This window comes from Nicotiana tomentosiformis, chromosome 1 (assembly GCF_000390325.3).
Source record: "Nicotiana tomentosiformis chromosome 1, ASM39032v3, whole genome shotgun sequence".
Classification (NCBI taxonomy): Eukaryota; Viridiplantae; Streptophyta; class Magnoliopsida; order Solanales; family Solanaceae; genus Nicotiana; species Nicotiana tomentosiformis.
The window spans coordinates 9,454,095-9,526,183 of record NC_090812.1 but is presented as its reverse complement, the minus strand read 5'-3'; the positions used below and the strand labels follow the sequence as shown (position 1 = coordinate 9,526,183).

The window sequence follows — 72,089 nt, the reverse complement described above, 5'->3', positions numbered from 1 at the left end:
AAAAGTTAAATACTTGGTTTATATTTAGATTTAAGCATGGAAATTTGTAGAAATATGGGGTTTTGAAGAAAAACCTAGAAATTGGTATTTTTGGATTTTGACCACGAGATTGGACATGAAATTTGGAATAAATTATATATTTGAGTTCTGGGTGTTATGGGTAAAGTTTATTTTCGAATATTTTCGGAATCCGGGCACGTGGGCTCGATGGTTGATTTATCGACTTTTCGAACGGAGTTGGGAATCTGTTTAAATTGATTTGTTGGGAGTATTAGAGTATATTTTTATCGGTTTGCACATTGTTTGATTAGTTTTGTAGCGACGAGCATCGGTTTGAAATGATAGAGTGGCGTTGGAGCCGGTTATAGAACTTCGGAGTGGGTAAGTCTCATGTCTAACTCTGCGAGGGGGAAATTACCAGTAGGTATTGTATATTGATGTGTGCTACTTGTTGTGGGGGCTACGTACGCGCGAGGTGACGATAGTCCGTACGTAGATACATTCATGTTATTGTCCGGGTAGGCTTAGGTTCACATCATGCTATAGCTGTACTATTTGAGCAGTCTCTCGCCTATTAAATTCCTCTGTTTTACATTACTACTTGAGACTAGACTTGCTATTGTAAAGTTTTCGCGAGTTTCATGACTTGCCACAGAATAATGGTGTTCCTCTTACGGATTTCTCACGCGTTATGCATTTTCATCGAACCATTTTCCTTAAAACAATTATAACTCACATGTTTATTCGTGAGTGGGGGTCAAGGACCAATTTAAGCTTCTTATTCTAATGGGATCGGACCGTTCGCCTCGGCAGGATTTATGTACCACACTCTCATGGGAGCGGGCCGTTCGCCTCGGCAGTTTATTAGATGCATCTATGGTTCGTACCATTCGACCCTCGGCTGTGCACAGTTTAAATATTTATGTTGGATCGGGACGTACGCCTCGACATTTCTATAAAACATATCCTCATGGAATCGTGCGTAATATTTGGCAAGAAGCCAGAGTATCTGTGAGTTTTTCCCTGATTCGAATTATAACAACCTATTTGGTGAGGTCCATTATACATACATATATATATATATATATATATATATATATATATATATATATATATATATATATATATATATATATATATATATATATGCTCCGGTTGAGGAGGAATTTTTTAATTAAGAGCTTGAGTTTATTATAAGGAGGATAATTGTACCACAGATTTATACATGTTTATTTTATTTATTTACTTTGCCTCAGAGTTGTTCCCCTCCTTACTGTACCTTATATTATTGGACCACTAGTGAGTGTTGATGTCAACCCCTCGTTACTACCCCTCCGGGGTTAGGCTAGATACTTACTGGGTACACATGGATTTACGTACTCATACTATACTTGCTACACATTTTTGTGCAGGTACTTTTATGTCCGGTGGTCCTTTGGGCACGGAGGCACGGATGATGCGAGGACTTGCAGCGAGCTGCATTTCAGGTTACGACCCGCAGCCAGCAGAGTCTCCTCCAGGGTTATTTGTATTTTTCCTGTCTAATTTGTATTTCAAACAGATGCGGTATTTTATTTTACTTCCTAGTTGATGCTCATGCACTTGTGACACCGAGTTTTGGGGGTACTTATGAGTTGTTCAGTATTGTAGTTGGGAAAGTATTATCATTTTCTCTATAAATTTTATTTTTGATTATTAAATTGAAGGAAAATTTTTATTTCAAAAATACTAAAATGAATAATTAAGTTAAATTTTGTCAACGTATGCTTAAATTATTAAGTTGGCTTGCCTAGTCATAGTGTTGGGTGCCATCACGACCTATAGGTGAAATTGGGTCCTGACAGATTTGCATATTAATACGAATTCAAATAAAGGGAGAATAAGGGAAAGGGTGTGCATGCAGCAATAAAAAGGAAAACAGGAGCGGGATATTCATGTAGCAGCAAAATATTAAAAGAACAAGGAAACATGTTTATCAGAGAAGACTAATTCATACAAACCAAGTTTGCCATGGTAAGAGCCTAAATATCCCTAGCAGAGTCGCCATGCTGTCGTGCCCCATTTTCTCGCGAAATCGGGCCTCGACATGCGACAACTCTTTTAAAGGAGGTATTAAAAGAGAAGAGTCGCCACCTAACAGTTTTTAAGGTGCGTTAGTTTACCTATTTGCATATGACTCGGGTTTGACCAGTTTGCATCACCAAAGATCGGGTAAGGGCTCGAAATTATCTCGAAGAGAAGGTGTTAGGCACTTTTCGAGATCCACAACTATGGGTCCCAGCCAAACTTGAATTATATGAATTAGTCAGATAAACAAAGACAGAGAAAACAAGAAGTTTGGGAAGTTTGATTATCAAAGACTTTAAGTAAATACAAACACTTGATTCAAGGATAAAATAGGGGGTCCTAAGTTTTTTAGCCTAAAGGATCACCCCGTACAATATAAATAATACTTTGTAATTCCCTCAAGATGGGGTGTGACTCGTATTATTCAGCGGGCACAGACTATCATCTCCTACTATCCGATTACTATCTTTAAGTTATTACCTAAAGCAAACTAGTTGATTCTAAATCGTGCCTTATGCGTGCACTACCCGTCCCATGCCTATGGTCCAAGAGGCATTTGGACCTCTATTTTTGGGTAGTTCTATACTTGACTTAGGCTACTCAAAAATATTAAAACTAGGCGACAATTCAAAACAAATAGGACTGCAATTAGATCCAATTAAAGGCTCAGATTAGCCTCCGCAATTAGGCAAACAAATGCACGCAAACAGATTTTACATATTAGGCAATTTTCAGAATTGAAGGGATTGCAGTTGTTAAACTCTATATGCATCATTTCTAGATGATCTAATTCAGATGCGCAAGCCATTTTTAGACCTAATGATTTCAAAATTACCAATTGGTAAATGCCAGATGCTGCTAAGTGGCTTATTACAAATTATCAGTGGACACATCTATAGGCATGATTTCTAGATGATTTATACAATAAGGAACAGTGAAACTCATTAGAAGTGCTCAAAATTATTACGCTTCCTAATAATTGCGTGGGTGAACAATAAAACAACGTTTGAAAAGCGAGTAGTGATGTCCTATAGGCATGATTTCTAAAGCTTGGCGATTGGAACTGATTCTCATACAATTAGCTCTTGTAGGCATGCTTTCTAGATGGACGATGAGAGTGCAATAGCGAATTAATTAGTTAAAATCCTATGGGCATGATATCTACTGAGCAGATTAAGGATAAGTCATTAGCAATTATTTCCTATAGGCATGTTGTATAGCAACACATAGCAGTAGACACAAGAATAGATAGAATACTCATGCATTGACAACATACTAATTATGTGAGTGTGTGATCCCCTAATGACATGATTTATAATAGTGCCCAAAGAGATTCACATATAACAAGTCGGATAGCAAATAGATCACACAAATCCTATAAACATGCTTTCTACCCTTTTTCATGCAAATATTAAGAGATACCCATTTCCCAATTTCACTATCACCCCAATTGTTATTACAGAATTATTACAGGCTCAATAATGAATCAATTACAAAGTAGTACAAGCAATAACAGTAGGCCCAAGACAGGCCCAAAAGATACCCAGCGCTGACAAGCCTTCAACTAAGCTCTTTCTCCACACATATCTCAACATAGCCCAAAAACCATAGGAGAACTCGAACCAAACCCAACAGCCATGGTTTGATCATAGGATCCAGGAAACAATCACTTACACAAATCAATTTGCAAATTCAACCTGCAGAAAGAAGGACAGAACTGAGTAGTAAGGAAAATGGCCAAAGAACCTCAGGCCCTAGTGTGTCAGAGTTCACAAGGGTCTTAAAATGAACCTCGAGCAGTGCTCACACTAGGGAGGTTAATAGAGAAAGCTTTAGTGGCCTTGGCTTTCAGCCGGCCAAGAATTATAGGTTCAGAATAGGGTAAACAACCAATGAAAATAAAAATAGTAGTCAAATAGTAGAGTTTGAATAAATGCATTTGCATTTTAGGAACAGGCATTGCAAGAGTGATCACACAATGAACATATCAACATAGAGGGTAAACAAACTCAAGAGACAGGTTAATATCATAAGTCCACACTTAGCACATTGAGGCAAGGAACATTTGTAAGAAAGCAAGGGGGATTATGGCTTCCGGGATTACGAAATTAATAAGCAAGGCATTATGCCAAATAGGACAAACAACAAAACATTAACTTAACAGGTTCAAGCCTAAGGGTCAAATTATGCTAAGCACCAGGGGTTGAACAGTGCAACTCACACCAATAAGGCGAACAGAATCAAATGTTATAGGGAACACAAGTTAAGAAGCTATTCTAAAAGGTTCCAACTAGTTGCTAGGGAGTACAGAATTAGGCAGGGATACTAAGTGAATAAAATAATCATAGGAGTAAATCATAGCTAGAATGAAGGTCTTAGCATGGATTGGGGCATATCACAGATACAAATCAATCACTATAGAAATCCAAGACAAGGCAAAAAATAAATTGATGTCATATAACCAATGTAAACACTCAAAGTATCAACACATTAAGCTAAACGGACTTCAAACAATCTAAATTGCTCAAGTTAAACAAAAATACATTTTAGGGGGAGGGGGGTATATAGCAGTCCAAATCGAGCAAACATATAAGGAAACAGAATAATTTAAGCAACAAACAACGAAAAGAAACATGCAAATCGGTTTGAAATCAATGTAAGAGAGAAAATCTATAAACCCTAGTTTTTTTTAGGGAAAGTGCAAATCAGCAGAATCCAAAAAAAATCGAACTCACACAGTATGGTATTGAACGTATATAGACGAAATAGTGCTTAAAATCAAAGATTCGAACCACTTTGGTTTGATTTCGAAAGATATTGCTTGCCATATTTAGGCAAGAACCTAGGTAATACCACAACGGACAACCAGTACCAAAAGGATTCGAATATGGCAAGAGAATGGTAGTCGAATCCCATTATTAGTGGGATTAGGAGAGGGGATTAAGGGGGAGGCGGCTAGGGTTCTCTAGAAGAGAGAATAAGAGAGTTGAGCGTTTAGGGGCGGCGGATTAAGGGGAACTGGGTAGGGTTCTGGGTTAGGTTAATTTAAGAGGGGGAGTGGACGATGGCCGTTGATCTTGAGAGATCAACGGCTGAGATCAAAAAATTGGACGGATGGGTCGTTTAGAAGCGAGTCGCGATCTGGTATTAGACATGGGTCATTTGGCTTTGGGATAGGGTAATTGGGCTAGGTGTTTGAGTGTTTGGGCCATTCATTTGGTCCGAAATTGGTTTAAAAATTGGGTTGTTGTTTAAATACCCAAAATTTATCAAAGATAATTTATAAAAATAATTAATAAGTAACAAAAAATATTATTTATGCACTAAAATGATTGAAAATAATGACTTAACATTATAAAAATATAAAAATCTATTTTGGCACAAATAATGTAATTATATATGAATATAGGCTATTATTGCAAAAATGTGCAATTAGCCTAAAAATGCAAATGAAATTATAGAAAAAATGAAGTAAAATATTATAAAACATACATGTTGGTGTAAATAATAAGTTTGGATGATTAAGTCATCACAAAATAATATAAAGGATAATTATTAGATATTTATATAATAAAAATATAGAAAGAAATTGATTTAGAGCTTTAAAAATTATGAAAATTATAGAAAATGCTTATATAAGTTTGTACAGTAAATGATGATGCAAATATGCCATTTTGAAAGTATATATGCATTTTTAGAAAATATGAGGGGAAAATTGAGTATCAATAATCCCAATTCTAGCATTCGAATGACTAACACATCTTTCATGCACGATCATCATACGAGGAATACTTCCATAATTCTTCTGCGCTACATAGCAACAATTTGAATATCAGTATGTGAGTACTGCAATACTGATGAACATCCGTAAGTCAAAACACAATGCCCCTTCTTAAATGCGGACCCCTCTCCGAAATTACCGAGCAATTATAACATTCGTCTAAATAACTGAAACTGACCATTCTGCCCAAACTCTATGACCTTCCCTTCAAGACTGAACTGCCATCTTGTACATGTAAATCTTAACCCCACTCAACACACCACATCTATCATGTCATCATGTGAAAAGCACGAGAATCTCATTATCAACTCTGAGTCACCAACAAATTACATACCCGGTTAGTTAGAAACATTTCTCTTGCTTCCTTCTAGGAGGAAATCACAATACACAACATGTCCCCCACACCGGTAAAAAATATCTGGTTCGAACCATGATAGAAACCATCAAGAACACTTTGAAATCCATTTGCACATAAGCAAGCTATTAGAACTGAATTGCTCTAACTCGACCAAGCCACGCAGGTCACCAAACCCAAGAATATTGCCACCAAAACATCTGTAGAGCCTCACCACATCATAGGTAACCAAAGAACCGACCATACCATTACCATACCGGTCCAGCCTACTACCAGTCGTTCTATTTTCTCCTAGTTTCTTCTGAATTATCCTCAAGTTGACACTTCTCCTTGTCAGAACTCCACAATCCTTACCCAAAGCTCACTACAAGACATCCTAACATAAAACCACATTGCCCTAGGGCCCATAAGCCGTTGTATTCTTCTTAAGCACCCCCATAAGTACCACAACCAAAACTCCCACTCTGAAAATACCTTATGTGAATTTAAAATTGTTCTTTTACATTTCTTATACTAGAATGTAGAATGCATAGTCATACAGAATTACCGCAAGTCCGTCACCATTAAATGTAAATCTTAGATTCTATCCATACACAAATCCGAAAAAATTCTTGATTGCTATATATAAATCTCGAACCCATTAGAACTTTCTTGAGAGTCACCCACTTTGCTCGAATCCAAATTGCACCACCCGAACGGGCCGAATGACACATGCCTCATTAGTACAACAAAACTCAAAGAAGTAACTATGCTTTAACACCACCAATCAATTTCATACTCCGTGCGTACTACATCATTCAAATAACAACTTAATCATTCCATGATTTTCATATTTTCATAAAGTGTAATGTAACCCATATTCAGGAATTTTCTTAATCGAGTCATCCCCGATCTCAACCTCAGCAGTCATAACTGATCCACAAGTATGTCTAAGACAAAAACTAAAATTTAACATATAACAATGAAATTGAATTATCAATAGCAGGCTCCCCAACTTGGCTCAAAGCCATAGATTAAAACACTCGATAACTTACAATACCCATACTCTATTACTGTCATAATACCGCAGTCAGTTCAACGAAAATTCTTCTCAAGCTCATGCAACACCAACTATAAAACACCTCAATCATCCGCTAAGCTCGCATTCATTCTCTTGACAGTCAAGTCAACTTTCTCAACCAGATTCAAATTCAAATCTCAACACATACACCCCACTTGTAGAAAAGAAACTCTCCGCTCAACATTATAAGGAACACACCAACGTAGATTACTCCGCAGGAGATAACTCACCTGCTTAATCTCAAATTGGCATCTTGCTATACCCTTTCGCAACCATAATTTCTACGCAATCACTTAATTTTTCTGAGTCCAAACTCATTAACAAGACATGAGAATTTAATTTGTCCCACAATTTCACAACGTGAAAGATCCCTCAACACACTCATAACTCGAGACTATACATCAAATCAAGACGGAAATCAAGCACCCAATGGCCCTTTTTTTACATCTCGAGAAACTCTTCTCGTCACGTTCAAATCATCTGAACACATTCCACAGTCGCATCATAATCATCATTTAGTCATTCCGCCGCTCGCCGAGCCACAAGTTCCACTCATAGGGGCACTACCAGACGCATAAGTCCAAATGTATAAGTTCACACAACTGAAGCTACCGAGACTAAGTTGCGGTCGAAACCTAGCCTCAAGTCCTCCAGACTGGCCCATTACCAAAATACAAAATACACATCTCGAACCTCGTTCATGGAATCATAAGCTGGCGATGCACAACTGATACCGAGCGCTCACATACGCACACGAATGCGTGAAAGGATTTTAAAGAGTTATGTTTCAAGCTGAATCAATTCCGCACAATGAGGAAAGAGAGATGGGAAATTATCCTAAATGCCATATAGCCTCTCGAAGATAAGTATGGGCGTCATCATACCGATCCGCAAGACTCTACTAGACACTTGCTCATGACTTGTAGAACCTATGAACCTAGAGCTCTGATACCAACTTGTCACGACCCAAAATCCACCTAGTCGTGATGGCACCTAACCCAACTCGTCAGGTAAGCCAATTAACCACTATCCAACTTAATGAGATTTATTAAGATAAGAAATGATAATACAACACTTTTATACAAAACTTTTTCAAGAACTGGTAGTACAAATCATGAGTTCTAATATTAGAATTTACAAAGCTGGTATGAAATAAATACATCATCTATTCGAAATGTACATAAGCAGATTTTTTTTTATAAATCTAAGGCTACCATGAACAAGAAGCAGCTACGACCGGAACACAGGTACGTCTTCAAATCCAGCTCTTGTCGATCACAACAACATCAACAACCAATATCTGCATGCAAGGTGCAGAAGTGTAGTATGAGTACAACCGACCCCATGTACTCAATAAGTAACAAACCTAACTTTAGGTTGAAAGTAGTGACAAGCTGGAAAAAAGGTCGGGTCCAACATCAATAGCCAACAACAGTCCATAACAACATAAAGCAAGTAATAAAAGAAGTAACTCAGAGATAAAATGCTCAGCTTAATCATGATTTCTGAAAATAGTTTTGCCTCTCAAGTGTATCAGTGAAAACTCAAGTCTTTTACCGAAGTTGCCAAAAATATGAGTAAGTTTGAAAACAGTAATTTTTCCAAAAATCTTTTCAACAATAAATAAGATGTTTCATTTTCTTTCTAGATAGCCAGTGGAAAATGCATCACTATGCCCATATGCCAATATGTGTGAGAAGTCATGAATGACATTATACCGTACAACATGAGGAAAATACATCTATATGCCTGTATGTCAAATGTGCATGTCAATGCGATGCAACTCAGTGATAAAACCATATGCATACTCTCAGAGTATCATTTCACTCAGTCCTCCCAGTCACTCAATCCTCCCAATCGCTCGGCACTCGCACTCAGTAGGTACCTGCACTTAGTGGGAGTGTGTACAGACTTCGGAGGGACTCCATCAGCCCAAGCGCTATAACAAGCCAATCATGGCATAAATCAGTCAACCATGCTGCGGCGTGTAGATCCCATAAATTATATATATATATATAGTCAATATGGCATGCTGCGGTGTGCAACCCGATCCCATAATCATCCTCACAATTAGGTCCTCGGCCTCACTCAATCATCAATCTCTCCAGTCTTTCGGGCTCTCAGTGTCATGAAAAGAATCAACACAAAAATAATGATGCGATGTATCAATAAAGGCAAAATACATAGATTGCCACTTGAGCTTGTCCCCAAATCCCCATTACACACTTGTAGACCACGTGAATAATTTTATACACTCAACCTTTTAAAAATGTGTCTATGACACACCACTTTTGTGTTTGACCACTTCTTTTAAACAGGTATATATCACGCGCCAATTAAATCGTGACACGTATCATTAAGTTAAAAAAGAAAAGAAAAAGAAACCCATCTTCTTCCTCGATGAAAACCAACCACCATAGTTGCTACAACCTTCATCTCAGTTTCAAGGCCGAGAACATGAATTCAAATCAACAACCAAAGTTTTCAACATCAACCTCAGATTTCTTCGAGTTTAAGGCCCAACTCAAAAATTCAAAGCACTCTTTTTCGGCCTTCTTAAACAAATTTCGATCCAACTACTTAGTTCATCTCTAAATGAGTGTCAATTGAAATGGAGCTTCTAATAAACAACTAATTCAATCCCCAAACACCAATTTCAACAAACAACAACAATTTCAAATAATCAATTTCTGGGTCTTGCACAATTTGTAGAAATAATTCGGATGAGAATATGTGAAAACAAAAAATCTTAAGACGATTTTACGTTGGAAAAAACAAAACCCAAAAAAAAAAGAAGCAAAGGCCAAAGATAGGCGCAGAAGAATGGTAACGTGTCTAGGATTGAAGCGGGCTGGGGTTTTAGCGAGGATGGAGGGCAATATCTGAGAAAACAATTCTCTGTAATGGATTTGGGATGAGATTCAGGCTTATGAGTTAGATGAGGAGCTGTTAAAATTGTTAGATGTGTTCTTTGGGAGCATCAATGGAGGAACTGGATGAAATTTGATTCATAAAAATGAAGAAGATGACTAAAAATGAAAAAAATAAAAAAGTGAAAAAACCTGGACATTTGGCATCCAAATGAGGTTTTAGATGCAAAAAATGTATAGTTCACGTGCCTCATTTATATGTAAAATAAGTGCGTGCCACATAGTTAAAATGCCGTGTCATAGACACACTTTTTAAAGGTTGGGTGTGTAAAGTTATTCTCGTATTTAACATGTGTGTAACAGGAATTTGGGGTACAAGCTAAGGTGGTATTTTATGTATTTTGCCTATCAATAAAAGGTAACAGAGACTGAGATATGATATGCATATGAATGCGTATGACTGAGTATGTAAATGCAATGTAAGCAGATAACTCAACAGCAGAAATGACCTCAGTGGGTCTCAACATAATAGGCATGTCGTCTAGACATGGTTTCTAATATGGATCGCAGCTCAATAGCTCTAATACGTAGAGATTTCATGGTTACAAATAAGATCAGGTAATTACACAATACCACAGAAGTAATAGATTTACAATTCACACGGTGCACGCCCACACGCCTGCCACCTAGCATGTGCGTCACCTCCAAACAATTCACATAACACGTATAATCAGGTTCCATACCCTCAACTCCAAGATTTGAGATGTTACTTACCTCGAACCATATAATTTCTTACTCCGCTATGCCTTTGCCTCGCGAATCGGCCTTCGAATGTCTCAAATCTAGCCATAATTAATTCGATTCAGTCAATACAAATTATAGGAATTAATCCCATATGAAAATACTAATTTTTCAACAAAATCTAAAATTTAACTATAAAAACGCTCATGGGGACCACGTCTCGGAATCCGACGAAACTCACAAAATCCGACAACTCATTCAATTACGAGTCCAACCATACTAGTTTCACTCAAATCCGACTTCAAATCGATATTCAAATCCCAAAAATTTATTTTATGAAATTTCTACAATTTTCCCCAAATTTCCATCTCAAACTACTAATTTGAATGATGAAAACAATGATATATTCATATATATTAACCAAATCTGAGTTAGAATCACTTATCCCAATGAATATCTTGAAAAAACCATAAACAATCGTCATAAGCCGAGCTCCCAATGTCCAAATATGAAATAATACCTTAACCCTCGGTTATATAGTACCGCGTCTGATCTCCCAATGTGTGGTCTGCACATTTTCAAGTGTTGTCTGCACATTTCCACGTTTTGCGGCCGCAATCCAAATTGTGCGGCCGCATTTCATAGTGACTGCTCTATTGGGCTTTAGTAAAATACCCATAACTTTCTGTACATATATCCAATTGACTAATGCTATGACTTTCTGGAAATTAGATTCAAAGACCTACAACTTTTATTTTTGAATCAACTCCAAATTCCTTGTAGATTAAAAGATATAAGCTTACGAAGTCGGACCAGCGAACCTGCAAAATCACATTTCTGCGGCCGCGAGAAGAATTCTGCGGGGCGCACAATTTCAATTGCGGTCCGCACATCTTCAAGTGCGGTCCGCACAATTCCTACTCCCCGAGCACTTTGGGAGTTTGCGGCCGCACTTTTGCACTCTAAAATGTGCCCTCTTCACTTCAACTGTTCCATAACATCGTCAGAGTGTTGAAATACCAGACTCGCTCAAAACTCACCCCGGAACTCATTCGAACCACACGGGGCCCGTACAAATGTACCAACAAATCCTAAAACATGATACGAACTTAGTCGAAACCTCAAATCACCTCAAACAACGTTAAAACTATGAATCATACCCCAATTCAAGCTTGATGAAACTAACGAATTCCAACTTCTACATTCGATGCCGAAACCTATCAAATCAATTCCAACTTACCTCAAATTTTTCACACAAGTCATAAATGACATAACAGAGCCATGAAAATTTTCAGAACTGGATTCTGATTCCGATATCAAAAAGTCAACTCTCCAGTCAAACTTCCAAACTTAAATTTTTATTTTAGCCATTTCAAGCCTAATTTAGCTACGAACTTCCAAATAATTTTTCAGACACACTCCTAAGTTCAAAATTACCATACGGAGCTATTGGAACCATCAAAACTCTATTTCAGGGTCGTTTATACATAAGTCAATATCCGGTCAACCTTTTCAACTTAAGCTTTAAACCTTGAATTTCATTCTTCCAAACTAACTCTGAAATACCTGAAAACCAAAACCGACAATTCACACAAGTCATAATACATCGTATGAAGCTATTCAAGACTTCAAATAGTAGAAATGAGCGTAAATATTCAAAACAACCGGTCGGGTCGTTATAGTAAACTTAGAAGAAGCAACATTCAAGAATAAATAAAGCAGCAGTTAGATACTCCATTAGGGGATATGGAGATACTTATAAGTAATGACCTTCAAATATCCTGTCAAACAAAGTACAAAGAAAAGAAACTTACCATCTGCTGCTCTGGCTCTGGCTATGGCGAGAGGGAGAGGCGAGATGGCAAGTCGGACAGTCGACAAGACTCGAGAGTCGAGAGGGAGAGGCGAGAAGCTGGCCCGCTGTATTGTGAATTGTTGTTGCTAAGAATTTTAGATGTTAGGACTTAGGGTTTCTAAAGTCTAAATGTCTAATAGAGTAATACTAAATTACTGATTACTGGTCCCGGAAGTGGAAGTGTGGAATGGCTTTTTATTATTTAATATACATATGGATAAAAGTAGATTTTTTTATATATATATATATATATATATATATATAAATATTAAAAGCATGGACCCCTACACTTAAAAGTTAAATTACCTATTTACCCATTTAAATTTTTATATAAAATAATAAGATTATTCGTTATTTAAAAGATAAAAAACAAATTGGTATGCATTTTCCTTAACATGTGTGCCTTTTTAATTACGAGTAACTAAAGGTATCCCTTTTAATTTTTGTTTTAAACCGTTGGCAAACATTAGATAACAAGATGTCGTACCCTTTCCCTGCGACTAGAGGACTTGGATGAAGACTGCCAACAAAGGCAAGATTAAAACTTACTGTTGTACGTATACAACATTTATGTTATTACCAAAATTTAATTTATTTCATTTGTCATTTCTCTTTTCTTGTTATGTTTTTTTGCTTGATAATGTGATAGATTGTTATAGCGAAGTAAAGATGAAAATAAAAATGAAACGTAACGTGATTAAGATTATTACAGAGAATATCATATCAATGTAAAAACAAGAAGAGTTAAATGAAAGAAGTTTAGGTGAGAAAAAAAATACATATTTAATTAAGTTGTGATACGGAATACTTTTTATTTTGCAACTAATCTTTCAACTTAATTGTTGAATTTATGAATGATTAGTTTCAGAGCATGAAAAATCTATTATTTATTATTTAAATACGAAATTATAAATGATGAATTACCTTTTGGAGTCAATATCATGTATATTCTTTTTTTTTGTTTTCATTTTCTTCAAAATCACTTTTTGTGTTGTTTAGAAATTTAATGACTATTCCTCTCCCACTATCTTTTCGTGAATCAACTTCGAAGAAAAAGAAAATATAAGCAATCATTCTATGATAGTTATTCATTGAGTGTAATTTTAATTCCTTTAGTAGATATTATTATATTTTTCTTATCATTTGCACCATGTGAAAAAATTATTAATCTAAATGTAAATATCATGTCTACATTCATTTTATATTTTTCGTTAAAATTCTCTTGCACAATTTTACTCCATTGAATTATTTTCAATGTTTTACAAAAATTTTAGGATACTAATTTTTCAATTTAGTGGAATCTTCCTTTTGTGCGAACATACAAATATGTGAAGAAATTTGAAAAAAAAGACCCGATAAATCAAGTTTGATAGTGCATAATTGTTCGACTACAGAATGAGGATTCATCCATTTTACTGGAAAAATTATGAGAAAATGCCACAAGCAGAAACATGGAATCCAAAGTCAAGCGAAAAGATAATTATTCTACTATGACGACTGATAGAGAGGATATTTGGAGCAAAAATTATTTGTCTGATGGAGATCTAATAATGAATTAAAATGTCGAGGCTTGTCAGAATATGTTTTGCTTGATTCGTTAGTGTTGATGAACAATCCACTCTTAGTAAGACCAGTAATGGAAGTCGATTTTACATAACTAGGCATACACGTGCAACGCACGTGAGGAAAAACTTGCGTGAGGAAAAACTATATATATATATATATATATATATATATATATATATATATATATATATATATATATATATATATATTCTTAACGGGGTTAACGCATTATCCGTTAAGAAAATTGAATAATCCGGTCCCAAACACAAGGCATTAATAAAAAAAATTCTATTCTTTACCCATCCCGATACCAATAGGCCCAAATTCTATTCCCGTTTTCAAAGCCACTGCAACTCTCAAAACTTGGGGAAAGGATGGCGAAACCACTTGCCGATTCGCGCAGCAACAGAGCCGCCGTTCAGGCCACCAACGACGATGCTTCCGCCAGCAAACTGTACGTGCACCTTTATTCAACTGTACAGTAACTCATCAATTTTCTAGATGTAATTTAGAGATATACAGTTGTATAATAGAATGCTTCAGAGACCAGCTATGAATATATCATTTTCACTGCAAAATATTGGAAATTGAGGTGAAATTTAAACCTAATTATTCTCAAATTCCGTTTTATATGATTACTGCTGTTTATATTTTGTGTGATGTGAAGGTCATGCGTGAAAAAAGGATACATGAAAGATGATTATGTCAATCTGTTTGTTAAAAAGCCCCTGAGGCGATCTCCTATTATTAATCGTGGTATGATCTCTTTTTTTCTTCTTAATCCATGGTGGTGATGTGCTTAGTGATTATTTTTGGGGGTTGTTTAATTGATGTGCGACTTAATTGTAAGGTTACTTTGCTCGCTGGGCTGCTCTTCGGAAGATGCTCTGTCAATTTCTTGATTGTGAGCCGAATGCTGATGGAAATGGCAATATTAAGAAGCAGATACTGTCGCTTGGAGCTGGCTTTGACACAATGTTTTTTCAGCTGCAGGTGCTTCAGTTGCTCATGGATTGTTTTAATATCTTCCACGATGATTGAAAAATTCACATAAGGGATCCCAAGGTTGCACATTTTGTGCTTATTTTTTGAAAAAGGATTTTCTTTTTGTAGCCAGTCCAATGGTCTGATTCCAACTAGTTTGGGAGTTGGGACTAAGGCAAAGCTGACAGTATGCTATTGCAGTTCTGGAGCTTTATTATGCTCTTGTTTACAGTGTCTATTCATATATGTCAATTTTCCTCTCTGTTGTCTAGGGGACTCTTAAATGAAGTTGTCAAGAGAAAAGGGAGGTTAAGAGCAAAACGATCCCTCAAATGGGTTACTACGTGGAAATTTGAGCATCTGATTCAAGCTATCTGCAGCTTTTGTTGAGCTAGGCTGACAGTTTGTGATAATGGAGTTTTGCTTTATGTTAAGATTTTTCTGATATTGCTTGATGCTGCTTCATGTAGTTCTCCAATACAATAGATACACGCTTGCACGTTTACTGTAATTTCCATACTTCAGAAAGAAGAGTAATAGCTATATTTTTCTTTGGCAGGATGAAGGAAAAGCACCTCATCTTTACGTGGAACTGGATTTCATTGAGGTGAGATTTTCAAATGCTAAGTCCCTGAATTATGTCATATCATAAATGAGGCAATATTGTTTGCATTTTGGCAAATACATTTCACTTTCTTGGCTCAAAGAGCTCAGCTCCAGATGTTTGTCCCACAGGTGACAAGCAAGAAGGCAGCTCTTATTGAAACCTATAGTCAGTTAAGGGATAAAGTTGGTGAAACAGCATCAATCTCATCAGGTAATGAACATGTTCAGCGCTTGCAAATATGCAAATGCTCTTATCTTGGGCAAATATTTAATTACATTTCCTTGATGAGGTACCATGTTGTTGAGTGCGAGGTGGATACATCAAGCATTTAATCTCTTCCATTTAGCTTTCTGAACCATGTCATTTTTAATACAATAATTGTTCTATTTTATCTTCTTAGTATAGGTTGAATCTGTATGAAGAAAAATCGTTGGCTTTTAAAGCGTTTCCTGTGACCGAAGGGTGTGCTTTTTGTGTAAAACGGAATCTAGCTTTTATTCATAACTACATGATTTTTCTTTGATAAGTCAAAATTTCATTACTAAACACCAAGCTGGTGTCAAAAGAATGTACAAGTAAATTATCATTTTAATTAACTCGAACCGGGTCATCCACGGTCATCTAACAAGTGCGTCAGTTATCTATACAACACCGTATTTTCTCGACACCAGAAATCCAACTGAAATAAAAAGAATTTTTTGATGCCTTTTACATCAGTTTTCACTTATTTGAAACAATCTTGTTCTATTAATTTTTCGTCATAAGCACAAAAAAGAGACAGTTGTGATCTTTCCCTCTTTTCACTGAACTCTCCAGCTCGTTGTTGCTTCCTCTACTTTTCTTGGTACCACTCATGATATTTGAACAATGAAATACAAGGGCCCACATTTGTGAAGCCAATAGGTAATGCAACAAAAGATGATTAGCATTGTTTTTTTTTCCACATGCAATGCTAGCTCACAAGTATCATCATTCTTGTCACGACCCGAAATTTCCCACCGACGGGACCGTGATGGCGCCTAACATTTCACTTGCTAGGTAAACCAACGTTAGAAAATCGTTAAACCAATTCCTTATTTCCATTCAGTAAATAACAATAATTAACTAAGATGAAATATAATAAGTACGGAATATTATAAAACTGTATTAATTACTACCACCCGGATCTGGAGTCACAATTCACGAGCATTCTAGAATTTGCTACAAGTAATAGTCAGAAAGAAATACAACTGTCTGAATGAAAGAAACAGTAGAACAGAAAAGATAGACGGGAGATCTACCTTGAGTCTCCGGACAGCGGACCAATAGCAAAATCTCGATCTACTCGAGCCGGTATTAAAATCTGTACAGAAAGTGCAGAGTGCAGTATTAGTACAACCGACCCATGTACTGGTAAGTGTCGAGCCTAACCTCGGCGAAGTAGTGACGAGGCTAGGACAAGACACCCACATATAACCTGAACAGTATAATCATGCTAGTGGCAACAACAGTAAATAAAGAAATAACGCAGAAATAATGGGAACGGAACATACAATGGGGGAATACAACATAAAGAGTGAGAATAATGAAAAGACATAATTAAACCGAAAATCCTTAAACGGATTGAGCAATTAAAACAGCAAGGAAAACTGCACGGCATCACCCTTCGTGCTTTTACTCTCAACCTCACCAAATAAATAAATAGAACGGCACGACTTCACCCTTCGTGCATTAAACCTCTCATAATATACACGGCATCACCCTTCGTGCTTTAAACCTCTCATAATATACACGGCATCACCCTTCGTGCTTTACACTCTTCCTCACAATATAAATAATGCATGCACGGCATCACCCTTCGTGCTTTACACTCCTCACTCACCAATCACAGAATCAATAACAACAGATAGAGAGAAGTTTCACAAAGAAATCAATATTTCATCAATGATTACTTTCACAATTTAACATCTCAACCTCGAATCAATATTCACAATTTTATCAACCTTGGTAGAACCGGATACAGGTCTCCCAACATTTCAACAACAACAATAAGTATGGATAACAAGATTTAAGACTACAAATTTGCAAGAATGGAATTTCACTCGCATGCTATGACTCGACCACAACGCATAAATGCTCATCACCTCAACTATACATCGTATTCAACAACAAAACACGTAGCAAATACTCATACAATACCTATTCCCTCAAGTCAAAGTTAGACACGACACTTACCTCAATTTCGCAAGCCACTCACTGCTCAAGTATCGCTTTCCCTTTAGAATTCACCTCCAACTCACTCGTATCTAATCATAATTAGTTTAATATCATCAATTATCGCTAAAGGAATCAACTTTAATGCATAATTACAGTTTCCCAACAAAAGTCAAAAACCGACCCCGGGCTCGCTTGGTCAAAACCCGAAGTTCGGACCAAAATCCATTTACCCATTCACCCCCGAGCCCGAATATGTAATTGGTTTTGGAATCCGACCTCAAATTGAGGTCTAAATCCCCAAATTTCCGAAATCCCTAGTTTCTACCCAAAACCCCTAATTCTACCATGAAAATCTTAGATTTTAGGTTGAAATCTTGTAAAATGTAGTGAAAGATTGAAAGAAACCAGTTTAGAATCACTTTCCTATGATTTGTGGAAGAAATGGTCTTTGGAAAAATCGCCTCTTGTGTTTTAGGTCTTGAAAATTTGGGAAATGAATGAAAATTCCCGTCCAAAAGTCATTTTGATCAGCTGCAGATGTCGCATTTGCAACCTGAGCTTCGCAATGCGAAGGAGTCATCGCAAATGCGAGATCCTTCACATTTCCGCTGCCTTTGCATTTGCGAAGAATATATCGCAATTGCGACAATTGGCCCATCGCATTTGCGGGCATAAATTCGCATTTGCGAACATACCCTTCCCCAGACCCATCGCAATTGCGATAGATACCTCGCAATTGCCAGGCCTGCTTATTTCACATTTGCGATTGCGAGATCAGAGGCCTGCAACAGGTTCAGTTATACCAGCAAAATTTTCTAAGTTCAAACCATCTCGTGGCCTATCCGAAACTCACCCGAGCCCTCGGAGCTCCAAACCAATCATGCACACAAGTCTAAAAACATCATACGAACTTGCTCGCGCGATCAAATCTCCAAAATAACACCTAGAACTACGAATTTAGTACCAAATCAAATAAATTCTCAAGAACATTTTAAAATTTTTATTTTCTCAACTGGACGTCCGAATCACGTCAAATCAACTCCGTTTCTCACCAAATTTCACAGACAAGTCTTAAATATCATAATGAACCTGTACCGGGCTCCGAAACCAAAATACGGACCTGATACTAACAATGCCAAATATCAATCAATCCTTAAAAACAAATAATTTTCAAACTTTTAATTTTCATCAAAAATTCATAACTCAAGCTAGGGATCTCCGAATTCGATTCCGGGCATACGCCCAGGTCCCATAATTCGATACGGACCCACCGGGACCGTCAAAACACGGATCCGGGCCCGTTTACCAAAAATGTTGACCGAAGTCAACTAAAATAAACTTTTAAGGCAAAAATTCTTATTTTCATTAGTTTTCAACATAAAAGCTTTCCGGAAACCTGCCCGGACTGTGCATGCAAATCGAGGAGGGTAAAAATGAGATTTTTAAGGCTTAAGAGCGCATATTCGAGTTCTAAAACATAAGATGACCTTTTGGGTCATCACAATTCTCTTTCTCAAGTTATCCACTATAGGATGACATCCTTTTCTGGACCTACTTTTCATGTCTTCTTTCTGACAACTCCACATAAAAAGATTTGGTCGTAAAATATCTTACTTGGTCTCCCTCCATACCATCTTAACCCCCCCCCCCCCCCCCCCGGTGCACCCCCACTTCTCCTACTGAGTCATCGTATATTTTGTGAAATTTCCTTAATGTCATACCATATGTACATGGATCGCCTTCCTAAAACAAATATTCCATATAAGGCCTTGAGCATTCTTTCTCAAATAATCAATTACTTTTGTGTCTTTCTGTTTCACTAGACCATATAACTGTCAATATGTATTCTCGAAGGATGTTCACCATACATCTTTCCAAAACCTTACCCTACAACCCTCACTCACCTTGTAAGCAATACATTAAGTGAATTTTCCTGCTCCTTAGTACACTTTCACAGTGTTACCCCATAAGCTCTTGCTAGTCTCTCCATTTTGTTCTAATATGTTGTACTTACTAGTAGACATTATCTGTCTACATAAAATGTTCTGCTCTTGAGTGAATCCCCACAACCATTTTCTAAGAGTATTATATTGAATACGGACAATCTCCTGATTCCCAATCCCCTATGCTTATGGAGACCAATATTTTCTTCCATAATTCTATTCCACTTAATGAAATTTTTTCTCCCCGTCTGTTCCTTCTTACTGAGAATCTCACATTATTTTCTCCGACCAATTTGCGCCACTTGCATGCATACATAACATAGACATAATAAGTGGTATATTAGAGAGGGTAGACTTTCATAATGTTATTTTCCTTCCCACAGATATTATCCTATTATTCTCCCCCGTCTTTTCTCAAATTTCTCAACCACAGGCTGCTACTGATACTAATCTAATTTTCTCCTCCGATTGGTTAACTAAAGATACCTTGTAGGTAATGTTATCACTTTAGATCTGTAGATTTGTTGTAATCTAATGATTTGTTGTACCTCCTGTACCGGTACAATTTGGAGTTTCAAATATCTACACTTGATCCTGGCACAACTTTAAACCATACTAAATTTCTGAACAAGTATCGGATATGTTTAATCTGGGGTTCACAAGAAATTGAAGTATGGTCTGCGAATAATTGATAGATATGGTTACATTATCTGTCCTATCACCGCCTACCTCGAAACCCTTAATGAAACCTCATTGCCCCGCCTTATGAATAAGTTTGCTATGTACCTCCCTCGCATGTAGGAATAATAATGGAGACAAATGAACCCCTTTGTTAATTCTCTCAAACTTGAACTTGCGAAGAAATCACAAGCTACAATAAACAAAATATGTAGCTCAACTAACTTATCTTATGCTTTCATGCAGAAAAGGGAGAAGTCCATAGTGATCATTACAAATTGCTGCCTGTAGATTTGCGCAACATAGACAATTTAAATGATATTATAGCCCGTGCAAATTTAGACCCCAGGTTTGTCATTGCTTCATTGCTATTTTTTCGTAACAATTTTTTCATTAATCTCCACAAATGAAGCACAAGTTATCTTGAAGGATTTTAATGTATTAGGCCTTCCTTTGTCAAGCTTAGTGAGTTGTGCCTAACCGCTTCTAAATTTATTGCTATTATAATGGTAAGTGTAATATGACAAGCTCTGCTTACATTTATGACTTGACTATATGACAATCCTAGCGGAACAAAAGTTACCTGATGTGAAAGATATGGAAGTACTACTAGTAATCTAAATTGACCAGTTTAGATAATAAAGGAACACATCAGGTACATCTTTTGGGTTATAGGTGAGTAAAGAGCACTAAGGCATTGTATTGATTTGGGCATCAAGAGATCTTAACCCTGTAAAAACAGTAGAGCAGACAAAAATGTTATAAGTTCTTTTTTTTTTAAATAACGGTGATGTCCAGGCCAGATTGCACGCACCTCGACGATTCCACTGGGTACCTGCTATCTCTCGCTAGCATAGGTTCCGGTAACTATACCCACCTAGGCTTAGTTAGTGGCAGCGAGGTGTTGTGTCTTCTGTCCAAAGAATCATGTCTAACAGCATGCAAAGACTTGTAACTTGAAAGCCGTGATGAGCTATTAAACTAAAAAGTTGGCTTACTTCAGCTAGTTATGGTTGCTTATAGTTAAAGATTAGGGACTACACCAGGAATCTGGTAGTTAATAGTCATGTACTGGACAATTGAAAGACACATAGGATATAGGATACAGGATACAGAACAACTTTTTCCTGGTTACGTTTAACTTGATTAATTGGCTGTTAGGTGCTTTTGCGGTTTACAGATTCTACGCTACTATTCGTTGTATTGGTTCTCATCCTCCTCCATTTCTCTACTTTTCAAATTTATAACTGTCCTTATTAAAAAGAAACTTTTAGAACTTCGATCTATCTTGTCTCCTTTCTGATTCCCATGTTCTGAAAAGACTGATCATTGTACATGTCCAAGATCATACCTGTTAACTGCACATTCTAATGTTATTATCAGTTTGCCAACATTTATAATTGCAGAATGCGTTCTGATATATTTGGATCCTGATTCGAGCCGTACAATTGTTGGATGGGCTTCAAGAACCTTTTCGACGGCAATATTTTTCTTATATGAGCAGGTTGTTGAAGCTATTAAGTTAAATCTTGGTTTCTTTCATGAACTTGATCCATCCTACGGTCCTTTTAACTTGAGTTCCACTGCTCTACTTTCCTACGCTACTGTGAATGTCCTGCTGATGTATTGTAATGACTTAGTTGTTTGTAATTTGGCTTATTACAGATCCACCCAGACGATGCTTTTGGCCAGCAAATGATTCGTAATTTGGAGGTACTTTTGGCTGATTACTTTTTTGATGATTGAGCATTAATTATTAGTATCTGTTCCCTCACCCTAACTCGTTTTTATAGGCTCAGATGTTGACCTTTAAATGACTTTATTCTTCAATGTATCTGCAATAACATTATAATTTATTTTTTCACTTTTCAGAGCCGAGGCTGTGGACTACTAGGAATTTATGCTACACCAACTTTACAAGAGAAAGAAAATCTTTTCCTTGATCAAGGATGGCAGGTATTTCCAAAGTGCAAAGCTGCTTCTTAATTCTTAGATTTTGAGAATTATCATACCTTTCTGTCAAAAGTATAAAAAAAGTAAGATGTTAAGAGCCTGGATTAGGCCTATGACTTGTTCCTCCATTCCAGGTGTACGTGGCTTATTTAGTTTTTATACAGACCTGCAATATTTCCAACCATTTGCCTTGTCATCCCATCTCCTGTAATCAAGGATGGTAGAAGATCTAATTTTCAGCTGAAACTGCCTTTGTCTTTGAAGGTCTTAAGCCTGTAACATCATGAAGAAAATTATTGATTATCATCGTTGTAAACCAGGAATACTATCCAATATGATAAATAAGGCTAACGAATCATTTCCTAAACCACTAACTATTTAGCTATAGCAGGTTAGATAAAAGAACATGCATTAGTTGTAAGCTCAAGCTTTTAACTTTGTAATTTCCAATTACTGATTAATTTGAACGGTTACATATGGCTGAATACTAGCAGTGGTTTAGCTCTAGCTAATGCATTAACTCTATCAAAGGACATATGTATTTATAACCAATGGTTTGTCTTTTATTGAATGCAGAAAGCAGTAGCTTGGGACATGCTGCGAGTTTATAGTGATTTTATTGAAGCTCAAGAAAGACGCAGGTTAGTATGAGTTTTGATTGCTCTTGTACAGTGATATATATAAACATGGGAATGATATGATTCATCTGAAAGTGATGATTAGGTGCTACAATCTAGATGTATATTACTGTCTTTAATGAACATACTAAGCTACCCAAGATATTCCACATTTAGTCAGAGCCTTAGAGGTCTGTAAGTCTTGTTTTGCGGTAAATGTTTTAATTGTTGTTGCATACACGACGCTCTAGGTAACATGCTTGGGCACTTGACCTATCTATACAATACCGGCTGGTTGTTATTTGGTCTCATCGTTGTTTCTTAGAAGTTTATCTTTCAATCAGATAGGTATCTTCCTATTGCACAGTACTCTTATAGCTCCGCATTTCAATGTCATATTAATATATTTATTAACTCTTTGTCTATTATGTATTCAAATCATTTTTCAAGAAAAACTGAATATAGATACTTGAATTGTCTACATTTAGACACCATAATTCCATTTTATCTCACTTCAGCGTCATTCTTCTTATGGGGGTTAAACTTGTGCATATATTTTGTTTTACTTGTACTTGTACAAACATTCTTGCTCTCTAGAGTGTTTTTCCATAGTTACTTTTGGTTGACCGCAGTGCAGTGTGTCAGTTAACACAATACATCTGCAAATAGTATGCATGGAACCCTATCTTCAAAGCAAATCCTCAGTGTAAACCTACTGTCATGGGAAACTCCTCTCCTCTGTATCTCCTCTGATTATTCACAGTTGTGTTGACTCCTTCGTACATTTCTTTTATAACCTGGTTTAAGTCTATTTTGTTTAAAACCACTGGTGTAAGTCTTTCTCTCTCATTTTTGCTAGTCATACATCTCTTTTTCTCTCTCGCGTCCCTAACCTTTGATAGAAGTCATCTGGGGCTTTACCTCAGGCTTAATAGCCCTTTTTAGCTTCTAGTCGATTCTTATACTCTTCGAAGGTTTCACTATATCCTGTTTTTGATAATTTCCTATACCACTCTCTTTTTTGCTTTACTAACTCTTTGCATCTCCTCATTCCACGGTATGAGACCTCTAGACATACCTAAATCTTCACTTTTATGCAACTTGTCATTTTTCCACTGAATATATGCATCCCTTCTCCCTCCAATTGTTTGTCCTTAGTGTCCACTACTAAATTCTTGATAATGCAACTCTTCTCCTCCTTTGCTCCATCTTTCGCTTCACATCAGTAGGACTTCTCCCAGTATAACCTTGTAGCCTTTACATGTAATGATGCTTTCTAGAAGGCATTCTAAAAAAAATGATGCTTTCTAGAAGGATGAACTCTGTTTTGGGGTTACCTCTTACCTTATGTTATCAAGTATGATTCACTTTTTCTAAAGTATGTGTTAGTGAAACTACTACTTCAGTTAAGAAACTCTAAAATAGCCTTCACTTCTTCATTCCTAATACCATAACATTATCTCCAAAGTCTGTGGTTGAAGTTGTCCCGATGTCTACCAATATGTCTATTCAGATTGTCTTCAGTAATATATGTTGGTCATTTGGGATCCCTTGGATCAAAGTATCATATTTTTCCGTGGATTATTGGCACTAATGATTTTGAAAGTTTTCTTTCTTCGCTGACTAGATAATCCATCACTTTCTTATTTACTTCTATAACTTTATCCTTAAGCACCAGTTGTACAATGATCCCGGTTTCCATTTCTGTTCGTATATATTTCATAGTAATAAAATTTATAACTTGTGTCGCAACTCTAGCCGCTTTCTTGATTCACTTACTCTCTTGTAGACACACCTCATGTGGCCTAAAAGAAAAGAAAAAGGTAGATTTAATACATCATCCTATGGGACATTGTGGAGGGATAGAAATCAGAGATGTTTTAAAGAGTTCATCCTTCATATTCCTACTCAAAATTTGAAGTTCAAATCTTAGTATCTCAGTCTCTTGCATTTTGGTGTAGGTTTGAGTTTGTAAATAATGCAGCAGATGATTAGATGTTCACTAAACTTTTGGTAGAGGGATGCAACTCCTTATATTTTGTAATCACTTGGCCATTCTTGATTGTGCACTGATAACAAGTGTGATCACCTTGTCGCAGGAAAAAAAATTCAATATTTGAGATAAATAAGAGAAACACATTTCACAGAAGATCAAATACTAGAGATTTGATGCTAAGATTTTAGTCTCATATATGATTGTGTGTTTATTCTTTGTATCTTTAGAACGATGAAAATGCTTTATTTCCCTATGAAACAAAATTGAAGTGCTCCTATCTTTTAGAAACTTTTTATTATGTAAAGCTACTATGGTTTTCATGAAATCTATTCATACCCTTTTTAGGTATCCTTTTCCGAGGATAAAGGCTGATTCCCTATTTTTCTGTGTGCCCCTTTACGCTTTATCTTATGTGGCTCTTGGAGAACTCACAAGTTTTGCAGCCTCAAATATACTTGTATGTGATTGTCTGGACAGGATTGAAAGATTGGAAATATTTGATGAATTTGAAGAGTGGTATATGATGCAGGTAAGCTTCTATCACCCCCCCTTCCACATTTGACTGCAAAAAATGTTCAGTGTTTGCATGGAATAGTGTGACCTTATCCATACCACCGTGAAAGTAGAGCACTTTGTTCCCGATTCATAGATGGGTTGACTATTTTTCACCTTGCAAAACGAACTTCTGGCCTGTGAATTTGGTATCTGGCATCATATTATTCTACAATCTATAACTGCTGGATAATTAACCTGTAAGATGGCATGATACAACTTGGAAGTTGGAAAATAATGAGAAAGTATATCCAAGTTAAAAACTAATGATACAACTTGGAAGTTGGAAAATAATGAGAAAGTATATCCAAGTTAAAAACTACAAAATGCAGGCTGCTTTACTTTGGTCAATTGGCTTATTTCAAGACTTGCCTTTTCTTGACCTTATGTGCTGGAGCAGCAAGATGCTACTCTTTCTTTTATTTTTACTTCGATTTTACTGTAGGGTCCATTGATGCTTTACCTATACATATCTGCTGCTTTAGTCGAAAGACAAAACCTTTCCGTATTATGTTATTTGAATGATGATGTGAGTGATGTAGTATCTGAATCTTCTCTCTGCCAATCAAAATAAGTTATTGATGTAGTAGAAAAGAAAACAATCTAAGATTGGTATACTGTTTCTTATGTCATGTGCTGACATGACTTCTGATCAGGTGACTTTTGACAGTTTAAAAGTTCTTAATCTGTTACAACAATACATTTGTATTATGTAACTTGGGTTCTTGTAAGCTAGTTGTGCTTAATGTTAACAGAATTTGGGAATGAATACATAAATTGATGCTCCCCTCATCATGTACACCCTGTTCGACTAAGTGAAATTTTAAGAATAAAAAAGAAAAACAAATTGAAATGGAATATTTCAGTATGCTGGATTAATTTAGAGAACTGCTAAAGTTTCGAAAAATGGATTGTTTGTTGAAAACATCTTGTACTAAAGCTAAAGGCAATATAAAGTAGTAATATTGTGGTAACTTGAAATCTAGAATCTGGCAAAATTTTAGCATCTAGGAGAAGAGGTGAAGTAAATTGGGATGGACGAAAGAGATAGTAAGACTTGAGGAAGTATTTGAAAGACCCAAAAAGAAGAAAGACCAGAGGGAAAATAGCTTGACCAAATGACTGCAGTTTCTTAAGTGAGAGCGGAGGTAGATTTAATTTAATACTGGTTTTGAATCTTGTCAAATCTTTCAATATTGCTTCTATTGGAAATCCAAATTAGATTTACTAATATGTGAAACTTTATTTCGGTCAGGCTGATATTCTTAAGCTTCAAATAGATCCATAATATGACTTTCTCAACCAAAAAAAAAAGTTTGATCCATGGACCATGATATGAAGATATTGATTTTATCATGTAAGAAGACCCTACATATTGAAAGTTGAAAACTTTATGAAGATGTACCTTATTAAAAAATGAAGATGATGAGTAGCTAAAGGTAGCAGAGCCTAAGAACGAAAGTTGACTCGTAGCAATAAGTATTAAGTTTCTCAAGCATTGATGTGTGATACAGTTCACATTAACATAAGTACACAAAAGTTTAATTTGTTGTCCAATTTGCTAGTCCATTCTTTCTCAGTTTATGCTGGAAGGGGAATTTCATGTAGTCTATTCAGTATTTTTCTTCTTGCTACTATGCCTGTTAATGAAAGATTGCATACTTATATTTCTGTGGTCCAGTTTGCTGGTCCATCTCTTTTCAGATCATGCTTGGGGAAAAAGCTTACTTTATTTCTCTACTTTATTCATCTTGTATAATTCTCCTCTTCATTCAGAAATTAATGTATTTTCTTATGAAATCCCAATTGCAGGAGCACTATTGTGTTACCTATGCAATCAACGATCCTATGGTATGCTTATTTCTCTGCTTCACTAAATTAACTAATTCATTCCGGACTTCCAGGAGTATTTATTTCACTTATCGCGTCCATCTTTAATTTGATCTATTTCAGGGTATGTTCAAGGAATTTGGTTTCCCCAATACACAGCCTATGACAGACATCTCCATTGCAACACCCACATAAAAAGAGGACCTGATCTAGACGGTCATTTTTCTTCAATCTCTGATGCTAAACCAAAATATGAATGGAGGCTTGTTCCTAGTTGTCAACTTGGCAGGGCCAGAAGGTTTTTCTGTACTGAAAAGGTCTCAACCAGTTCTGGGTCCTAGTTATGTATATTAAGGGATGGTCATTTGTGTGAAGGGGAAGATCCTCTGCAGATATTTTTTATTTATTTTGTTTTATGTTGGACTGAAATGAGCTTGAATGGACTTACATAGGCGATAAGAGTTCATATAGCTGATCCTAACTTGCTTTGGATTGAGTTGCAGTTAGTGTTAGTTTATGAAGGGGAAGATACTCTTTGCTAGCTGTTTGGCAAAGAAAAACGTGGTAGGGCCCTTTCAGAACGGAATTGTGTTGTTTTGCCCTTGTTTGGTAGGGAAACACTTGCATGGTTGTCTCCTCTTTTCTCTTTCTTTACTTATCTATTTGCATCATCCTTTTGTTCTTTTGTATTTAATTGACTATTGTACCACCGAATTGGTAGATACGAAAAATCAATGTGCTTCATCATAACAACTTTTGTACCTCAAATAGGATTCATAGCTGTGGAAAATAAAAGTATTTCTTTTTAGTGATCCTACATTTTTTAGGTTATCATATATGTGCAGATTGGGTTCGCGGACTCTATACGTCTGGCACAACTGACGTTTATGAAAAACACAATTAAGGGTGTGTACATTTACTTAACGAACTCTATCATGTACCTAACCTATAGCAAAAACAACTATTTGCTTTAATTAAAATCTTGTCTGAGTTGTCTAGTGATTGCAATTTTAATCCTCTCTCCTTATTAAAGAGAGATTTAGGAAAAAGAAAAGGTAGCACTGGGCGGAAATCCTTGGGAGAACTTCTACCAGTGAGATGCTTCACTATATTTTGTGTAAAAACTTACACAGATAGTGTTTACACAATTTAATGAATACGTGATCTTTATATGTACTGTTATCACTAAATTACCTGTAACTAGTGAATGATTTTTTTATACCTTTTATAGTTAATCATAGTAAACTAATGTAATTTGGAGTAAACCACGAGTATAAGTAGTTTTTTTAATATGTTTGGGATAAACCTTGCCATAGTCATCAATGCATTGAAATATGGATGGAGGGGATCAGGGCCCAAAGCAAGAAAAAGTGGTTGCACCAAGTGGAGGTTGGAATAATGTAATCCTGACAAATAGATTTAAGTGAAGGGGGTAGGGGCCAAGGGAAAAAAAAAGGGTCCCCCTTTGTGTTCACCTTTTTATGAGGGAATAGTATTATGGTTCCATCATTTTCTATGGATTGCAGCCCTGTTTTGCTCGTACTTATTTCTACTTTCTAGGCTCTATTATGTTCCTGCTAAGTGCTAAAAAACCCCATTTTTAAGGACATATATATATAATTAATCTTGCTTGCAGCTTTAATAGACGTCCTTGTTTACTTTTCTTATAGCCGTAAAAATTCGCTTATTTTGATAAGTATTTTTTTTTTCAAAAATATTTTTAGTGAGAAACATTTGTGTTTGGTTAATTTACTTAAAAAACACTTCTGAGCATCATTCATTAGTGTTTGACAAGCATTTAAAAATTGCTTCTAAGTATATTTTTCTCAAAAATGCTTTTCAAAGAAGTGCTTTTGGAGAGAAATTAATTTTTCTGCTTCTACTCAAAAATACTTTTTTTCCTCTAAAAGATTGGTCAAACACTTTAACTTTAAATTTTATTTTTTATTTTTTTAAAAGAAAAATATTTTTGACTTCGAAAAAACTTGGTCAAACAGGCTATACATAAACCTTCGAGGCTGCTTCTGTAATTTTCTGTTCCTAAACAGTTTAGACCGTTAGAAAATGTATTTATAAAATATAAACAAAGTTCAGCTTGTACTTGAAATCGGTGAGCGATGTAACATTGTCTAGACCTGTAGTTTAAACTTTAAAGAGTCGCATTGTATTTGAGGGGTGTTCAAAATCGAATCGTAACCGTTAATCAAATCGAATCGATGACTTATTGGCTTATTGATATCGGGTTATCTGGGTAATGAATAGTAAACAGATTGAGATTTTATAATTAACAGCTTAATGGTTTGGGGGCGGATTACTCAATTTTCTTATCGGATAAACTGTTAACCCGTTAAGAATCATTTAAATTTCTTGTATACATTTGTCACATCAGCCTAGTGTGTCTTGTTGTGCATTTGTGGAGGGTATTCCTCGCTATACTATTTCCCTCTTATTCTTAATTCTTATTAAATAAAGTTTTACGGCATATTGTGAAAAGTAATTAATTTTTTTTTTATGTTACAAGATTTAATCTCATTAAAAAATACCTTTGAAAAACAAGTGAGGTTTATATAATTGCAATTCAAAGTATAATAATGAATCTTGCATATTTTTTACCCACCAAAGAATATGCATTATGATCTGAAACGAGGCTTCCACTCTTTATTGTTAGCCTCTTTTGATTCTGCAAAAATATTTTATTTTAGCTAACAATGTATGGTACAATTTTTAGCTTTAGATATGTCCAAATTTCAAACAATACAATTAAAATATACTATGAAATAAGATAGTCTAGCAAAATGATTATCCCATTAAAGTCAAAAACATGTACTTTTAAATAAGAATGATGTCCTACGATACAGATATGAGGATGACTTTCATACTATAAACTGTTATTTTAATTTTTTCGGTTGAAGTTGGACACATGTAATTTTAATTTTCATTGTTACTTAGTCTTAGATTTAACCAATACACCGGGCGATAACTACCAGATAATTGCTAATTCGATACCGAACCACCCGCTATCTTATTGGTTGGCTAACATATTAGTATATTTAAAAACCGATAATCGTTAAGCGTATTATCCGTCCGATCCACCCGATAAGCACCCCTAATTTGACCAGCCTTAATCTGACGGCCTTTGGGCCGGAGGCTAATTTAGATCATTCCACTACGCACTTCCTTTACACAAACAACCGACCGAATTAACTGTGTTACCTTTTTTGGCCAGTATATATAACTATGCACATATTATTATATATTCGCCAGCTATTATACGCGATTGATAGACGGCTATTTCGATTAACTATTCTTATTTAATATCGATCAACATTTGGGTTCTAACTTACGTAAATGAGAGGCGCACGATACGATTCTCTCTCGGCGTAGTTTAGCAAACCTACGTCACCCATGAGAATGAGAGCTTGAATCCCCTCCCAGAAAGCTCTAATGGCGCAGGCCACTGCTGCGCGAAGCACTGCACAGGTGAAATCGAATGGGAACCAAGCTAGTACAAGTAGAAATCTGCGCAATTATGAGAAATTGCAACAATTGGGAATTGAATAGGTGAGTGGAAAATTTTTGCCGGAGGCTGAGCAATTTGAGACTTCAGCGGTACAAGTTACTAAGCCAACAAGAATTGAACAAGCATCGAGCTCTGAATCGAGGCAGCATTCGAAAACTGGAGGTACAACAAATCCATAAGGTGAGGTTACTGTTCCATTATATGCAGTAACAGAGAAGTCACAAGTGCGAGAAGGAGTGAGAGTAATTGATTAAATAGGGAAAGGTAAGATATCATGGGCTGATGAAGTTGAGGCGGAGGAAGAATTGCTGAAGAAGCCTTCGATTTGGAATAATTTTTACATTACCAAAGTCTCAAATGCAGGTTTCAAACTGGACTTTGTAGCACCAGAAATGCATGGGGAAACACTTGTTTGTGAGATTGAAATTGAGGATATTAGTATTGAATTGGCTTATTGGAAGAATGCATTAGTGTGTTATGTACTTGAGGCACATCCACCCTTTGCAGTGTTAAATGGATTTATCCAGCGAATGTGGGCAAAGTATGGAATAAACAAGATATCTATGCTGAAAAATGGGATAATACTAGTTCGATTTGACACAGAGCTGGGGAAAAATGAGGTGTTGCAAGGGGGATATACCATTTTGACAATAAACCATTCATAGTTAAAGTTTGGGATCCTGCTATGGAATTCAATAGAGAAGAATTATACTCGGTTCCTATATGAGTGAAATTACAAGGATTAGACTTCAAGTATTGGAGTCCAAAAGAGCTTAGCAAAATTGAAAGTTTAATTGGTAAACCTTTAATGGTTGATCATCAAACAGAGAAGAAGTTAGGCCTAAACTTTGGTAGACTTCTCGTTGAAGTTGACATTGATGGTCCATTGCCAGAGAAGATAATGTTTAAGAATGAAAGAGGTAATTTGGTCGAGCAGAAAGTTCAGTATAATTGAAAATCTATTTTGTGCAAATGTTGCAACAATTATGTCCATAATGAGGAAGCTTGTAGAAGGAAGTAACCAAAAACTCCACAGAAGCAAACTGAGGATCATGCAAATGAAGTAGCCAAGGGAAGGGAGAAGGGCAAGGAGAAGACAGGAGACAATACAAGACTAGCTAGCCCTACTGCTGAGAAAATACACAACAAAGAGGTTGAAGGAGCAAATGGTGTATCACAGGAAAAGGGGCTGCAACAATGAATCATAGCAAGAGGAGTCAGTTGAGTGGAGCAGGGTGGATAACTCAATTAAACACAAGCATGCAGGCAAGTGCAGCAGGTGCAGGCACAAAATTCCTTTCAGGTCCTTAACAGAAATGAACAACCTGATCAGATGGACAACATGGCAAGTTTGTTACACCCCATGTTTTCGTACGCAGAAGTACGCCATAGGTAAATTGATATAAGCTCGGAAATGAGATGTTACATCCCGCATTTTTCGTACGTTAAAGTTTCGTCGTAAGTTAAGCAACATAAGTTCGGGAATGAGATTATCTTGGGATTATAAGTATTATGTTATTTCAAATAAGTAATAAGTAAATTCGTGAAAGTGAGAGGGTAAGCAAATCAAAGAAAATAAATTTCGTTGAAGTTTGGCAATTTGGGATAAAATATGGCCCAAGCTAAAATACTCGGTATTTATAGACTAGTGCCATACAAGGTACCACATGACCATGATAGTAAGGTGTATAAGGTATGTGAGAAGTGAGTAGTATTTTAAGTAAGTAGAAATAATTCTTAATTATATGGGTAATTGGTTAATTATTGGGTAATGGGACATTACCTAGTTAATTAATAATTAGTGATGGATTAATTGAAGTCTTTGGATAAATACTAAAGCAAAAACGTAGCAGCAAGTGGAGGACTTGATAATGACTTGGATTTGGACAATCAATTAAGAGGACACATGGAATATTCTAAGACACTCCTCGCAAGCACATAGAAAGAGAAGTCATAATACTTATCCCTACACTTATCACACTCCTCTTGAAGTAATACCAAACTCCATTTGGTAATGGAGACATATGGAATGCAAAAGCCAAGAATGATGCTCACTCCTCTTGAATTAATACCAAACTCCATTTGGTAATGGAGACATACAGTCACTCCTCTTGAAGTAATACCAAACTCCATTTGGTAATGGAGACATATGGAATGTAAAAGCCAAGAATGATGCTCACTCTTCTTGAATTAATACCAAACTCCATTTGGTAATGGAGACATATGGAATGCTAAGCCAAGAATGATACTCGCTTATCTTGAATTAATACCAAACTTCACTTGGTAAGGTAATTATACAGAAAGGCAAAGCCAAAGATGAAGGTGAGGGTATTTGGAAATTCATACGGATTTTTCCTACTCCAGGTATGTTAAGGTCATCCCTTCTTTCTTTTTGGTATGATCCAAATAATACAAATGAAACGAGCAAAATACGCAACTTTCATAAATAACTCTATTCATAGAAATCCTAGGGGTGTCTATATTCTTGATTCCCCATGTGAATTATTATTATATCTTCTGTTCATGGGTCTCGAAAAAATACGTATTTGATAAAGTTTATCCGAAAGGCATATTAATTTTTATGGCATTCAGAGAAAATCTTATTAACTTATTTCTTATGCATTTCATGCATTTATACATGTACATTGACCCATGACCAGATGGCGTTATATACGCGTATATATGTATATTATATTTATATGGAATATGGAAAAAAGGTTACGGTGTTATATACACACCACCACCTGATCAGCTGGTATACGTTGATGATTTACCCACAATGGCCGAAATGATATGATGGGATGCCCTCAGAGGCTTGATGATGTTATGAACGCATATACCTATGCATGGTATGATATTTATACGCATATATATGACATTATAAAAATGAAATGATCCACAGAGCTATGCAAATGTACATGTCGAGTCTTTTACTCCATGTGTCTCTCATGTCTATTATTTACTGATTTTTATTCCTTACATACTCGGTATATTATTTGTAATGACGTCCCTTTTGCATGGGGATGCTGCGTTTCATGCCCGCAGGTCCCGATAGACAGGTCGAGAGCCCTCCAAGTAGGCTATCAGCTCAGCGAAAGATGTTGGTGCGCTCCATTTGCTTCGGAGTTGCTTGTTTGGTTAGTATGATTTAAACATGTATTGTTTGGTATGACGGGACTCTGTACCGACCTTTATAAAAATTATGTATCCTTAGAGGCTTGTAGACAGATGTCATGTATGTAAAAGATTATATGGCCTTGTCGGCCTATGTTCAGTGTACGAGTGGTTATTTTGGTCTTATAGACCCGTATGTCTTATGTATAAATTGGTATTACATGTGGTATTCTACTTATATCACGGAAGCCTTCCGGCTCAGTTATCTATGATAGTATGACATGAAAAGGTATGTTATGTTGGTACTCGATTGAGTAAGGTACCATGTGCCCGTCGCGGCCCATCGGTTTGGGTCGTGACAAAGTCACAATGAGGGAGGCTCAAAAATACCTCTCTCAGGTAATGGATAATATCTTATGATGGAATATTAGGGGTCTTAATGGCCCTAATAAGCAGAGGAAAGTTACAATCCTATGCAATAGTGAGAATATAGGTTTGCTTGGGCTGGTTGAAAATAAGGTCAAGGCTAATAGAATAAGTGAGGTGGTGACCAAAATGTTTAGGGGGTGGACTTGTTTAACTAATTTAGAACACCATTATAATGGTAGAATTATGTTAGTATAGAGGATGGATTACTTTCATGTTACACAAATGAGCAGCAATGCACAGATTGTGACATGTCATGTGGTGCATTGCAACTTAAAGACTCCTTTTATACTTACTGTGGTGTATGCCTATAATACTAGAGAAGGAAGGAAAGAGCTACTGGGTTACCTGGAATCTATTAGTCTGGGATGTAAACTGCCATGACTGCTCATGGGGGACTTTAACTCAATACTGAATATGGAAGATAGGATAGGAGGGAGTCCAATGACACTGTCTGAAGTAAGGGATTTTTAGCAATGTGCTAATACATGTGGACTGATAGAACTTCCCTCAAAGGGGAGCAGATATACCTGGAGTGATAAGCATGGGAATAGTAGAGTGTACTCAAAAATATATTGGGTGTTTGTGAATGCAGATTGGTTGAATACCATGTAAGATTTTATAACTATGTTAAAGCCAGAAGGGATCAGTGATCACTGCCCTGTAAAGATTGAGCAAATTAAGAATGGGAAGAATTCAAAGAAACCATTTAAGTACTGTAATATATGGTCAAGTCATCCAGAGTTCTAGACTAGAGTGTCACATGTGTGGCAAATACCTATATAAGGGTGCATGATATTTCAAGTAGTTAAAAAATTGAAAATGCTAAAACAAAGCCTAAAGGAGTTGAACAAAAAGTACTTTAAAGACATTGAGGCTGAGGCGGCAAAAGATAGAGAAGAAATGCTCTAGGCACAATTGGCATTGCAAGATAACCCCTTGGACTAGAGATCACAAGAACATGAAAGGAAAAACTACCTCAAGTTCAGGAGATCATCATACTTGGCATAAATTTATTTGCAACAAAGGAGCAAGGCAAGCTGGATTAAACTAGGAGATGACAATACAAAGTATTTCTATGCAGTCATCAAGCATAGGAAACTTCAACAATCAATAGTTCAACTGAAGGACAAAGAAGGTCGACTACAGACATAACCTGAGAGAGTAGCCAACATATTTGTAGAATTCTACCAAGACCTATTGGGGAGGAAAGGTGAACAAAGAACTAAGGCATTCAGCAGCTTTCTGAAGAATGGAAATATCTTATCAGTGGATCAACAACTAGAACCGGTGAAGGAATATATTGGAAAGGAGGTGAAGAAGGCAATGTTCAGTATTGACATCAACAAGAGCACAGGGCCAGATGGTTATGGAGTGATTTTTTTAGAAAAATATGGAACATAGTAGGGGAAGATATAACAAAGGCAGTCTTGCAGTTTCTGAGAGATAGCAGACTACTAAAGCAACTTAATGCAACCATGATTGCCCTGATTACTAAAGTACATGATCCTCAGTTGGCCAATCAGTTCAGACCTATCTCTTGTTGTAATGTGACCTATAAGTGCATTTCAAAAATGCTATGCACCAGATTGAAGAAAGTGTTACCACACCTAGTAACGGATACACAAGCTGCATTTGTGGATGTGAGGTACTTAATTCACAATCTCTTAATTTGTCATGATCTACTTAGACACTATAATAGGAAAATAACTCCAAGATGCCTCGTGAAGATTGATCTGAAAAAAGCTTATGACATGATTAGCTGGGATTTCATAGAAGAAGCTCTGCTTGGGTATGGTTTCCCATGTTCTTTTGTTCAGATAGTTATGACATGCATTACCTCGACTAAGTTTATTGTGAAGGTGAATGGTGAAGGACATGGCAACTTTGAGGGAAGGAGAGGATTGAGGCAAGGGGATCCAATTTATCCTTTACTCTTTATTTTAGTGATAGAATACTTATCCAGAACCTTGAAGAGAATGAGTGACCTCCCTGATTTTAAATTTCATCCAATGTGTAAGAGACTCAAACTCACTCATCTGGTATTTGCAGGTGATCTTATGATCTTCTGCAAAGGGGATAAAAGGTTTATTCAAAGAGTCATGGAAGTACTAAATCTTTTCAGTTGTGTCACTAGATTGGTTGCAAATGCAGATAAGTCAAATATATTTTTGGTAGGGCTTACAAGTGAAATGCAGGAGGAGATCATTGCAATGATAGCATTTGTACCAGTAACATTCCCTATAAGATATCTAGGGTTGCCTTTGTCTTCAAAGAAGTGGAGCAAAATGGAATGTCAACAATTATTAGACAAAATTACAGAAAGGATCACAAATGCTTACTCAAGGCATTTGTCTTATGCATGAAGGTTACACATTATAAATGTTGTCTTGTTTTCAATCTATAACTTCTGAGGAGCAGTTTTTATTCTCCCACAAAGTGTGCTTAAAGCAATTGACAAGAGATGTAGGGACTACCTATGGGGTACACCAGAGGAACACAAGAAGGTAGCATTGGTGGCTTGGGAGAAGGTGTGTATACCAAAAAAGTATAGAGGATTGAACATAAAGGGATGCAGCAATTGGAATACAACCTCAGTGGAAAAACTACTCTGGCAGCTAAATGAGAAAAGGGAATCACTTTGGGTGAGGTGGGTGCATGGCATATACATAAAGCAAAATAATCCATTTGGAACCATAACCCTCAAGTGGATAGCAGCTGGTATTGGAGGAAGCTTAATGCACTTAAGGCAATCATGTCACAGTAGTACCAGAGTGGTAAATATACTCTCACACCTAGTGGACAGTATTAAGTAACTCAGAGCTATAATGCACTGCTGACTGGACTAGTTAGATGCAAAATTGTTGATTTAGTATGGGCCAAAGTAATGCAGCCAAAGCACAAGTTCATAGTTTGGTTGGCTAATCAAAAGAAATTGCTCACAAAGAAGAGACTGCAGCACCTGCACATAACAGTGACAGACAATACATGCAACTTATGTAGGAATGGAGTAATGAAAATAATGCAGCATCTGTCTATGGACTGTGAGTGGATAAGGGAGATGAAAAATGAGCTAAGTCAATGGACAAGTATTCAACTGATGGCCAGGGGAATTACACAAAGCCTACATTGGTTGAAAAGTAGAAAATGAAAACAAATGAAGAAAGAAGTAGTGGCAGTCATATAGGGGCATCGATCTACCACACATGGTAGGCACGAAATTGGAAGATATTCAGGATCACAGTTGTGAATACAGACCTTGCAATTGCACAACTAAAAAAGGAGCTCAAATACAGATTAGAGGATATACAAATATGTAGGAAAGCACGACAATGTAGACAATTACTGATCAAGTTATGTATTTAGAGGAAAATACTAGAGGTTAGTTTGTGTAGTTGGCAGAATTTTTCTAGTTTTTTCTAAGATGTATTTGGAGGCCTAACTGCAGAGATGAGCGTACTGTAGTTATAGGAGCTCAAGAGATGTACTAATTTGATTTGTTAATGATAATATTTCACATTTATTACGAAAAAAATATTTGGGTTCAAAATTGGAAACTACTTCTGTCCTACTTTTTCCCCGTATGTATCATATAATATACAAGTCAAATTAACAAATTTTAAGTTTTTAAAATGATACCCCCTTAGCTTCAAAACGAATGACGGAATCTAAATTGGAAACTCGTGTCTATTTCCTTTGCTCTTTCCTCCTTTAATTTCCCCCTTATCCCTCGCGTCTTGCCTCCGTTGTATATGTTGTGTTGGTGCTTCCTATATTTAGTAACTAGCGTCATGATGCATTTGAATGGAACTTAGGCATAATTGGTAAAGTTGTTGTCACGTGATCAGAAGGTTACAAGTTCTAGTCGTACGTAGAAATAACATATTGCAGAAATACATGGTAAGACTGCGTATAATATACCATTATGATCATAGGCGGATCTAGGATTTGAAGATGGTTGGTGCCACAATTTCCATTAATATACACCTTGTAATAACTAATATAGAGTTTGTTCGGTTCATTAATTTTAAAATTTATTCGGGCAGTTTGGAAACTATTTTTTATTTGCAAATTAGAAAATTTCATCTCTTTCCTAGACCCTACTTGTGGGATTTTACTGGATATGTTATTATTTTTGTATGAAAATTACATCTCAGACATCAAGAAACAAATGTAATTAGAATTTTAAATAAGAAATCACACATTTATTATTAACAATACAAGTAAAATCAATATTTTCACTAAGGAAATACATCTTTTATTGTATGCTAAACATAAATTTGCACAAGTAAAATAATATTTTCATAAGGGAATTCCACCAATCAAAATAAGAAAAATAAAAAGAATATTTTCAATAGATAAATTATACCCCATAAGTATATGCAAAATTAGATAAACTATAGGATCCCAAAAATTTAAATCATAAATCTCATATTATTTTAGGCAATGCTTGCAAAATATTAATCACAATTTAATAGTAAAGAGATTTAAATAGTATTTAAGAATCATAGAATAGCACAAATTTTTATGTTATAATAAAAAAAATATTATAAAAATTAAATTTAATCTCAATCCAAAATTCTGATCAAGACCCAAGTTTTTTTATTTTGAATGAAAAAAACTAAAAGATTTGAGATTAAGAGAAATGCTTATTTTATGGAATTTGCAAAATTTGGAGGCTTTTCCTTAGTGTTATTACTAAAGATCACAGATAAAATAATAGAATAGAGGGCAAAAATATAAAAAATTAATAAACGACAAATAAAAAACTAGAGGCAGCCAAAAAGAAAAATGACTTGGATAAAGGAAATAAAAATTATAATGAAAAGGGAAAGTCAGACAAAGTTCAAGAAAAATTCGAACTTGAATTTTACACATGAAAAAAACTTTCAATATTTTTTACTAACCATAGCATATTTGCCTAGTTTTTGATTGGGTGTGTGTCTAAACTAAGAGATTAAGTGTGAGTAGAAGCTGCTGTTGATGCAGCAATTGAGCTCACAAAGAACAGACGAGAGAGAGAAAGAGAGACCAACAGAAACTTCCGTAGAGATGATAATTTGGGAAAAGAAATCTGATTGTATTTCTATATTGTGTCTTCTATCTACACGTATGAAAAAAATACTCCACTAACTACTATTAGCTAATTATAAAGATACCCTTACTAACTCACTGAACTAACTAACAACCATTAACTATGTATATAGCTATACATATAAATACAGTTGCAGCTGAGCTGTCATGTAATACTCTTAATAGGGTGGCATGATCAAATATTTAACCTAATTTAAGAAAATTGCTATATAAATATACGATAATTTTATCAACCCATCGGCTGCCATACCACCCCCTCCCTAAAGGGTGAATCCGTCACTGATTGTGGTCTAATCTTTCTCCTGACCCCGCGCATAGCAGGAGCTTCGTGAACCATACTGCCCTTTATCTTTTTTTTTTTTTTTGTCATGACGCATTTGCTCCTCATTGGTCAATGAAGATCACAGTTTGGACGATGATAGTGATATATATGGCTAGGGTGTTTGGTATAATATGATCGCGTCTACTTGCAACTTCGTTAGTGACAAATAGTTGATATTGATGAGACATATTATGATATACTAGTGATCAGGGCGACTCAACAGAACTTGGGACCTAAGGCGAAAGCATATTCAGAGGCCCTTAATCTCAGTATAATTTCACTAGTGGGATCTGGAGAGAGTAGTTTGTACGCAGACCTTACCCCTACCCTGAAATAAAGAGGCTGTTTTCGATAGATCCTCGGCTCCCTCCCTCCAAGAACTCCTCACCTTGCTCTTGGGGTGACTCGAACTCACAACCTCTTGGTTGGAAGTGGAGGGTGCTCACCATTAAAGCAACCCACTCTGGTCAAATATACTAATTAATGAGGGAAGAAAATTATCATAATTTATAAATTTATTGTATAAAATAACCTTAATCAAGTAACAAAAAATATATTGTAACACTTTTTTAATTCTAATTATTTATATAAATTATATAATATATAATAGTAACAATAATAATAAGAATTTAAAATAAATTTGGGACCTTCAAAATTTGTGGGCCTAAGGCAGTGGCCTGACTACCCAAAACCTTAGAACCGCCCCTGCTAGTGACTAAGATCATGTTCACTTTGATACTAATTTCATCACAAAATAATTATAGTTTAAGAAAGAAACCATATGGATGCGGTTCACTCTGATAATTTATTAACCTAAATAATCGCTCGACCAATCGCTTAAACTAAACATAAACGACGGATATTTAAAATATACATAATTCATATATAATATATATAATTGTGTATGCAACAAAAAGTAAATAGTAAATTCGGTTGGTTAAAAAGCTTGCTTGGCGCCTACTAGTGATATTGCTAAAACTTAGTCAACTTTTTACTTATTTCTTCTTATCTTTCACTTCTTTCTTTTCCCCTTTCCTTTTGTGCCTAAAAAGCATTTGAAAATTTTGGAATACATAAGAAAAGGAAAAAGAGAAAAGTGAGGAAGAAAAAGAGAAGCATGTGAGATGATACGATGTCATTGTCTAGTGAAGACTGTTGGAGAAGAGACTAAAAAGAAGAAGTATAAGAAGAATCCCTTTCACTATTTTCAAACTTTTCACCGCTCTCTCCCTTTCCCCGATGTCTTTCTTCTTTAAATAATATTCACACTTCAAGAATAAAGAATCACTGTTTTATTCTCCCTTCTTTTGATCTATTCTTTTCCTTTTTTTTCCCCCATTAATTTTTTAAAAAGTTCTCTGCCATTAACCTAAAGTTTTGGTTAAGAACTAATCGTAAAGACGAAAATGTACCTTTTTACTCTAATATTTTTGGAAATATTTCTATTAACAATTGCCAAAAATCAAATTAAACTGACATAAGTTTGGGTTGATTTTAAAATTTAAAAAATATGACAATATTTAGTTTAGTTCAAAATTTAAGAAAATTTATATATATATATATATATATATATATATATATATATATATATATATATATATATATATATTTGTACATGTTTTTAATAAATTCTTAATGATAGGGAAAATTGAAAACATATATAGATATAAGGTTGTAGTTTGATTTATGGAAGTGATTACTTATCATGTATTCCAATGGAATTTCTCTCACATAGATATTTCAATAAATAATAGGTCAATCAGTTTGTTAGATTCTTCCTAAAGGACATATGAGATATTGTATTTTTAGCTCAAACCTAAGGTTAGGTTTGTTACTTATTGAGTACATGTGGTCGGTTGTACTCACACTACACTTCTGCACCTTACGTGCAGATGTTGGGTGCTGATATTGCCGTGTTCCAGTTGTAGCTGCCTCTTATTCGTGGTAGCTTTAGATCTATAAAAATTCTGTTTATGTACTTTTTCAAACAGACGATGTATTTACTTCATTTCAGCTTTGTAAACTCTATTTTTAGAAGCTCATGATTTGTACTACCAGTTCTTGGGGAACGTATAAGATTTAGATAATTTTTTTATTTAATTGCTTTATTAATTGTTATTGGAATTGGTTAGTGGTTAACTGGCTTACCTAGTGGATTGGGTTAGGTGTCATCACGACTAGTTGGATTTTGGGTCGTGACAGGCACAAAAAGGGCAAAATCAGGACAACAATAATGAGAAAAATACTATACCACAAATGGATTGAATGAATTGGATTTGCGCTTTGTGTGAAAATAAATTGATAAAATCGACAAAATCAAATTAAAAAACAGACTTTTTGGTTTGATTTGATTGGTATGTTTAATAAATCAATAGTGATTTGATTGTTGTTTAGATAAAAAATCAAACCAAATAAACCATGAATTCCCTAGTAATAAATTTGTAAGATCATGATATTTATATCTGATAAAGTTGAAAATGAAATGAAATAACAGGCATGGGTAATGTAATTTGTTGTGAGTTTTCATGGCGCACTTCCCCTTAAAAACCCTAAATGTGAAATACTATCTTTTTGACCAAACAAATGTGAGAATATGCTCTTGTGCACCCTTTTTGGAAAAGAGAAATAAAGTTTCGAAACCTCCCAACCAACACTCTAAAAAGAAGTTTCCTTTTCTTGCCCTAATTAGAGTATAAATAGGCGTTTGGACATAATTTTAGAGAAAAAAAATAGGATTCTTAGTTAGGTTGAAAAATGGTATTTAACATTTGAAATTGTGTTTATAGTTTTGTGAGTGGGGATAAAGTATTTTGATTTTTGCAAAACTCATTTTCGAATTTATTTTTTAAAACTTGCAAAATTTCATGAAGAAACACATTTATAAAAAGAAAATTCGGAAAAAAGTTTTCTTTTATGGACACGCGGGTCCTAACTCTACCGTAACCAAAATCTTGTCATTTTCCCTTTTTCACATTTAAAGAAAAAAGTTGAATTTCTCGATACCATTCCTAGTAGACAATCACGTTGGACATTATAAATGTTCTTTTACTGTTTGCCAAAATGATCAATCAACATTCCTTAGGTTTTAATCTTTTGCATTTTGTCTTAATGAATGATTGCATTTTGATAATGTCCGTTTTCCGGTAAATTATCATTTTGGCCCTAATTTTAGCTATCTTTCTTATTTAACCCCTAAATTATCTAGTACACTTTTATTCTAAGAGGTTCACGCATCAGCATGAATCAAATTTCATCGCACTTTTTAGAAAGGTGAATTGCCACTAAAAGGGACAATTTTGACATCTCACGTATTTTAAACGATCATAAAAACCAAAACTAAAAACAAAAAAAAAACAACAACAAATGAATATAGTCTCTTGACACGTCAGGAGCAAGGGAGTCTTATTTGTGAAAGTTGTAATAATGTCCGTCTAACTTACACAAGTCGTTGTTGAGTAAATAGAAAGATTTTGTTCAGCATTGAAGCAAAAACTCACTGAAAACTATTATCATAAATTAATGGCCAAACCCGTAAGGTTGGCTGAGTTGATTGGCGAGTGATTTCTAAAATGGATTCCCCATATCAGTAGTTGTTTCAATTAGAGTTTATCGTACCGAATTTATCTAGTATGATTCACATCTTTACGAGTTATTACACATTAAGCAGATTATCAAGTGCACCCGTAAAGTACCGACTACGGATTTCCCTAAATAATTTTCATAAATTACGGATCAGAATAAGAGACTACGAGTAGAATAGAAATATAATCCCAACTTTTTCCAGTAGATTTAAGAACAAACTTGGCAATTAAGTCTGCCTATTGGCATTATGAGCGATATTATAAATGTCTTTAGCTACTAATTTGGTTGGTGATGTGTCTTTCTTCAAACGTCTCCTTTTAAGTACCTATAGATTAGTCAACACAAGTTTCGAGATTGTCCCTACATATTTTTTGGAAAACCTTAGATGAGATGATACCATTAAGGACCATTCTGGGTTTTTACATTATTATTATCAGACACGAACTAATAACCTGCTTAAGTACGTACTAAATACAACAACAAACCACAAGTGGCTACCAAGCGTAATATTACACTTGAGATTTGAGGAGGATAGTGTGTATGCATATCTTATTCCTAATATGCTTAGGAGAGATAAAAAGAAGGACAACAACAAGTACATCAATCAGAAAATCGAAGCAAAAATACAAATTAACACTAGATACTGCAATCGAAAAACCGCAACAAAAACAATAATAAATAATAACATAAGTCAAAAAATACACAAATAACATTAAGTTATATACTAAAACTGCTAAATAGTAAGTAAATTTTCAAAGCAATGTTCTTCTAATAAATCTACATAATATGCCAATAAGATCTACAACTATTTAATTGCAACTTGAGAAGCTAATGATCCAAAAACTTTACTCTTTCCAGATCCAGTACAGCAAATATACAGTAAGTAGGAAAGATTGTATTTAAATAAGTTATTCAAAGTTTGATTCGCAAAAACGAAGAGTGGCAAACATTAAAGAAAAAATATTACGAAATTAATATAGTAGATTTAAGACAACAATCAACCAAAAAAAACATTCTAAAATATGGCAATTGAAAATCTCAATTCAGTATTGAATAACAGTGGGCTCTATGCCTCAATCTAAGATCCCAAAGCAGCTACCTCCACCTAGGGTCCCCTAGACCCTACCCTACTCTTTCTTGTTGCTTTTTGCCAGCTGCCACCCATATCCAAGCTAAATACAAAAAGCAGCCTTTCTCTGTTCTAACCACACTTTTTTTTTATCAATAAATCATTAATTAAAAATTATACTACTACACTATTTTAATCACATTAAGGAAATTCATCTTTTTTTCTCGAATGCGACCCATATATTAATCAAGATCTTAACATTCCAACACAATCAAATTAAATTGAAAAACTTACTCTCTTTTATTAAAAAAAGATTCTTGGAGTAAAGAGAATTAATACATATATATTTAAGACTACAAAATTCTTAACTACTTTTAAATAGTATTTATTTAGAAGTGCATAAGATTATAGTTTTTGGAAAAAATGATTTTTTTAATTTCTTAAATGGTTAATTGTGATTTCTTTTTGGAATAGAGTAGTACAGTATTAAAATAGCTTCAAAACTTTTAAATACTGAAAAAAGAAAAGGAAAAACAGAGCGAGTCAGTGGAAGACTTTTTGAGTGGAGTAGGAAAGTGTTAAAAGTAAAGTGAAGTAGTCAGTCAGTGTGTCTATGTACTGTGTGTCTGTGTGTAAAAAAACTCTCTCAATGGCACTTCTTCTTCACCTTCTCCGCCCATCTCCGTCGCTCCTTCTTTAACTCCACAATACACACCACTGTCCGTGCTGCCACCGTAAGCGGCGGAGACCCCACCTCATTTATTTACAGATGGGTTGCACGGCGTCGAAGCTAGATAACGAGGACACCGTACGCCGGTGTAAAGAACGCCGGCGATTGATGAAAGAAGCTGTTTACGCTCGTCATCATTTAGCTTCAGCTCATTCCGATTACTGCCGTTCACTACGTATCACCGGTTCTGCTCTTTCCACCTTCGCCGCCGGTGAACCTCTTTCCGTTTCCGATCATACCCCCGCCGTCCTCCTCCGTACACCCTCTACTACTACCACCACCGTTAAAACCCCAGCTCCACCACCTCCTATTCGTATCCCATCCCCATCACCTTCACTCCACCCACCACCACCGCCGCCGGTGTTTTCTCCGTCTCCGTCGCCGACGATAGCTTCATCAAAGCTACCTCACATACTTTCTTCCTCCTCTGTTTCCTCCCACCACAACCACCACCACCGTCAGCCTCAGCCGTTACAACAACGGAAAAAACCGTTAAAACTCCCACACATTCTTTCGGGATCAAGCTTGAGTTCATACAATGAGGAGGATTATACGTACGATGCGAAAGCGAATTCGACGTATTCGAGTACTCCTTCACAAACATCCTCTGTTTGGAACTGGGAAAACTTTTACCCTCCTTCCCCTCCTAGCTCAGATTACTTTGAACGCCTCCATAAAGTTGATACAATGGATGCTGATGATGAGCATGATGATGATAAAGCTTCAAATTTCACATCTTATTCACACTACTCTCACAATCAGCATCATCCTCCTACTACCGACCAATCATCACTTAGCGGGAAGTCGAACAAGCAAAAGTTTGATTTTTTTGATAGTCATAGTGTTGATGATGAGAAGTTGACTAATGGTTCTGTTAGGAATCACAAAATAGTGGGTGAAAACAAGAGAGGTCACCATTTGAATAATAATAGTAAGTGGGAGGATAGTGAAGCTGAGAGAGAAGAGGTACAGTGCAGTGAATGGGACCATGATCATTATAGTACTACGAGTTCATCTTCTGATGATGATGAAGAGGAAGAGAAGGATGAGATAAGATCTGGGTTTGGGCCAACCCAGTCTAATTTTGGGTCAATGAAGAGTGAGGAAGCTTCTAAGATTGATGATGTGAACTTGAGGATGAAGAGTTATTCAGGGAGGAAGTCGGATAAGGTATCGTCAGAGGATGGGGGGTCATCTTCAATGAGTTGGGGGAATGGGAATAATGGGAAAGTGGTGGAGGAGATGGTATCTGATAATAGGAGTATAGTGGTGAGGCACAAGGATCTAGCTGAGATTGTTGCTGCCATTAGGGACTACTTTGATAAAGCTGCTTCTGCTGGTGACCAGGTCTCTGAGATGTTGGAGACTGGTCGAGCTCAGCTTGATCGCAGCTTTAAGCAGTTAAAGAGTGAGTTTTTTTGGATTCTTGATTTATGTGGAATGCATAATGATTTTTTTATTTTTCCATGTTTTTTGTTGATTTGATCTTGACATAGCAATTACAATTAGATGGTATTGTAATTTTCTGGAATGCATTTGTGAGCTCACCTTTCTGAGCTTCGCTTGGCCAGTTTTGAGTCTGGATAAAGGAGGAGGGTTGTGGTAGGTTAGTGTTCGGGGTAAAATTAGTCAAATTATGATGAATCCAGATGATTCATACCATTGGCTACAACTAGTTTGGGATTGAGATTAGTTGATTGACATTGATTTTTCTTTCCCTGAGATCCAGTTGAGAAAATCTTGTTGAAAATTTTGGAATTTAATTATTGTTTTTTTTGTTCATTGCAGAAACAGTGTATCATTCCAGTGGAGTATTTAGTACCATAAGCTCCAGTTGGTCTTCAAAACCTCCATTGGCGGTCAAGTATCGTTTTGAACCTAGTTCCATTGATGAACCAGGTTCCCAAAAGAGTCTTTGTTCCACCTTGGAGCGGCTCTTGGCATGGGAAAAGAAACTATATCAGGAAGTGAAGGTGCTCTTCTCAATCCTGCCTTAGTCTTCACTGCATTCTTTTCACTTTCTCGGTGTTGTATACCAATTGGTCTTTTATGAATCATGATCTCAGTTGAGTAACTGTGGTTGTCTGCAAAGATAGAAAGCTCTACTGAATTCTACTCTGATTCAATCAAAAATAGGTTAAAATATGATCAATAGTGGTAATTGGGTATTTGTACTTTAGTCGAGTGACAGAAGCTGTGTTTTCGGCTGGGAATCATATGCATGTTATGGTAGTCAGAGGTGTCAAAATTGGACGGATCATGCTTATCCAAACTTCTTCAGATTATTCAGCTTGTGTAATCTAACTTGTTTGCACTCCATTTAGTCAATAATGGCGTAATGACTAGAGTATCCAAGGTAACTGCATGACTTGACAAGGACAACTTGGAGCTATTATAAGTTATATTACTTTAGAACATGCAGGTGGCCCTGCCTTGTACTAAGTTAGCTCTAAATTGATATGGACCTCATTTTGAAATACTTCCTCCTTCCTTTTGTGGTTATTACTGTGGAAAAGAGTAGTATAGGTAGTGTGTTTGAGCAGTTTTAAAATCCTTTCAACTCCTTATAGACAGGAAAGTGTTTCTTGACATGATTAAAAATTATTCATGGATATATGCATGTCTCTGCATATACTTGCTCTTTGCTTGTCTGTTTGTTGGTGACTCATGTCTACTTGATTTTTCTAACGTCTTCCTGCCTGCTGATTCTTAAATACATCAATGTGTTCTTTTTATTTTGTTATTCTGATGAGACTGAGTACAAAAGGAACTATTCGAAAGAAAAGAAAAAGACAAGAAAAAAAGTAGAAAAAAGGGAGAGGAAAAGGTTTGCCAACTTGAGCAACTGCTTCTTTGCACATGTCCTTAGCCCTACACATTTGTTAATCCAAGTATTATAAATGCAGGCAAGGGAAGGAGTTAAAATTGAGCATGAAAAGAAGTTGGCAACATTACAGAGTCAAGAATGCAGAGGTGATGAGGAGGCCAAGTTAGACAAAACCAAGGCATCAATAAAGAGGTTGCAGTCGCTGATGGTGGTCACATCGCAGGCTGTTTCAACTACATCCTCTGCCATTATTGGTCTAAGAGACTCTGACCTTGTCCCACAGCTTGTTGAACTTTGTCATGGGTAAGTCCTTATGTTTGGTGCATACTTGATTTGGAATTTATTGACTGCAAATCTTATTCAGATTATTTGCTGTCAGACACATGCATGAATTATTGGTTCAAATGACTTATGGTTAGTACTTAGGTTGCAATACTGCTCTGAGGCAGCATCAACTTATTGGAGCCACTTTCCATCCTTATGAGATTAAAGAAGTATGGTTACATCCTTACCGAAATTTCTTCCAAGCTTTATTCTAGAACCTAAATCACCGAGCCATCTCAAGAATTATTTCCTTAAAATTGAATTGAATAACCTGAACTTCTCCTACCTAAAATTGACATCTTCTATAGTCATGCTCTCAAAACATGTTGGCGTTGATACTGGCCTGTTTCAGTGGGTAATTGGAAAATTATTTATCTTTTAATGTGCCTTGCTTTTGTCTTTCTGAGCCCCTAAGCTTGTCCACGTTGCATCTTTCTAGAGTCTGACAGCCTCTCCAGGACAGGTTGTGGTCATGATGGAACCACTATTTCTGGAAATTGGGAACGTCTACTGTGCTTTGACATGTGTAATTGATGGCTAAATATGGTGGTGCTTCTTAGGCTGATCATTATTGTTACCTTGATAAGCTTAATCTAAAAAGAAAAAAGTAGTGTTCTTCATAGTAGTTACAACTGAGCCAGGTCAAGTCAATTACAGTACTAACCTAAAATGTTATGGTCTAGGATTTGTAGGCTAAAGATTCAGTTTCTTTGACCACTGGAATTTTGACAATTACTATGATGATTGCTGCTAACATGTGTGCTCTTCTACTAGGAAGAAAGTTTTAAAAGATTGTCTATGTTTATGTTTTGAACTTGAATGGCAGCTTATGATAAAGTGTTTACTGTTTTCTAAGTTTTGCCCCTGAATAGTCCTCAACTGATATTGGTATAAACGGGTGCAGATTCATGTATATGTGGAGATCCATGAACCAGTTCCATGAAGTTCAGAATGACATTGTGCAGCAGGTGCGAGGTCTCATCAATAGAGCAACTAAAGGTCTATCGACGTCTGACCTACACAGGCAGGCGACACGTGATCTTGAGTCTGCTGTATCTGCATGGCACTCGAGTTTTTGTCGCCTCATAAAATTTCAAAGGGACTTTATCCGCTCCCTTCATGGTTGGTTCAAGCTCACTCTCGTATCTGTCAATATTGAGCCAACTAATGGCAACAGGGAACCTTCAGATTCATTTATGTTTTGCGATGAATGGAAGCTAGCCCTTGATCGTATTCCTGACACTGTTGCATCAGAAGCTATCAAAAGCTTCATAAACGTTGTCCATTCGATATTTGTGAAACAAACGGAGGAGTTGAAGATCAAAAAGCGAACTGAATCTGCATCAAAGGAGCTTGACAAAAAGGCTTCGAGTGTTAGGAGCATTGAGAGGAAGTATTACAACTCTTACTCCATGGTTGGCATTGGACTTCCTGAGATGGGACCTGATAATGGTAGTGTTTTAGATACACGAGACCCTCTTGCTGAGAAAAAGGCTGAGCTTGCAGCTAGCCAACGGCGTGTGGAAGATGAGATGCTGAAACACTCCAAGGCAGTGGACGTAACCAGAGCGATGACTCTCAACAACATTCAGACAGGGTTGCCGGGAGTTTTCCAGGCTATGACCAGCTTTTCTTCCTTGATGACAGAGGCCCTTGAGGCTGTATGCACTCATTCTTATGCTATTAAGTAGGAAGCAACTTACAGAAAACTGAATACTAGTAGTACTATTTATTTATTTTGGCTATTTTTTCCGCGGTTCTGAGCAAGGATGGAAGAGAAAGGGCTGGCATTTTTGGTCATGGGCTCTTTTCAGCTAGTTGGCTTTTTTCCCTTGATATTTTGCTATGTTGTAGATATGTGGAATTTTGCAATTTTGTACTTTATCTAGTGGTGGGAAAGGAATGTTTTCTGTATAGCAAATTATTTGCATTACTGCATTGAGGTCAACATGTTCAGCAGATGAATAAATGTATTCTCTTCTGTTATGTCAAAGTGTAAAAAACAATTCTGCAACCAAACTTTGTTGCTGTGTCTTCTATTGTACTGAATCTTTCATGACCTAAATTTCAGTCTTTTCTGTACTCGTTAAAGTGAGCATGTCACACCAAGTATAGAAGCATTAGACGAGGTTCATTTGTGCTCTTATGTGACCATAGCAGTTCAAATCTTAGTTCTGGTTCAACACTGCTGGTGAAGCAGCAGTTCTATCTTTTGTTTCAAAAGGACCAAAAAAGTTTACAAAAAATTTAAGTGATAGCTTTATTTTCTCTCCTTGTTGGACTATTTTTCTTTTAAGCTTGTGGAAAGGACACAAGAAAGGCTGGAGCTTTTGCTGATTTGGGTCCCCATGAAATCTTTCATAATTCTACTCAATCATGAAATAATAGACTTGTGTTCTTTCTCCTCTTTAGTCATTATTAGGTTGTAAGACGATGCCGTTTTTTTGGTTCCATTCTACCTGTGGATACAAAGGTAAAACTGGATCAATTGCTACATAATGCAGAAACTGATCCCCCTGTTCCCTTGCATGTGCATGCAGGTAAAGCAAACACTAAGATTCAGAAATATATTTCTAATAACATATGATGACAAAAACTGACAGGAGGAAGCAGCTTGCAAGTATGACTAACCTAGTTTACAATTACAACATCCGCTAGCAGAGGCGGAGCCAAGATTTGAAATTTATGAGTTCGAGATATTAGTCTGTTTAAGTTACTGAGTTCCAAATTGATAATTTGTTTATATTTAATGAATTTTTTAAGACAAATACATAGTTTGGACCAAAGCTAATGGGTTCGACCGAACCCATGTCTCACATGCTAGCTCCGACCCTGTCCGCTAGTTTTTGTGCTGGTGGGAGAAAAGAGACAAAAGGAAAGTCGGTTGAATTGTTATTAGTGACTGTAAATACTGGTCTATTAATTCAGATTCATGTCCGGCCAACTATCTCAAGGTTTGAACTAAGGATAAAGAGATTTCATTTTACTCATTGGTGGTGAATTGTTATTATTGAAATGTAAATATTTGTAAGATATTATGATGTAATTGGGTAAGTCCGCCTACTAAGTAGGTAACCCAAACAAAAGTACCATCAACGTATTTGTCTTATTTGGTCATAAATTTTGTCATCTTGTTCAAACTTGAATTGCCTCCACTCTCTAATGTCTCTTGTTTTCTTTTTTACTTCATTTCTATAAAGTATTGTTTTTCTCATATTTTCATGAGAATTATTTCTTGGATCTGATGCACATTTCTGTTTATACTGAACTGAAGATCCCAGTGAGGCAGGTACCAATTTACAAAAAACGATGAACCCACTGAACACATTTTAATATTAAATAAAGATATGAACTTTAAAATACTACTCCCTCCCCTCTACTTAATTGATTGTTTGACCCATAATATTTGATTTTTCAGATTTTAAGAATGAACTAACTTTTTTTTCTTCCAAAATTGCTCTTGAAATAAAGAGATTAGGAGTATTTGTTATATTTTCAATGAACAAATTAAGGTTAATATAGTCAATTTTATTGTTAATTAATATTAAAAAGATGCATTCCTTAATATATGTAAAAACATTCAAAAACAAATCAATTAAAATGAAAAAAAGTATCCAATGGGCTAAATGCTGGGATGATTAATGTTTGGTCAACAAATTTAATGCTTTGATGAGACACTGTAGTTAGCACCAATAAAAGTAAAAAAATAGGATACTTCGGGTGTCACGCTTGATTTTTTGACACCGCTTACCTGAACAAAATTTCAAATTTAACAATTGTTACCCTTCGCTTGCCCGATTAACTAACACTTTTGACTTTTGATCTTAAAGATTTGCCCAATAGGCAAGTGGAGGTAAAAAAAATTAAGACCATTCATTTTCAAGGTTATTTGGTATAATTTTCCAAATATTTTTCCCACTCTTTTTATCTTTCAATTTTGCATATAGTTGGAAGGTGGGGTTGGGGGCCTAAGGTAAAGTTGGAGTTGAGTTGGAAGGGGACAAATAATGAATGGAGAAATGGACCCAATAAAAAGCAATTATGGCCGTGGGGCTCAAAGGAAGAAAATTTGCTTTCTTTTTCTCCTCCTTTCTTTATTCTTTTTTTCTAAACATTTTGTTTAATTTTTTTTCCTTGGATAGGTATCAAGAAATATACCTATATTATTTTTAAAAAGCACTACTATTATTAAGATATGATAGCAGAACACATTTTCTTTATGTAGGAAGTACTAGAGAATGCATTAAATCACGAGGCTTGGGATTGTCAACAAACAATTTAACCCACTAACAAAAAAGGAGGGAAAAAAAGATGAAGAAAAGAAGCAAATGTAGGGGGTTTGAGTAAAAACACATTGGTAGAGTAAAATTTCTTTATACTATCAGTACCTTTTACTCTTAATAAACACTCAGAAAGCAGAATGCTCTCCTTTCTTAACTTCCCAAAATTTTTAAAATGGTTACTTAGTTAAAGATAAATATGTGAGTGTTATATTGCGTTAGCTGAGATCTCTACGGGAGAAGTTCATATACACTTACTTTTTGAGGCGGCCGTTGAAATTATACCCGCATTTTACAAAAAAATATAAAATTTATTTACCGAAATTTGAATTTTTTCTATCTTTTCAATACAATTTCAGAATCGGATCTGAAGTTCTTTTATCTTTCCAATGCAATTTCAGAAAATCGGATCTTAAGTAGTTCTAACTCTTCAATACAACTTCAGATTCAAATATTAAGTTCTTCTATCTTTCCAATGCATCTTCAAAAAAATCGGATCTTAAATAGTTCAATTTCTTCAATGCAACTTCAGAAATTTGATTTTAAGTTCTTCTATCATTCCAATGCAACTTCAGAAAATTCAAATCTTAAATATTTTAACCTGTTCATGCAATTTCAGAAATCGGATCTTGTTCTGAAACATAAAGTTGTTATTCAAATTTCAATAATTCATGTCACGACTCAAATCCCACCACAGGCGCCGTGATGGTACTTAGTCTCTATGACTAGGTAAGCCAAGTACAATTACATTTCAAGCCCTTTTTTTTTGAATTCAATACAGGTACCAAAAACCAACATCGGAAGCAAATATGAAAAACCTCCCAACACTGGTAATACTGAGTCACGAACTCTAACTGAATACATGAAATGATCTCAAGAATCGAATACTCTATACTGTTTGAATAATAATTAACAGTACAATAAAATAAAAAGGCTCCAAGGAACTGCGATGACCAAGCAGAGACCTTGAATCCTTGCGATCACACTTTAACTCTGTCCGAGTCCGATATCTCCAACACCTGGCTCTGCATAAAAATATGCAGAAGTGTAGTATGAGTACAGCACGGTCGGTACTCAGTAAGTATTAAGACTAACCTTAGTGGAGTAGTGACGAGGTACAGTCAAGACACTCACTAGTCAAATAACCTGTGCAATATAACATACAAAAATAGTAAAAAATAAATAGCAGTGATAGCAACACCAATCAACTAGTGATTTAAACAGCAAGGCAACAGGAACACCATAAATATTGCTTAAACGAATGATAAATATAGGTACAACTAATTAATCAAGTCCTTCAAAATATACATCTTTTATCTATAAGTTTTTTCAATAAAAGTTTCTAGAATATAATCCTTTTCAATAAATATATTTCGAATATACTTCCTTCAAATAAATATCTTTCCATTATAATTCTTTCAAATAAATATCTTTCCATTATAATTCTTTCAAATAAATATTTTTCGAATATAATTCTTTCAAATAAGTATCTTCCGAATATAATTCTTTCAAGTAAATATCTTTCTATTATACTTATTTCAAGTAAATATCTTTCTAATATAATTCTTTCAAGTAATCTTTCAAATATATTTCTTTTAAGTAAATATCTTTCTATTATAATTCTTTCAAATAAATATCTTTCTAACATAACTCTTTCAAATAACAGTCATCATGTGACACCTCATTTAACTTTCCTGGCATGAGAAATATATTCAATATATCACATCAAATGGCACGGCAATACCTTCGTGCACTTGTTTCATTCTCACCCAATTTATATATGTAGATCAAATCGATTGGCACGACAACACCCTTCGTGCATTCATATCTTTCTCACAGTGCATACATATAACAGTACCAACTAGGTGCGAAAAATGCCAATAACAATAAAAGAAATAAAGTGGAGGCACACATGAAGAAACAACGACTACAAGTCACATAGAAAACATAGGTGCACAATAACATCTCAAGATAAAGGCATGAATGTAGACACAACAAAACGATATCACAATATAATGTATGTCTCTCGTCCTCGCCTGCATGGAAACACCCTTCGCGCCATGAATATATGATAATATAAAAATAATGGCACGGCATCACCCTTCGTGCTTTTACTCTCATCCTCACCTGATAATATAAATAAAATGGCACGGCATCACCCTTCGTGCTTTACACTCTCAATGGCACGACATCACCCTTCGTGCTTTACACTGTCAAATGGCATGGCATCACCCTTCGTGTTTTACACTCTCCCTCATATGATAATATAATTCAAATGGCACGACATCACCCTTTGTACTTTACACTCTCAAATGGTACGGCATCACCCTTCGTACTTTACACTCTTCTTTACCAGGCACATGTATATCATTAACAAGCAAGGTAGGAAGCATAAATAACATCAAGGAGAGTGTTTAATCCACAACACAATACAATAATTCATATCACAATTTGCCACTGACTACAACCAAATTCCAAATATATACTAGAATCAATAAATTTCTCAACAAATAGCCCAAGGCTCCACACAACATATATAAAACCTCAAAACAATCAACAAAGATGAAAGATACTCAGTATAGGGCAACGCCTTCATTAATTCAAATTCTTAATAATTATATTAACTCATTAATTTAAACTTATTTAATGAATATTTACAGATAAGGATTCCATCATGAATTTTATTCCAAGAAAAATATCAAATCAACAAACACACAAAATTCTCATAAAATCCAAGTGACCACAACACCAAATTATTATTAAAAAAATACAAACTCGACAAAAGGAATGAGACGTGATAATTCAAGGATTTACCAAATGCTAACAATTATCCAATTTAATACATAAAGATGCCTGAAACTTTTAACCAATAAAATTTGCACATATAAGCCCAAGTACGTACTCGTCACCTCGCGTACACGGCTTTCAATCACACAATTTTCACATAAGACTCAATGCCTAAGGGGTAATTCCCCCACTTAAGGTTAGGCAAGATACTTATCTTTTTGAAGTTATGCCGATATTCCAAAATCACCTTCTTGCTTGAATTGACTTCCGGACAGCTCAAATCTATTCAAATTAATTGCACAACTTCATTAACATTCATTGGAAATAATTCCGGATAATAATATGTCGACTTAAAAATTTATCTTAAAAAGTCAACAAAAGTCAATGAGGGGCCCGCCTCTCGGAACCCGACATAATTTTAACAAAATCCAAACACCCATTCCGATACAAGTTAAACCATACCAATTTTATCCAATTTCGATAACAACTCGACCTCTAAATCTTAAATTTTCGTTTTTGAAAAGTTTTTAAAAAAATCCAAATTTCCTCCATTAAACTCGAATTAAATGATGAATATAACCATAGATTCATGAAATATAATCACTTTAGGATATAGAACATTTACCCCAACCAAGCTTGTGGAAAATCCCTCCTGAATCGCCTAGATCCGAGCTCTAAAAATTCAAAACAAAAATGAAAAAATGACCAAGTTTAATCCTTATGTTTCTGCTCAGTTTCGCACCTACGAACACATTTGTCGCACCTGCGAGCTCGCCTTTGCGAGAAAATTCTCGCTCCTGCGATGTCCATAGGCCACTGCCCTCTCGCACCTGCAGAAGAGCTTCCGCTTCTGCGGTCACGCAGGTGCGAAAAATGCATCGCACCTGCGACCTCTACCCATTCCAGTCCAAGCCGCATTTGCGACCATTTTGTCGCTTTTGCGGTCACGCACCTGCGACGGAAGAACTAGAAAAATTCCAGAATTCCTTTAAGGACAATTTTGGTCCGTTTAACCAACCGAAACTCTCCCGAGGCCCCTGGGACTTTAACCAAATATACCAACATGTCTCAAAATATAATTCGAACTTAGTAGAGGCTTTAAACCACGTCAAACAACGCTGAAATTACGAATCGCGCATCGAATCGAATTATGAGTTTTGAAATCTTCCAACTTCTATGTTTTGCGTCGAAACATATCAAATCAATTCGGAATGACTTCAAATTTTGTACGCAAGTCATAAATGATGTAATGGAGTTGTTTCAATTTTCGGAATCGAAATCCGACCTTGTTATCAAAAATTCAACCTTCGGTCGTACTTTCCAAAAATATTCTATTTTCCAACTTTCGCCAAAATGCGTCGAATTGTCCTATGGACTTCTAAATCCAAATCCGGACATACGCCTAGGTCCGAAATCACCATACAAAGCTATAGACATCATCAAAATTCCTTTCCGGGGTTGTTTGCTGAAAAGTCAACTCTCTGGTCAACCCTTTCCATTTAAGCTTCAAAAATAAAAATTGTTCTTTAAATTTATTTCTGAATCTTTCAAAAATTAAATTCGACCACTCCCGTGGGTCATAATACATATTGCGAAGCTGCTCGAGACCTTAAGTCATTTAACGAGGCATTAATTCTTAAAACGACAAGTCAGGTCATTACAATTCAACATACGATTCAACATCCAAATCTACTCCAAATAAACTCAAATTTAAAGCATAACTTTCAAATATCATAAAGATCAAACTCCAAACATCAAATTATCAAAATAACAATAAATCTAACAAATTCACCTTGCAACTAAAGAAAAAGAAGAATAAGAAACCCTAAGCACAACCTACAATGGTGTTTTGCAACTACGAAGAAGAAAAGGAGAAGGACAAACGACTCCTGGATATGGGTGTCTAACGGGCCGAGTTGACCCTGTTCTGGACCGGTCCAGACCAGTTTTAGACTAGATCGGACTGGTAGGTAGGAGGCTGGGCAAGGGCTGGGTTGGGACGGGGAAAGGGTTGTGCCGGGTAGTGTCGATGTACTAGTTAACCGGACCGGTCAAAACCGATACTGTCAAGTCATAGTTGAACCGGTTAACCGGACCGGCCCGGACTGGTTCAACGACTATTTTAGTTTTTTTTAATTAAGTTGACCGTTGGCAACGGTTAACTGCCATTTTGACCGTTGCCCAATGACTATTTTGCAATAATAGACCTTTTTTGGGGATTTATTTTTTCAAAAATAACACTTTTAGTATTTACTAATTTAGCCCTTTAAAAAATTATAAATATACCCCCTCTCTTCTTCATTTCTTCACTCATCTCTCAATTCTCAAATCCAAATTCTCAATTGTTATTCTCTCATTTTCACCTAAATTGCAATCAACTATTTGTCTCTCATTTTTTTTTGGAATTTTATTTATGGTATTATTTGAAGTTTGAACTTTGAACAATTGACATTTCTTCGTGGTAACATCGGAGTTGCGAAATTCAATTTCAAGACTTCAAAAATCATCATGTGTTCAAGTTATTGCGGAATTCGGTGCACTCGCTCTAACTCTTTCTCTTATTTACTATTTTATTTGCATATTTAATTTTTATTAGTAGTTAAATTTTCACAATATGTTTAATGTTGCAAAAAGAGTTTGTAATAAGATTGCTAATCGGGGTAATCAGGAAAATAGAAAAAGAGGTACTACTTCAACTTCTAGTAGTAATTTAAATGACTTTACACATGTTTCTGAAACATCACCTGATAATAATATAGATTATGAACAATTACAGGAAGATTTCGCTATAGAAGATAATGAATTAGAAATTGAAGATAAGACACCACTTACACCTAGTAGTATTAGAGTTGGTAGCAGGGGTGGTGGTCGTGGCGCTAGTGGTCGACCACATGTGGCCCTGACTAGTAATTAGAGAAGGAGAAGTAAAGTTTGGAAGTATTTTGAGGAAACAGAGAATTCTGATAGAGTTAGATGCAAAATTTGTAAAGAAGATTTTAAACATAAAACTAGGGGAAGTTTAGGGGGGACTGGGACACTTAGTAGACATATGAGAATTACTCATCCTATAGAATGAGGCTCTGATTTAAATGAAAATCAAGGAACTCTAAACTTTAGTACTCGAGGACTTATGAAATATGATAAAATGAAGGATCGTGAGGAGCTAGCAAAAATAATTGCTTTGGGTTGTCTACCTTTTTCTTTTGCTTCTTCATCATATCTTATTATGTATATTTAAAGGATTTATAATCCTTTATTTAAAGGTATCCCTAGTAGTACTTGTAGATCTGATATTTTTAGACTTCACGGACAATATCATACATACGTTATTTGTTTGATCATCTTCCTTATAGAGTTTCTCTAACTTCTTATATAGGTCATGCTGTTAATGAAAATGATTATTTTACAATTACATGTCATTGGATAGATAATAATTATTGTATGCAAAAACGTATTATCGCAGTCATACTGCTATTTTTATAAGTACTACTATTTGCGAAGTTGTTGAATTTTATAATCTTAATAAAAATGTATTGTGTGTGTCTTTTGATAATGCTTCTAACAATAATTCCGCTATTTCAATATTAAGACTGCATTTGAAACCACCACTTGACGAAATATTTCATGTTAGGTGTGCATGTCATATTTATAATTTAATTTTTAAAAGTGGCCTTGATTTATTTTCAACCAAGATTACTCATGTTAGAAGAACAGCTGGTGTTATTCAAGGAAATAATAGATAATCTAGAATTAGGGAATTTAAGACTAAGTGTACCGAGCATAACCTTAACCCCAGATTCATGCTAGATGAAATTGTTACTAGATGGAGTTATACATATTTTCAAAATGTTGCTATAAATATAGATTGCCGATAACTGAAGTTGCTAATGCGAATTGTACTGATCCAAATTGTATGTTAACAACTAATACTTGGGATTCCATTAATGATACTGTTAAATTTTTACATAAATTTTATATAGCTACTGTTGAGTTTTCTGGAGCATATTACCCTACTGTTACTATGATTTTAGTATATATAGCTGAAATTTCTTTTCTATCCTCTGAATTTAAGAAGAACGAAAAATATAAGGATGCTGTTGAAAAAATCCAAGCACAATTCAAAAAATATTTCTTTTCAATTCCTCCGATTTACTTAATTGGTATTGTTTTAAATCCTTCTATTAAGATGTATAATTTTTACCAATTAATCAATATTTTATATATTTATATGGAGATTGGACCAACTGAAATCCCAGATATATATTGTTGTATGAGCAAACTAAATGATTATTTACAATAATTGTATAATTATTATGCAAATATAATTGATGATGATGCTATTAATATAGGCAATATTAATCCCACTATGTATTGTACTACTTCTACTGTATCTGCTACTATGGATGAAGATGAAAGCATTAATGGTTATAATATTTGGTCTACATTTCCTTCTACTCAAACCAGTAGCAGGAATATTGATGAACTTCAATTCTACTTGCAAAAGCAAACAGAGCCTCACACAAAGAAAATTTCACCGTTGGGATGGTGGCATAAAAATAAAAAGCAATTTCCTATTCTTTCCGCTGTGGCTCAGGGCGCGCTGAATGTGCCAATTTCAACTGTTATATCAGAGTGTGAATTTAGTCAAGCAAGACAACAACTAGGAGACACCCGTCACTCATTGGGAAGCAATGCTTTGGAAGTTTTAGTATTTTTTAGAGATTGAATTAGATCGGAACGAAGAAATCAGGGAAGTGAAGATGTTGATAAACCAGAATACGAGGAACTTGGAGATATATTAACAAATGGTAACCCATCTGAATTTAACACACCAGAAGATGGCCACGAAATTCATATTGATTATGAAGAATCTACTAAGGCAATGCAAAACCTTTGAAGTTCTTGATTTATATTTAATAATTAAATTTTAAATTTACTTTTTTAATTTAATTTAGTTGTTATAAAATGTAAAATTTAATTTACAAGTTTGAATTAAAAAAAAGAAATTGCAAATTATAAGTTCAATTTTTTTCCATCTTCATTGTATTTTATTATCCTAAATTCTTAATGAAATATTCAAATATACGGATTTTAAAGCCTTTGAAATTTATTCAAACACTCTTTTTATAAGATTGTTTTTATGCTTTATATTTTTACTTTATCTTAATTAAATCATGGTAGTTATACAAAATAAATTTTTTTAAAATAAAACTGGCCCGGTCCGACCCATTAAGACCGGAACCGTTCCGGTTCAATAATTCAGCGGAGGGGCTATGAATCGGTAAAACTGGATTAAAAAACCGGTAACCTGCCTAGTCCGGAGACCGGCTTGTCTCCTTTTCCAATAGCCCGGATCGGATCGACCCCTTGACACCTTTACTCCTAGAAACACGGGACATAAATATAGAGAGATGAAAATAGCAATGAAATTCCTGAATATATGGAATATAAATACAGAAGAAGACATGACAAAATAGGATGCCCCATGAAATTTTTACGATTTTTACGGGGCAATAGGCCGGGTCAATTAGTCATGTGGGTCTTTACCTATCTTTTGTTTTACACGAGAGATTTACTTTACACATAAGAGATCTATCTCTTACCCATAAGAGGTCTAAAAAGGACACATTCTTAATTTTAACATTGTAAATGGACATGAAGGACCATTTCCTTGGGCCAATAGTGCATAGATTTCCCAAAAACATATACTTGTCATTTTGGTAAAAAACTGCATAGAGCACCTTATTTGGTCGTTCTCATTTAACATGTACCCACTTTTTAATTTTTTTTAACTTGTATCCGAAGTTTAAACAACTCCACGCCTTTTTTTCCTCTTTCTTTGTTTCTTTATTTCGTTCTTTCTTCTTCTTCTTCTTCTTCTTCCTCCTCCTCCTCCTCCTTTCTTTCTTTCCTCCTCCTCCTCCTCCTTTCTTTCTTTCCTTCTTCTTCTTCTTCCTCTTTCTTTCTTCTTCTTCTCCCTCTTCCTCTTCCTCTTCCTCTTCTTCTTCTTTTTCTTTTTCTTTTTCTTCTTCTTCATCTTCCTCTTCTTCTTCTTCTTCTTCCTCTTTGTCTTCCTCTTCCTCTTCTTCTTCCTCTTCTTTCTTTTCTTCTTCTTCTTCTTCTTCTTCTTCGTCCTCCTCCTCCTCCTCCTCATCCTCCTCCTCCTTCTTCGGGTAACAGTGATTTTATATGGTATGTGAATATATTTTAAGGTAGTTTATGATGTTTTGTAGTTGTGAGCTGTTGTGGCACTTTAGTTTTTTTACTATTACTTAGGGATTCTTCTTCTTCTTTTTCTTTATTGCAAAATGGCCTCGTTAGATTTATTATTATTTTGACAAATTGATGATTGAGGTTTGTTCTTGATGATATTTGGAGGTTATGTTTCAAATTTGAGCTCATTTGGAGTGGATTTAGGTATTAAATTGTATATTGGATTGTTAAAATTTGAAGAACAAATTTTTATTTCTGGGCAATTTGCACTTCAGGCTTATTTGACCTTGAGTGCATGAAAACGTCGGTTGCATTTTAGACCTTTTTGCCTTAAGTGCATCTGAAGTTCAAATTTTTACTTCAGACTTATTGGTCTTAAGTGTAGAAAAATGTTTGTTACACTTTAGCCCTTTTGGCCTTAAGTGCATCTGAAGTGCAAATTTTCACTTCAGATTTATTGGCCTTGAGTGCATGAAATCATTGGTTGAACTTCAGACCTATTTAGTTTTAAGTGAATTTGAAGTGCAACTTTTTCACTTCAAACTATTTTTTTTAACTTAAACTTCAAACCTATCGGGTCTGAGGTTGATCGTAAAGTAGGTAGGGTTGCAAATATTTTTGTAAAGTAGGTATATGTTCAATTGTGACCCCAAAATCGGGTATAAATGCAAAAACCTTGTCATTTTGTTGTGTCGTTGGAAGCCCCCCCGGAGCCCAACAAATATTTTCCTTTTGGGCGGCCCATTTTAGTTCACAATCTGGCCCAACATTTGTGGCCTGCTGCTCAGTACTTTTACTTCTTTCTTTTTCTCCTCCTGGTTTTCCTCTACATTGTTCTTTTGAATTCCTTCCTCGCTTTATCTTATCTACAAGCCAAAAGTTGAGCTCTCAACTAAGTGGCCACTAAAGTGAAAACGTGAAAAGCATTTAAGGTTTATGTTGAATAAAGAAAAAAAAATGCACTAAAAGTTGCTGTTTCCGTTTAACGAGTGTTTGAATCTAAATCTCTCAAGGTGTTAACTGCATTTGTGTTTTATTATTTTACAACCACTTAATGAGTTTGAGTAGAGCTAGATCAATCAGAACCCAGAAGAAGAAATAAGGATTCAAATAGCAGTTAAAAGTGATATTCATTTTATGGAGAACAAACATAATAGCAAAAGGCTCTTTACAGTACGCTTTTATCAAATATTTTACTAATATAATAATATAACTATCAAAAAGTTTACATTTTTCTATGAAACAATAAAAGAAGAAGAAGAATATTGTAGAGAAAAGTAGGGAGAAAAAATTCTTATTGATTTGGGATAAATTACAATGGAATAGGACCCCTCTATTTATAGGGAAAGAGTGACTTAGCTGTCAAGTAAAATCCTTAAAATCTCTCTAAAATACAGACATTCACTTTACATAAAACTCTATTTATAACACTCCCCCTTGAATGTCTATTCAACAGATAATGTGACTCGTTAAAACCTTAACTAAAATAAAATCCAGTGAAAAAAAAAATTCTAGATAAGGAAAAAAGAGTACACATATTTAGAAATACACCTTTTGGTTGCCTCGTTAAAAACCTTGCAATGTAAACCAGTGGGACAAAATCTTGTAAGGTAAAAAGAGTACAATGCGTATTAACTCCCCTTGATGAGAGTATCAATTCACATTCTTGAGCCTTCGCATCCCAATCTTGTGCACCATCTTCAAAAGATCGTTGGTAGAGATTTGATAAATAAATTAGCCATATTAACTTGAATGAATATATTGCACCTTGAAATCATCATTCTTGATAGATATATAATATCTTCATATAATGTCGTGGAATGACTTTTTCAATATCTCCATAGTGGCAAAAAAATTCGCTATCACATTATCATGCTTATAGTTATAGCAATATACATTTGTGCACAAATTACACTTAGGATGTGGTACTTCAGGATCAAGAATTGTATATGCTTTAAGCAATTTAAATCTTTCAGAGATTGTCATATAAGCCATATAAATAGAGTTTAGATGCATATCAAGTTTTCATGTCATGCTAGACATATAAGATAGATAAAAGTGATTGCACACTCTGTTGACTTTATACTTTCAAGTGTTTGAACTACATGTCCAAAACTATGTGTCCTTCATATGAAACCAATTCTATTCGAATTATTTCTTCAGACTTAAGATCCTCGTATATATTTAACGTTATCATAGACGTAATCGACGAACATTTTATATCGGTTCCAACAATCTTTTTTTTCATAAAGACATGACATAGAGATCTCTTCATTCATATTTTCAGATACCTAAATCTCTTATGAATTTTATGAAATATTATGTCATGTGATCTTCTAGATCACTTGCCACTTTATTATGATCATTTTGATCATTTGCTCATCTTCTTTATCAAGAATTTTACTTGAAATCAATTTATCTATACGTTTTAAGCGTACCATAGTCTTTGTCCTTCTAGGACTTATTCTAATAGGAGCATTTGTAGTGAGAATATAGTTACTTTCTTTGGGTCAACAAATGCGTCTGGCATGCTTTGCAATATATTGCAGATGAATTATCTTTTTATGAACTTCAAATTCATATTATCTTATTCGAGGATCTAGATGTACAAATGATAATTCATTCCACGTAACCTTTTCTCAATTGTTTATCTTCTCTCCCCCTCATGTTAGAAAAACTAACTTGGTTCCACAACTTTGGATCCACCTTTGTGCATTATGGTGTTAATCAAAAGATATACTGCACATCAATAATAATAAGATGGAATTATTTGGTTCATGAGCCTGAACCACTTGTGAGGGAAGAATGTAATATACTTTTGTATATCACGTATATCAACTGATATAGATAATTTGTTCTCATACGCAATAGTTTAGCTATTAAGTGGAGGCACTCAATAAATTATTTTGCTAAACCAACTGTGATGTAAACCAACTTATCAAGATGAACTATCTTGTATAGGAAATCTGAAAATTATGCTCTAAATTAAATTATTGAGCAGTTACCTCGCAAACACCAGGTTGCAGGTTAATAATAATCGCATATGTAACCATCTCATACATGCATCTTATGTGGTATACATGGCAGGTGAATGGGCCCATATTCACCTTTGATAAATTCCAAAATTCAAGGGATTCAATCCCAATTTTAGTTGGTATAATAATCGCGAGAACAAGCAAAACAAGAGAATTCATAAAGAATCTTTTTCAACACTTACCCATGTTAATTCTCATTTAGTTTGCGCATCTAAATCAAGATTGTTCAATAGGCCATGCTTGATAAAATTGTCTGTATTAGTAAACTTCAGATTTACATCATGACATGCGCAATTATTAATTAAACTTCCAGTTTACTGCGACATGGGTTTTATATCAATAAACATCTAGTTTACTGTGTCATGTAATTTCATCATATTTTTTTTATTTGTGTAATACAAATTAGGCAATAAAGCGGGTAGTATTCATATATACATATTACCCCACTATAGCTATAGTAATATAAAGATATTAAATCTTCATTATTTATAGTTTCAATATAACCATCTGCTTTCGCGAATACTTTAGAAACTCAATAAGTTTCTTTGAGACTTACTACGACACAAAATAGTATAATTGGCTCTTCCAGAGCTCTCAATTAATTTTGTACTACTGCGTATTCATCAACATCTATATGGTGAATAAACCTTTAAGGAGAAAGTTATACCATTATGGTCATGGTCAAAATTATATGCAAGATCTGTTTCTTGCATTACTGTTGTCTTTTAATAATCATATTGCTAAAATATTTTGGCTCTACAATAGGTACGTGACTAATGATCATTCATGCCATAATAATGAAACTATTTTCTTAGTTCATCTTAAACCTCTTTCTAGAGATTAGTGTGGTATATCCACTACCACTAGCACATTCATATTCTTCCAAGAATGAGTATGTATTCATAAATCAGATGTTGTCACATTCACATCATGAATGGACCATGATTATCTATATGTGCTTTACAAAATCTCATGTCAAATCGATGACAAATATTATTGTCACAGAGTGAATGGTTATTTTGAGAATTCTTAATATTCTCACTATCACAATGATGACGATTATAATTTCGTCTATTGCCACGTCCACACCCATTGATATCTTTATGATAATAATTTTATCTTCTTTCAGACTTATCACATACTACTATCATATTCTCTTAAGGGAACGAGAATGAAGCAAATTCAATGAGATAAGTTTTCACTTCTTGTGCTCATAATCATATATGATTTGATCATGGCATAGAATTTTTACCACTTCGGGTGGTTATAATTTCTTATAAACTCCAATAAAGTTATAATCAAAATTTATTGTCTTTGCTTGTATTAAAAATTCCTCTCTACTCCTTTGGGGAAGGGGTAAGGTCTGCGTACACACTACCCTTTTAAAAGAGAAAAATAAAGTAAAATACTTACCTTAAATCCAGAATTTAATCCCGTTTCCAAAGTCAATGCAATTAGCACAAAAGCAACTGATCAAACATATCTCATCCGTCGAATTTGAAAAATCTTGATTTGTCAATTCGTTGCTATCATCACAGAATGCAACTCATCACACAAAATTAATTTCCATGTGGAATGAATTTCCACGACAGGATGAGTCAAATACATCTAAACTGTTAATTAGTCTCTCGATCCAACGACTTAGCTTCAAAATCCAAAACCCAATGGTTCATCATTTTAGTCTCTACTCAATTGGTTAGAGTCTCGTGCTGATAACGTGTTATGAAGCATTGTTGAGAAAAGTAGGGAGCGAATTCTTATTGATTTGGGATAAATTACAATGGAGTATGACCCCTCTATTTATAGGGAAAGAGTGACTTAGCCACCAAGTAAAATCTCTAAAATCTTTCTAAAATATAAACATTCACTTTAAATAAAATACTATTTATAACACATTTATAATTATTAGATATAAATTGTATATATTCAGATGTTTGATTCAAATAATATCATCTTAAAATAAAAAAATATAACAAACGAGTCCCTAGCTTTGATCATGGGCACCAGTCACCACTAACAAGATTATGCAAGTTGACACAACATGTCTTAAATCACAAATAAAATTAATTTAGGAAAAATGATATTGTATAACCGTTCTTAAAATAATAGTCGAAATATATATATTTTTATGTATTTATATATATATATATATAAAATTTTGTATGTTATATACAAAAATTTCAAGAATTTATCTGGGTACCACGTGTATGTATGCTGCATTGGGTCCATAACAATAGCTCATTATTGTCACACATGGTCTCATCAATATAATCTTTATGCTCCTTTTGGCTATTTCATTCACATTTTTCGAGCACAACTCCACGCAGCGTCTGGCTCTACTTACAAAAAAGGACCCCTTAATAGTTTCCCAGCGTTTCCATAGATATCCTATGCATTAGTTATCCCACATCCCATAAGGATAAAAAAAATACTACAATCACATGATAATGAATTCCGAGATTAGTCATACCACAATTTTATCCCAACCAAATATGAAATAAACTCATCTCAAATTTAATCCCGAAATTAATTATCCCTTATCCCTCATACCAAACCAGTCCTTAGGCTCTTAGCTAGCTCCTATGGCATGGAAATAACAAGGCATTTTTTCTCTTGGATCATGTAGTATAACACTAATTTTAGAGCAACATTCAACGGTAAAGAAAATTAAGATAGATGTGAGGACAAATTAAATCAAAATAGTGCAACTGACTCGTATCATTAGCGAGTGATTTTCACAGCTACAAGTTTAGTAAAGACCCAGTTCTTGTGTATTGCAGTTCAGTTGAATACATAACAACTAGAAGCAAGCAATTGCAGAAGGATCAACTAATACAATCCTAGACAAGAATTCTATATCCTAAACTAAAAGAACTCAAAGTCAAGATATTTACCCCCAGGTTTTGCATCTGTTCCTACCACTCTTTTACTCGTATTGCCAACCCCAACAGGGTTCACTTGCCCAAACTTAGCAGGAAGCTCCGCCTCAATGGGTCTTGGCACTTCGGGTGGCGTACTGCAACGTATCAGAGCCCAATTAACGCCTTCAAAGAAAGGATGCTGCTTGATCTCAGTTGCTCCTCTTTTCACCCCAAGTCGATTTTGAGGCTCTTTAACAAGCAAGCCACGTATCAGATCACGGCTCGCATAACTGGTTGCAGGAGACTCTGGAAACCTGAGCTGTTGGCCTACTACATTGAAAAGAGTTGCCCTGTTTCCTGATCCCTTGAATGGGGTCTTACCATATAGTAGTTCATGCAGGAAAATACCAAATGTCCACCAATCAACCGCACTGCCGTGGCCTTCTCCCTTGATAATCTCGGGGGCCAAATATTCATGAGTCCCAACAAATGACATAGAGCGTGCCGAAGTAGGTTCTGCGACTAGCTCAGGCAGTGCATTAGCTGGAAGCCCAGTCTCGGCTCGAGGCTTAGGTGATCTTTTCTTGCTCTTTTGATTAAATATGCGGGGAAGGAAGCATGCTGGTTGAATGCATACAGATGTGGGCTCAATACATGCTGGCTGCACACAGAATGCCGCTCCTCTTTTAGAAGGATCATCAGATGATGTTCTTATGAGCGTGGGTGAAACTGCACATCTTAGGGATAGGTCAAAATCTGAAAGCATAATGTGGCCATCGTCACGCACAAGAACATTTTCAGGTTTTAAGTCTCTGTACACAACACCAAGCATGTGTAGATATTCAAGTGCCAGTAGAACTTCTGCTGCATAAAACCTGTGGCAGAAATGCGGGTTTGTTAAAGTTTGATTAAGGAACTCAACAGCTTAAACAGAAATGCGAGGGTAAAGATTCTAAAATCTCCCAAATGAAGAAAATGTGGAAGACTGTTAGCACGAAAAAGCCCTTTAATAATATTAGTTAACCAGACCTTAATAATATCAATAGACATGCCATTACACATTTACCACCTTCTCTTCTTAAGACCCAATGACTGGAAAAAGCTTCCAAGTAGGATCAAACTATTTGGTATGGGAGGATCCCAAATATGGATTGAGTGGGACAAACATCAAAATCCAAGAGTGATAAATATCTAATTTGGTCCGAGTTGATATGACATGGGCAACAATCATTGTGGCAATATAATCTCCTTCCACCAATACACCCCCTCCTCAACAGCAGCCCATTCAAGAAAAAGCGAAAAGGGAAAAGAAACAGCCTCTTTTTTTTTTGCAAGTAAAGGTGCAATTAATGGCAGATAAAGAAAATTATTTTGGGGACGAGAGTTAATCAAAAAAGTCATATCAGTAACCACATCCTCTACAGGGGAGAGCTTTTTGTTTGTCAGGGTACCAGGCTCAAACTTTTGACCGCATGAAGAGGACCCTCTCCTCTACAGGGGAGAGCTTACATGTTCAGAAGTCAGAACGATGGTGCAAGAGAAATGGATGTGATAACATCTAAGGAATGCCAAAATAAGCAGAGGCTTATGCTTATGTCAGGACAACATGTGAAAGGGGAGGATAATTTTTATGTTGCATATTCTAGATAGAATGACAAAAGCATACCTTGCAGCATATTCCGAAAAATGCTTCCCAGGTTGTCGCTGACGTAGAGTATGTAAATCTCCTCCAGGACAATATTCCATGACCAAACATGAGAAGCGATCGGTCTCAAAATGAGTGTACAAGGTTGGCAAGAATGGATGGTCTAATAACTGCAGGATTTCTCTTTCTGTCTGAGCACGAGTCAATTTCTTCCTGCTCGCAAGTGATGCCTTATCCATTACTTTCATTGCAAAATAGCAGCGAGTCCCGCTAAGCTCAGAAAGATAAACACTGCCAATGTCTCCACAACCAAGTCTTTTGAGTAACCTAAAGTGACTCATTCCTAATATACCATCACGTGCCCGAATCGCGAGAATAGCCTTCCATCTAGGATCATTTCCTTTGTGAGGCTTATTGGCACTGCCAGTAATGTTACTCCAATTACTATCATCACTAAGTCCACTGCTGTCACTTGCTCTGCTAAGGCTAGTTTTACCGCTTTCAAGTGAATCCCCTCGAATGCTCCCTTTTGTGCTCTCATAGTTTCTGTCCACACTAAGCATGCCATCGCTCATGATCACATCACTCCTATACGTGCTTGTGCAACTGTTGACAATGCTCATAGATCTCACCACACCAGTACTATCAATGCTACTAAGTGGACTTACATTGCCACTTGGAGGCAGCGATGCATCCCAAATACATTCTTTCTCTTCGGAGTCAGGAGGCAGACTTGCTTCTGTGTTTTGAGATGGACGAGGAACTGTAAACGGAGAGGAGATTACACTCAGATCATTTGGCTCTTCAACCAAGCTCTCTGCAGGTGAAAGAAGAGATGGGCTCGGTTTCACATTAGGAACCCGGATTGAAAGATCATCTAGGAAAGGACCCTTCAAAGACATGCTTTTCACTAAGCATTTCCCATCTGCTTTTTTCTGACCAATGGGTACGTACACTGGTCTCATTAGGTCTGTATCAACAGGTTCCGGAGGATGACTCGCCCCATGAAATGAAGTAGAGCCACTGTCTTCAAGTGAATCATCACTGCGCTTGATTGAACCAGCATCGATCATGAGTTCCTCTTCCTCCTGATAAGAGGTCTTTCCTTTCCATGTTTGTCTTGGAACAGCCAAATCTAAATCTCGGAAGTCCTGCACATTGCATTTAACACCGACCTCCTTCCTGGAAGTTGAGAAAGCATGTGTCACCTTAGCCTCTAAAGGGAATTGCCTCGGTGGTTGTTTTACTTCATGTATCCTTTCCATCTCCGGTTACTATTATCATCACAGGTACCTCACCAGAAGAAAGCTCTGAAAGAGAGCGAAAATCAGTAAAACTTTATCCACACATGACTATACTACAAATCAAATCTACTAGGACCATTTCAATTACAAGTATTACAGCACATAAAAGATTTCTTTTTCACTAAAAAGGGTCTTCATCCTCTATGAACATATTAGAGTAAACACAACCACATTACAAAATCTTCAAATTTCAGAATTTTAACGCGCAGTTGCACTATGTGATGTGGTAAGTAACAAAGATATTTTTTAGTAAGAGACACGCATGTTGTGATACAGAAACACCCAATTAGCAAATATTATTTTTACAATCACCAAAATATTCCATTAATTACACAATGAGATAACCCTCAAGAAGCTCTGATAGAAAACCTTAAGTCCCCAAGTGACGTGACAATCAACTTGTAAGAAAACCATAGCCCCCCCCCCCCCCCCAAAAAAAAAGTAAAATAGTGCTAAATTAGCTGCGTTTCTCACATTTCACTGTATTTTGGAACACTCAATGAACCATCAGCAGATCTAGCTTTCGGCTCGATTATATAAAAGTGAAAAAAGAAATTTAAAATGTGAATACATAATAAACGTGCCCACTGCCCACTCTAATACCACTGTCTCTAAATTGGGTGGAAATTTTTTCCCTAAACAGCGCAACTACGTACTTGGTTCCACACAAAACACTAGAACCAAACAAAGAGAGTGAAAAATGACACTCCCATTAAATAAATTCAAGAAAGCAGAAATTTACCAGTACAATAGGAGATCTGTAAAATCCTCAACTGGGTCTTTATCTTTAAGCTAGAGCTCCTACTATACTTCTTCTCTTCTCTTCTTTCTCTGTGTTTGTTACTCTCTCAAACAGCGCATTTGATTTTTTTTTTGGCAGAAAATTGATTTATTGTTAGCGAAATGTTGATGCTATATGGCTCTACAGGTGAAAACAGAAACGATTTGGCTTCAGTGGTGAAGATTTTGGTGATTTGGTTGCCTTTAGCTTTTTTTTAAGCTAGGTGGTGTTGTAGTATTTGGGAAGGCTTTAGTCATGTGTTCTCTGTCATATGAAAACTGATGATAACACAAAAGTGAAAGTGTGTGTTTTATTTTTTTTTATTTTAAAGAAGAAAAAAAGAGGGAGAGAATGCAGTTATGAACTTGTAAAGGTGAATTTGGGTATTGGGATGCACACATGACAAAAACAAATGCTACTATTTCCACACTTAACTACTCTCTCCCGCCCACTCTTAATTACTTATATATTTGGTAATTTAAACACCTACATTTATTTATAAATAAAGGTAATTTAAACACCTC

General features: G+C 35.5%; 3 protein-coding genes and 1 long non-coding RNA gene across 5 annotated transcripts; 3 read left to right on the top strand and 1 right to left on the bottom strand.

Annotated features, from left to right (window-relative positions):
* The first annotated feature begins 14,593 nt into the window (after positions 1-14,593).
* Positions 14,594-28,299, top strand: LOC104115518 (leucine carboxyl methyltransferase 1 homolog). 2 transcript variants are annotated; one of them, XM_009626175.4, is made up of 13 exons: positions 14,594-14,749; positions 14,963-15,051; positions 15,146-15,288; positions 15,839-15,886; positions 16,015-16,096; positions 20,950-21,052; positions 22,087-22,207; positions 22,369-22,416; positions 22,576-22,659; positions 23,233-23,297; positions 25,747-25,798; positions 27,634-27,672; positions 27,775-28,299. In XM_009626175.4, the coding sequence occupies exons 1-13, from the start codon at positions 14,670-14,672 to the stop codon at positions 27,844-27,846; spliced, it is 1,026 nt and encodes a 341-aa protein (XP_009624470.1). In that variant the 5' UTR covers positions 14,594-14,669; the 3' UTR covers positions 27,847-28,299. The 2 variants fall into 2 exon arrangements, with proteins under 2 accessions (XP_009624470.1, XP_018632958.1); XM_018777442.3 differs by lacking the exon at positions 22,087-22,207 and adding an exon at positions 21,149-21,212.
* LOC138893296 (uncharacterized) lies at positions 25,805-26,865 on the top strand. The gene is made up of 2 exons (XR_011408464.1): positions 25,805-26,047; positions 26,105-26,865. It is a non-coding gene; the product is annotated as an uncharacterized lncRNA (long non-coding RNA).
* A 17,015-nt stretch (positions 28,300-45,314) lies between the features above and the next one.
* On the top strand, positions 45,315-50,724 carry LOC104115517 (nitrate regulatory gene2 protein). Its single transcript, XM_009626174.4, has 4 exons — positions 45,315-46,916; positions 47,297-47,481; positions 48,415-48,638; positions 49,564-50,724. The coding sequence occupies exons 1-4, from the start codon at positions 45,548-45,550 to the stop codon at positions 50,348-50,350; spliced, it is 2,565 nt and encodes an 854-aa protein (XP_009624469.1). The 5' UTR covers positions 45,315-45,547; the 3' UTR covers positions 50,351-50,724.
* Positions 50,725-67,663: 16,939 nt separating this feature from the next.
* On the bottom strand, positions 67,664-71,856 carry LOC104115516 (serine/threonine-protein kinase D6PK). The gene is made up of 3 exons (XM_009626173.4): positions 71,527-71,856; positions 69,502-70,790; positions 67,664-68,710 (listed from the first exon to the last, which is right to left on the bottom strand). Exons 2-3 carry the CDS (start codon positions 70,743-70,745, stop codon positions 67,840-67,842), a joined length of 2,115 nt encoding a protein of 704 aa, XP_009624468.1. The 5' UTR covers positions 70,746-70,790; positions 71,527-71,856; the 3' UTR covers positions 67,664-67,839.
* Between the last annotated feature and the right edge of the window lie 233 nt (positions 71,857-72,089).

Coding starts and splice junctions, on each gene's coding strand:
- LOC104115518 (XM_009626175.4), top strand. CDS start 14,670: ATGGCGAAACCACTTGCCGATTCGCGCAGCAACAGAGCCGCCGTTCAG. Junction 15,289..15,838: donor CAATGTTTTTTCAGCTGCAG/GTGCTTCAGTTG, acceptor TTTCTTTGGCAG/GATGAAGGAAAAGCACCTCA. Junction 22,208..22,368: donor TATTTTTCTTATATGAGCAG/GTTGTTGAAGCT, acceptor GGCTTATTACAG/ATCCACCCAGACGATGCTTT.
- LOC104115517 (XM_009626174.4), top strand. CDS start 45,548: ATGGGTTGCACGGCGTCGAAGCTAGATAACGAGGACACCGTACGCCGG. Junction 46,917..47,296: donor CAGCTTTAAGCAGTTAAAGA/GTGAGTTTTTTT, acceptor TGTTCATTGCAG/AAACAGTGTATCATTCCAGT. Junction 48,639..49,563: donor CTTGTTGAACTTTGTCATGG/GTAAGTCCTTAT, acceptor AAACGGGTGCAG/ATTCATGTATATGTGGAGAT.
- LOC104115516 (XM_009626173.4), bottom strand. CDS start 70,745: ATGGAAAGGATACATGAAGTAAAACAACCACCGAGGCAATTCCCTTTA. Junction 68,711..69,501: donor TTTTCGGAATATGCTGCAAG/GTATGCTTTTGT, acceptor TTTCTGCCACAG/GTTTTATGCAGCAGAAGTTC.